The 55952-nt window shown below is 46.2% G+C and overlaps 1 protein-coding gene across 1 annotated transcript; it reads left to right on the forward strand.

Annotated features, from left to right (window-relative positions):
• The first annotated feature begins 437 nt into the window (after positions 1–437).
• UBE2M (ubiquitin conjugating enzyme E2 M) lies at positions 438–40600 on the forward strand. The gene is made up of 6 exons (XM_033961950.1): positions 438–750; positions 21614–21708; positions 23669–23707; positions 26371–26474; positions 33350–33413; positions 38689–40600. Exons 1-6 carry the CDS (start codon positions 642–644, stop codon positions 39148–39150), a joined length of 873 nt encoding a protein of 290 aa, XP_033817841.1. The 5' UTR covers positions 438–641; the 3' UTR covers positions 39151–40600.
• Positions 40601–55952: the final 15352 nt, after the last annotated feature.

The raw sequence follows: 55952 nt of genomic DNA on the forward strand, positions 1-55952 counted from the left end.
GATTTTTTTCATGAAACAAGTGTGCCTTTGCCCAAAAAAGGTTGAAAAACACTGCTCTAGAAATATAGTACTAGTAGTAGAACCGGGGTGTAAGAAGAGAATATGTGTGGTTAGGGGAGGGACTAGGGGTTACCCAGCGCATTAGGTTTATAGTGCGCCACCAGAGTAACTTTGTATTGGTGAACTGCTGGTAACGTATATCCGGGCCCTCTTGCCAAGCCTAAGATGGCCGCAGGGCAAAGGGAAAGAGGCGGGCCGGGGCCTAGAGCCTGCGGGCAGCCATCTTTAGTGCGGGCGAAAACCCAGGGCCGCGTAGCGGGGCAGGGGCGGAGCCAGCGCAGGCGGCCATTTTGGACTGGGGAGAGGCGAAGCGGCGAGGGGCGGCCATCTTGGACGCGGGCAGCGTCCCCGGAAGAGGCGGGGCCTCGCCCCAGCGAGCGCGGGCGGCCATCTTTGATAGGGGCGAAGCCGGGGGCCGGGACGCGCTTTTTTGGCTGCAGCTCGGCGGAAAGTTCCGGCCCGGGGACGAGCTCAGCGCCCTGTTCCGCCCTCGCCGCTACCGAGCCCGGAGCGCGACGCCGCCCAGAGGGAGAGGGGAGCAGCATCGGGGGCTCAGGCCTCCCCCCGGGGCCCTGGGCAACATGATCAAGCTATTCTCGCTCAAGCAGCAGAAGAAGGACGAGGAGTCGGCCGGGGGCACCAAGGGCAGCAGCAAGAAGGCGTCCGCCGCCCAGCTGCGCATCCAGAAAGGTAAGGAGGGGGGGCCCGGGCTCGCCCTCGGCATCGAAGCCGGCATCTGGCCTCCCGGCTCCAGCAGATCTGCTCCCCTTCCGCCCGGCTACGGCCCTGAATCCTCCTGCTCTGACTTTTCCCACCTCTGCTCCTTGATCCCTGATCCTGAGCTGTGGCCCCTCAACCCAGCTGTATCCTGACCCCACTCAGACATGAACCCCGAGCCCAACTGTATCATCCCTGAGCCCAACTGTATCCTAAAAGCCAGCCAGCGGTATCATCCCTGAGCCCAACTGTATCCCAACCCATCCAATCACGATCACTGAACCCAACCACATCCTAACCCCACCCAGACATGATCCCTGAACTCAACTGTAACCTAAAAGCCAGCCAGCGGTATCATCCCTGAGCCCAACTGTATCCCATCTGTGTCCCAACCCATCCAGTCACGATCACTGAACCCAACCGCATCCTAACCCCTTCCAGACATGATCCCTGAACTCAACTGTATCCTAAAAGCCAGCCAGCAGTATCATCCCTGAGCCCAACTGTATCCCAACCCATCCAATCACGATCACTGAACCCAACCGCATCCTAACCCCACCCAGACATGATCCCTGAACTCAACTGTATCCTAAAAGCCAGCCAGCGGTATCATCCCTGAGCCCAACTGTATCCCAACCCATCCAATCACGATCACTGAACCCAACCGCATCCTAACCCCACCCAGACATGATCCCTGAGCTCAACTGTATCCTAAAAGCCAGCCAGCGGTATCATCCCTGAGCCCAACTGTATCCCAACCCATCCAATCACGATCACTGAACCCAACCGCATCCTAACCCCACCCAGACATGATCCCTGAACTCAACTGTATCCTAAAAGCCAGCCAGCGGTATCATCCCTGAGCCCAACTGTATCCCATCTGTGTCCCAACCATCCAATCACGATCACTGAACCCAACCGCATCCTAACCCCACCTAGACATGATCCCTGAACTCAACTGTATCCTAAAAGCCAGCCAGCGGTATCATCCCTGAGCCCAACTGTATCCCAACCCATCCAATCACGATCACTGAACCCAACCACATCCTAACCCCACCCAGACATGATCCCTGAACTCAACTGTAACCTAAAAGCCAGCCAGCGGTATCATCCCTGAGCCCAACTGTATCCCATCTGTGTCCCAACCCATCCAGTCACGATCACTGAACCCAACCGCATCCTAACCCCTTCCAGACATGATCCCTGAACTCAACTGTATCCTAAAAGCCAGCCAGCAGTATCATCCCTGAGCCCAACTGTATCCCAACCCATCCAATCACGATCACTGAACCCAACCGCATCCTAACCCCACCCAGACATGATCCCTGAACTCAACTGTATCCTAAAAGCCAGCCAGCGGTATCATCCCTGAGCCCAACTGTATCCCAACCCATCCAATCACGATCACTGAACCCAACCGCATCCTAACCCCACCCAGACATGATCCCTGAGCTCAACTGTATCCTAAAAGCCAGCCAGCGGTATCATCCCTGAGCCCAACTGTATCCCAACCCATCCAATCACGATCACTGAACCCAACCGCATCCTAACCCCTCCCAGACATGATCCCTGAACTCAACTGTATCCTAAAAGCCAGCCAGCGGTATCATCCCTGAGCCCAACTGTATCCCATCTGTGTCCCAACCATCCAATCACGATCACTGAACCCAACCGCATCCTAACCCCACCTAGACATGATCCCTGAACTCAACTGTATCCTAAAAGCCAGCCAGCGGTATCATCCCTGTATCCCATCTGTGTCCCAACCCATCCAATCACGATCACTGAACCCAACCGCATCCTAACCCCACCCAGACATGATCCCTGAACTCAACTGTATCCTAACCCAGTTGCTCCCTCAGCACTAGCCGCCGATTCTAACCGTATTCTAATCCCACCTAGTCCTTGAGCCCATCTGTATCCTGATCCCCCACCAAACCGTGGCCCCTGGCTCCTGAACTCAATTGTAGGTGATGTGTTATATATCTATAGTACGAGGGGCCCCTGAAAAGTTCTGAATCCAGTCAACAAAGTTGGGGCAGTCTACATCAAGGGCTGTACACTTAGTTCGGTGATTTTTTTCCACTTCTTTTCTTTCCACTGGGAAAAATGCAAAACGAAAAAAAGTGGGAAATTGCTGGACTAAGTTTATAGTTACATAGTAGATGACGGCAGATAAAGACCCAAATGGTCCATCCAGTCTGCCCAACCTGATTCAATTTTAAAACTTTTTTAATTTTTTTTTCTTCTGAGCTATTTCTGGGCAAGAATCCAAAGCTCTACCCGGTACTGTGCTTGGGTTCCAACAGCTGAAGTCTCTGTCAAAGCTCGCTCCAGCCCATCTATGCCTTCCCAGCCATTGAAGCCCTCCCCAGCCCATCCTCAACCAAAAGGCCATATGCAGACACATACTGTGCAAGTCTTCCAGTACGCCGTTTTCCTCTCCACCACCTCTCTCGGGAGGGCATTCCAGGCATCCACCACCCTCTTCATAAAGTAAAATTTCCTAACATTGCTCTTGAATCTACCACCCCTCAACCTCAAATTATGTTCTCTGGTTTTACCATTTTCTTTTCTCTGGAAAAGATTTTGTTCTACGTTAATACCTTTCAAGTATTTGAATGTCTGAATCATATTCCCCTGTCCCTCCTTTTCTCTAGGATATATATATTCAGGGCTTCCAGTCTCTCCTCGTACGTTTTCTGGTGCAAACCTCCTATCATTTTCATCGCCCTCCTCTGGACCACTTCAAGTCTTCTTACGTCCTTCGTCAGATACAGTCTAAAACTGAATGCAATACTCCAAGTGGGGCCTCACCCTTGACTGAGTTTTTAAGAACTGTATTCAGTGATCTTGGGATAAGTTTACTTTTGAGAGAACTTACAAGTGCCATAATTGACTGAAGGAGCAGAGTATTTGTATCTAATGTGGTGAGATAGATGGCTCTAAACTTCTCAGGCTATTCCACACACACATATATTTGATTTAGTAATCTTCTTTAGTGCTTTGTGGTTGAGTACTTTTGCTTACTGCTATTTAGTCAGTGTTTTAATTGTTTCTATATAGGGTAACAAATTTGGTGACTACTACATCACTGTTCTTGATGTCCTACGCCCAGTAGATCTGTAACCTAGGCTTCCAGAAAAATAATTTTGATTATTCTTCAGGGCCTGTGTTGCCTTTGCCCATTTTCCCTTCCTACACAATACCATTTTCCCTTCCTACGCAATACCACAATACCATTTTCCCTTCCTACTGCAATTCCTACCCAATCTCCAGTTTTAGCCTTTATATCTCTGTTGCTACAATGTCTCCCTTGGTCCTTATTCCTCATTGTGCCTTGACCGTTTACTTTGGTGCTTGTACCCCATTGCCTCCAATTTTACCAAAACCAGTAAATGGCAACATCTGGTCATAGCTGCTCAAACACAACTGAACCCCTTCTCAGTTATAAACACCCCTTTTTATTAGAACTTGCTTTATAAAGGAAAAGCAAGTGGTACCATAGAGTGCAATTTAAATAACAAAATTATCCACATTCAATTTATATATTTTTTACAAAGTCTTGAGGCTGCCACTATCCACACTTGTAGGTGGGTAACAAACATGCACAAATGCATAACAAAATCAATGGTTAAAACAAAAAAAATCAAGCTATAAAATAGTGAACTAAAAATCTAGTTTTGAAGGAGAGCAGCATTTAGGTGCAAATCCAGCTCTGCAGTAGGAGCTGTTGCTTCAGTCACCGTGATGCCCAGTGTCGCGTCTCCTCTGTAGAAACACTTGAACCTATAGCATTTGACCCACTTCCCACTGTGCTACACAATTTTAGTTCACAGGAAGCCATGTGCAAGAGTATGAAAGAGGTGTGTAAATGCTGACTGGCTGCCATGAGACATGATCCATTGGTGATCACTCTTTAACAAAATGGCTGCCTCCAGGTTTGCTGGCTTGAGTATAGATAGTTCTTTGCTTGCTGGTTCTATCTTCCAAGACCCTCATACCACAGTCCCCAATAAATAAGCCCTGGCATGATTTTAAAAGGTGCTCCTAATATAAGCCCTACCCCAAAAATAAGCTCTAGTTAAGATCGACACCCAGAAGCCCCTCCCCCAATGTTCCTGACACTCCTCGACTCTATACCTGACAGTAGTGCTGCCTGATTCATTGAAAGAAATCAGACTTATCGATTCAGCGCCACCCCAGTGAGACCTGACATACCTCCTCTCTGAGGCCTCCATAAACAACAGCAGTGGCGGCACTCTGAACGGGCTGCTTCATGGCCTTCCCCGCTGGGGCCTTCCCTCTGTTGCATCACTGACAGTGACGGCCCCAGCGGGGAAGGCGGCGAAGAAGCCCGTTTAGAGCGCTGCCGTTGTTTTTGGAGTCCTTGGAGTGGAGGTATGTCAGTCTCACGGTGGGGTTCTGCTGCACAGGGGGATAGGAGGGAGGTATAGAAAGATGCTACACTAGGGGATGGGTGAGAGGTGAGGAAAGGAAAGAGGAAGAATTGTGGTGGAGGAGAGGAAGGGAGAGATGATTGTTGTACTTGAAAAAGATAAGACATCCCTGAAAATAAGCCATAGTGCATTTTTTGGACCCAAAATGAATATAAGACACTGTCTTATTTTCGGGGAGACACAGTAGCAGTGACATCCATGTAACTGACAGCAGTAGTCCCTGTTCCCTAATGTGCCTTGTAGTCTTGTGCTGTAGGGCTCTGAATTGCTCTCGAGTTTAAATCAATATGAGGCTTATTCAGATATGGGGATAAGGTTTATTCAGAATCTCCCTCTTCTTTTTTTTTCTTATCCTTTGACAGCTGGGGGTGTCTGCTGTTGCAGCATGCCTGGTTCTTGCCTTCCTGGTTTGTATACCATTTAAGTAGTAGTTAGGTGCCATCGACTCTTGTTTGAGTCCTAGCGACTTGATGAATTATAGATCTAAAAAGAAACCGGTTTTGTTCTAGTCCGGTAAGGTCCTCCAACATCATCCCCATGGTTGTTTTCCATGTGTCCAGCCATCTAGCTTGGCCTCTTCGTGTGTGGATCACCGGACAAGATGGACCTGGGGTCTGATCCGGTGAAGGCATTTCTTATGTTCGCCTGGTTCTTTCGATCTTCCCAAACGTGATGTCGTTTTCCAATGATCTTTCTCTTCCGACAGCTCGACCAAGATAAGACAGTCATAACTTCATCGTTTGGGCTTCGAGTGACATAGCTGGTTTGATCTCTTCCAGAATCGATTTGTTAGTTCTTCTGGCGGTCAACGGCACCTATAAAATCTTCCAGCACCAAAACTTAAATGAGTTGATCTTTTTTAGGAGACTTAATTTAGACCAATCCCAAGCAACAAGCTACAGACTAGTAGCAAATATACCTTTTTATGACAAAATTGATTGTTTGTAGTTGCCTTAAAATACTATATTGTAAACTGGACTCTACTGTCACCCTCCCAACATGTGTTTAGAAACCTACACAGTACAGAAACGTGCTTGATAGATCTGGTATCTAGAGTATATGAATATAAGAATAACCTTCCTGGGACAGACCAATGGGACAGACCAATGGTCCAGGCCCAGTAGTCTGTTGCCTATCTAGGTCATTAGTACCTGGCAAAACCCCCAAGAATAGCAACATTTCATGCTACCGATCCAGGGCAAGCCTGTCTCAATAACAGGCTATGAACTTTTCTTCCAGGAAATTGTCCAAACCTTACTAAAAACCTGCTACACAATTTGTTTTTACCAGGACCTCTGGCAACGCATTCCAGAGCTTACCTATTCACCGAGTGAAAAAATATTTCCTCCTATTGGTTTTAAAAGTATTTCCCTGTAACTTCGAGTGTCCCCTAGTTCTTGTCATTTTTGACAGACTAAAAAAATAGATCCATTTGTACCCATTCTACACCAATCAGGATTTTGTAGACTTTAATCATATCTCCCGTCAGCCATCTCTTTCCAAGCTGAAGAGCCTTAACCTTTTTAGTCTTTCCTCAAGCAAGAGGAGTTCCATCCTCTTTATCATCTTGGTCACTCTTTGAACCTTTTTGTGTTCCACTGAATCTTTCTTGAGATAAGGAGTCCTGAATTGAATGCAGTACTCTAGGTGAGGTTGTATCACGGAGCGATACAGAGGCATTACAGCGTTCTTAGTCTTGTTAATAATTCCTAGCATCTTGTTTGTTTGTTTTTGGTGAACAAATGCTGCTATTACAATTCAATGTCTCAGCAGCATTTGATTTGGTAAATCATACTCTGTTGCTAAATAGACTATCTGAAGTAGGAATTTCAGGAATGGTGCTACATTACATCCAAGGCTTTTTGACGAAAAGACACTACAGCGTATTGAAAGATAGATCCTTCTCTGATTACTGGTTTCCACCATGCGGTGTACTGCATGGATCTTCTATCTCACAACTATTATACAAGATCTTTATGACCACACTAAATTCGGTTGTTCTCAGACCTGGGTATCATATGTGGATGATGATGTTTTTCTATTAACTCCTGCGGATGTGAACCAAGCAAACATGGCTACCATATTGTCCAGAGCATTTACTAATGTGCAAGAATGGATAGGGAGATACCATCTCAAACTAAACACTGAAAAAAACCAATCTATTATGGTTTGGGCGACACTCACACCTAATTCCATCTACTGTTGATCTGATGAATGGCACTAGCTTCGACATTTCAAATCCTCAAAAGTTCTGGGAGTCGCACTTCGCTTGGTTTTGAAGACCATGTTAATAATTTAGTTTGGAAAACCTTTCTTACTCTACAGAAGTTGAGGGTCAGATCCTACTTCTTCCAACAACATTACAGGATATGAATACAGTCGATTATCTATACTGGACTACTACAATGCGCTACTTTCAGGAATTTCCATGAAACAAAGAAACTCCAACGCTGATTATAGAGCTACAGTACTGCTTAGCTTTCAAATGCTATATGGTGACTCCCCCTAATAGCTTCCCAGATTTACTGAACTATTAGGTAGATCTGGTAATCGTCGTAACTCTGACCACTTGATCCTGTCATTCCCAGTTGTGAAAGGCATTAAATACAAGACATCTAATAGCACATCATTTAACGACCCAATTGCAAAAATATGGAACTCGATTCCCATCGAAATTTGTGCAACCACTGTTTGCACTGCTCTGCAAAAGTCTGAAAACTGTTTCAAGAAGCCCTTCTTAGGGGCCTAAGGAGACTCAGACTTTGCCATTCTATCAAATAAACAATTATTTCATTGTTAGAATATAAAGAATATAAGAATTTGCCACTGCTGGGTCAGACCAGTGGTCCATCGTGCCCAGCAGTCCGCTCCCGCAGTGGCTCCCAAGTCAAAGACCAGTGTCCTGAGACCAGCCCTACCTGCATACATTCTGGTTCAACAGGAACCCGTCCTACTTTGTCTTAAATACTGTTTTAGATGCCTTATCTTACATTTACAGGTATAATTTTATGTAACGTGTATAACTATGTAGCATATATGATTCTATGTATAATCCAATGTAGTGATATGCCTAGAACTCCGATTTGCGAAGGTTTTCTGGGATATAAGATTGTACATAACATTTTGTGGGATTTATTCAGTGTGCCGCGAGATGCTTGAGAGGAGGAGAGGCGCTGGCACCTCTCCGCACATCTTCCCTGTCGGCACCCCCTACTGGTGGCTTAGGGCCCATCTGGAGGGCTTTTACACTTGTGCGGACATAGACATGATGACGTTGTGCATACGTGTGACGTCATTGCATTGACGCCTGTGCACTTCCGGATGCCTCGAGCCGCGGCCACTGCGTTTGGTGTGTCGCTGCTCGACAAAGTTTGTGAGACACTGGATTTATTAATAGCTTTTATGAAGCAATGCATGCAAGGCTGGGTACAGCATTGGTACAGCTTTGACTTAAAGTAAAGAATGTTCCTCTCTGAGCACACTGCCAAAACATTTATCCATACCCTCTTCACCTCGTGCTTAAATTACTGCAACTCGCTTCTCTAAGGCCTTCCACGTAGCCATCTGGCTTCTCTCCAATCCGTCCAGAATTTGGCTGCATGACTCATGTTCCGGGAGAGCCGCTATACTCACGTTACCCCTCTCCTAAAGTCAGTTCATTGGCTTTCCATCTATTTCCGAATACAATTCAAACTCACTGACTTACAGATGCACTCACTCAGCTGCCCCTCACTGTCTCTCTTCACTTATCTCTCCCCCTATGATTCCCCCCCCCACCGTGAGCTCCCCTCAGCTGGTAAGTCCTTCCTTATCTGTGCCCTTCTCTTCAACTGCCAATTCCAGACTCCTTCCTTTCTGCTTTGCTTCGCCTTATTCTTGGAACAAGCTACCCGAATCCGTATAGCGGGCTCCATCTCTGGCAGTGTTCAAAGCCCAGTTCACCTTGGGTTCTACATCCCCACCCTATAAGTTGTGTCTGTCCAGGTTAGATTGTAAGCTTTTCTGAGCAGGGACTGTATAAATGTCAAAATGTGCAGCGCTGTGTATGCCTTTCGGCGCTATATAAGTGATAATGAGTAGTAATTTATTAACGGCTTTAAAATAAAACAAGAACAAGTTACAAAATGTCCTACCTCCAACGAGGTAGTAGCAACAAACCAAGTTCTGTATCGCTTGGTAGACTGGTATATTCCTTATGAAAGGATAATATGCCTCACTGCTACCAGCAGGTGGGGACTGAGATTAAATTTGTATATCAGGATAGCTTCCCCTCTTGCTACTCCAGTTTTTCTCAGTCTCCGGTAGCAGGTGGTAAGGCTTTTCAGTTCCCCTCGTAGCATTGTTGGAACTTTTTTTGTGGACTCCTGGTTCCCCGTTTTGTGCCAGATAGATCTTGGGCGGCTTCTGTTTGGGGATCCGTCCGACCTCGGGAGTGTTAAAACCGGTGGGTCTCGTGCTGAGTCCTTCCCCCCCACCTTCCCCCACCTCCCCATATTTTTGTAGTGGGCCTCAGCAGGCGGCCTGGCCCCCTGGTTGGTCAGCCCTCCAGCTTTGAGAGCTGTGACAAGAAGAATCCAACAGATCCCCAATCTTTTTGAAAATATGGCAAATGTCTCTGTTATGCAGCAGCAACCTCCTCGTACTTCTGTACCAAACAAACACTGTTCCAGAAGGAAGACTGTTAAAATTGTGCTATTCTTCTATCCAGTCAGAATTTGCTGAATTGCTAATCCCATTAATGCGTCAAATCAGCCTAGCTTCTGCTTTACTCAAAATAGTGGTCAAGGTCACCGAGCGTAATACAACTAATGTATATTTTTTTTAATGTATTTTTACTTTAAAATATTTATTATCTGCATAAACCCTAGGCGGCTTACAATAAACCACTCACAGTCACTTTAAACAAACACCATTAAAACTAATAAAACATCATTTACATCATCCATAAGCTGTAATAATAGTACGGAAAGCTCTCTAAGTTCATAGATAATAATAATAATAATAACTTTATTCTTCTGTACTGCCATAATCTTGCGACTTCTAGGCGGTTTACAATCAAGATAGCTGGACATTCAGCGAAATACAATATGCAGATAATCAGATGAAATACAGAGAGCAGAGACTTTAAGAAAACAAGAGTATAGAAATACAATTTTCTGAGCAAGAGTATAAGATGTACATTTTGGTAGGTAGTGACCGACAGGACCTGTTTGGAATAAATAACAACGAAAAACTATGATAAGATGTAGATAACAGTTTATATGTATCACAGTACCGTCAAATTCAGGTGGGTTAAGGAGGGGGGGTAAAGGTAGGGGGTAGGGGGGTAGATCTTCTGTTCAATTAAAGGCCTGAAAAAAATATTTGTTTTATTTTTTGTATTTATATACCACTTATAACCTAAGTGGTTTTACATTTAAGTACTCAAGCGTTTTTCCCTATCTGTCCTGATGGGCTCACATGCGATGGGGGATTGGGTGACTTGCCCAGGGTCACAAGGAAAGGTGGGATTTGAACCCACAGCCATAGGGTGCTGAGGCTGTAGTTCTAACCACTGGTTCACACATTCCCCATAGGTTCTTAACAATTTCCTAAACCTCAAAACATCATCACATAGACTTAAATTCCCAGGCTTAGCATTCCACATAACTGGGCCTGCCACTGAAAAGGAGGACTTTACTGTATCTTTTTGCGTCTTCCTCCATCAGACAACATACAGATTTCAGATCTCAGCATACGGCCTGGCTGACACATACATATGATTTCTTTAACGTATCTGGGCAATTTACCATTTATTCCCTGATGTACCAATTTTATTATCTTATATTTTATTCAAAATTGTACATTACAGTATGTTACATTGGTGTCTTTTATTCCGCCAATACCTTGCGGTTCTAGGCGGATTACAAAAAGAAGTGTTCTGGTCATATCTGGTAAGATTACAAGATGGCTATTTGGTTGGAATGTTTAGAGACTGGGGAAAGAAATAGGTAATTGGTTATATCGTGAGTCTGTCTTGATAGATTTCCCAAATAGCATAGTTTTTATTTCTCTTCTGAACTGTACTGGAAGCAGTGAAGCTTCTTCAGTATAGGTGAACTTTTCCCGCAGCCATGCTAGAGGAAAGTATTCACATCCACTAATCCTTTGAAAAGACCTCGGGACCCCTGAGGAAGACATTGAGGTCAAAACATGTTGGGTCCTCTTCGTTGTCTAAAGTTGTGGACAATCTTCACTGTTCAAAATTGTGGATTACCTTTTTGATACAATAAAGTCTGCACCAGTATCATCAGTCTCCACAGTACTTTTTGTTTTAGATTTTTCGTTTTTCTGTGGATTCAACAGGTCAGCTTCTTGGTTAATTCAAAACGTGACACACCCATCAATGTTCGTGCAGCAGAATTCTGTATTATCCCAGGTCAAGCAAGCAGATATTCTCAACATGTGGGTGACGTCATCCACGGAGCCCCGTAGCGGACAGCCTCGCAAGCAGATTTGCTTGAAGAACTTTCAGAAAGATCGCGAATACTGCGCTGCGCAAGTGCCTTCCCGCCTAACGTAGGTCGTGCGTCTCCTCTGAGGTACCTCAGTTCTCATTCTTCCGCGGAGCCAAGAAGCACCTGTGTTTCTCATTTCTGCTCGACTTAGAGTTCTGCCTTCTCACACCGCGGCTTTTCTTTCTTAATTTGTTTTTTTATTTTGTAGTCGCTGTGCGGCACGTCTCTAAAAAAAAGGTTTAATTTTTTTTGTTGGTTCTCGTCCGGCAGGGCTTGGCCTCAGGCCCTGCCACTGACCCTCGTTTGGCTGCAGACATCTTTTTTTTCTATGTCCCGGCCTGTTACGGGCTTCAAAAGGTGTAGCCAGTGTAACCGGGCAATTTCACTTACGGACCCGCACCGTTGATGTATTAAGTGCTTGGGACCCGAACATTGTCCTGAGTCCTGCCCGCGCTGTGTTACCTTTCAAAAAAGAGCTCTCCGGAGACATCATGTCCAGATCCAGCAGCTCTTTGGTTCCATGGAACCGTCTGCAGAAAAGACCTCAGCCTCAAGCAAGTCACCCTCGTCTGTGAAGGCCTCGTCTGCTGTGCCTCCTAAGGTGTCATCCTCAGGCAAGTCTGCTCTTCCCTCTGCAGGTAAACTAGCTAAGAAGCCTCCAGCTGAGTCTCAGGCAGTCCAGGCAACGAGTGCAGTCATACCAGCCTCTACGAGACCTCCCGCCAAAGCGTGCCTCTAAAAACAGGGAATATTCATCTTTGAGGTCACCCTCTGTGGAGCACACTGTTGCACCTTCTAGACCAGAGTCATTGGTCTTGGTGCCTGTCTTCGAGGACATGCTGCAAGCAGTCTTGACCAGGCAGCTCACCTCAGTCTTTGCCCCAACCTCGACCCTGCTTTCTGCGAGCCAGTCTGAGCATTCTGTCGAGGCACAATGAGCAAAACCTTTTAGGTCTCGACCTTTGTCCTCCAATGACTCCTTACTTCGTCCTTCCAGGTCTGGGTCTCTGGCTACTCAACCTGCTCGAGAGGTGGTGGAGAAGCCTCAATTGAGGTCTCATTTGAAGCATTCCTCGTCATCGAGGCACCTATCTTCGAGGAATGATAAGGAGTCATCTTTACCTTGTTCTTTGAGGCCCATCGAGACCCCTTCAAAAACCAGGCATAGGTCTCAAACTCCAAAGCTTGCAACACCTCGTGCTTCTCCATCTCGAGACTTTTCCAGGTACCGGACTCCTCTGTCAAGGCATGCTACGAGGGATCCTCGTTCCCCTGTTTCTACGAGGCACGAGTCGAGACATTCAGTTCCTCATACTCCTGGGATCTCTCCATCGAGACATCTCAAATGTAAGCACTCTCTGATTCCACCTATATCACACAGCGGAGCTTCTTCTGTGACTCTTACGTTAGATATAGACGTCCCTTCCCAATACTCCAGGGAGGCTTCTCCTTATTCAGCAATGCCTCAGTCCCACTCCACTTCTCCTCCTGAGGGCTCTTCATCTTCAAAATCCACATCTTTTTCAAAATTCATATTTGATATGAGTAAGGCTCTTCAAATTGATCTTCAATCAGAGTTTAAGTATACTCTTGAATATCTGGCTGAGATGGAATTGCCCCATCCGCCAAAGGACACCATGACACTTCCCATGAATCCTTTTTGAAGCAAACTTTCCTGAAAGATCTTGAGACTCCTTATTCCATTCCAGCTATACCCTCAAAAATGGAATCTCGTTTCTGTACGGTTCCTTGTAAAGGGTTTGAGAAGCCGCAGTTGTCTCACCAATCTTTGGTGGTAGGGTCATCTCTCAAAAAATCTAATCCCACCAAAGTCTATGCTGCAGTCCCTCCAGGCAGAGAAGGACGGACAATGGATAAATTTGGACGCTGTCTGTATCAAAATTCCATGATGGCAAACAGGATTTTGAATTACAACTTCATGTTCACATCTTATCTGAAGTACTGCATAAAGACCATGCTCTACGTCTTCTCTGACTTACCTGAGCAGCGGTTACTTGAGTTTCGACACCTCCACCATACTCTATCATAAATACATCTTTTTATGCTTCAAGCGACTTATGATGCATTTGAAATGTCATCTTGAGTCACTGCTTTTTCTTTGGCAATGCGACGTCTGGCTTGGTTACGCATTGTGGACATGGATCCTAACCTTTAAGATTGTCTAGCCAATATACTATGTCAAGGTAATGAGCTGTTAGACTCCATTGAGACTGCCACCAAGCGTCTCTCAGAGCATGAGCAGTCCTTTGCCTCTTTGATTCGACCTAAACCTAAGCCTCCAGCTTCGAAACCTTATAGGCCACCTCCACGTCATTATCCATAGAAATCGACTCCGGCTTTCTCCAGACCTCCACCAGGAAACAGCCACAGCAGCAGCATCAACAAAAACCCCAGCCTCCCGCTCTAGCTAAGCCTGCACAGTCTTTTTGACAATCTAAATCTGAGCATAACGTCCATCTTTATCCATCAGTCTTCTGTCCTCCCCATAGGAGGTCGTCTCCATCACTTTTACCAACAGCTACCTCAGCAGGTGATTGAGGCCAACAACGTGTCAGATTTTAAGAGAAAATGGGATATTCACGTGGGATCTCTAGGGGAGTAAAAATCAGGGGGCGGGTCATTGGTATGGGCAGACTTGATGGGCTGTGGCTTTTTTCTGCCGTCAATTTCTATATTTCTATGTTTCTTCTATGTTAGGAGCAGATTACATCAGACCTCTGGGTTCTCACCATCATCAGAGAAGGTTACTCGCTTCAATTTCTTCAAATTCCACCAGATCTCCCTCTAAAAGAGTTTCCTTCCAACATGTCGCAACTTCCCCTTCTTCTTCAGGAGGCTCAGGCTCTTCTTCGCCTCTGTGCCATCGAGGAGGTTCCCTTGACCCAACAGGACACGGGGTTTTATTCCCGTTATTTTCTGGTCCCAAAGAAGACAGGGGATTTGCGACCTATCCTGGACCTCGGAGCTCTCAACAAATTTTTTGTCAAAGAGAAGTTTTGGATGCTTTCTCTTCCAACCCTGTATCCCCTGATGGATCAAGGAGATTGGTTATGCTCCCTAGATCTCAAAGAGGTTTACACATATTCCAATTCACCCAGCCTCTCGCAGATTCCTAAGATTTCGGGTGGGGAATCTTCATCTTCAGTACTGAGTCCTCCCTTTCGGCCTCGCATCATCTCCCAGAGTCTTCACAAAATGCCTGGTGGTGGTGGCTGCAGCCCTGTGGATGCAGGGTCTTCAAGTCTTTCCATATCTGGATGACTGGCTCATCAAAGCCTCGTCGTAACAGGAGGTTATTGTAGCGACCCAACGGACTATAGCGTTTCTCCAAAGTCCCAGATACGTCTCTCCCAAACTCTACAGTTTATTGGAGCCATCCTGGACACTGTTTAACTCTGAGCATTCCTGCCTCAACCACGTCAAGAAGCTCTCATTCACCTTTGTCAATGAGTGTCTTCCCTCACGTCAATCTCGGCAAGACACATGATGGTTCTTCTTGGTCACATGGCCTCAACAGTTCACGTGACTCCTTTTGCCAGACTTCACCTCAGAATTCGTCAGTGGACCCTGGCATCTCAGTGGCAGCAAGCTTGCGACCCACTCTCTCAACACATTACAGTGACTCCTTTGTTGAGACAGTCTCTCTCCATTGATGGATGCTCTCTTCCAATCTTTCCAGAGGTTTGCTATTTCACATGCCCCCTCATCAGAAGATTCTCACGACAGATTCCTCGACATACGCTTGGGGGGCGCATCTAGATGGTCTCCGTACTCAAGGTCACTGGTCCAGCATAGATCATCGATGTCATATCAATCTGTTGGAACTCAGAGTGATCTTATATGCTCTCAAAGCTTTTCAGCATCTTCTCCACGACACGGTAGTCCTCATTCGAACAGACAATCAGGTCGCTATGTATTATGTGAACAAGCAGAGAGGAACAGGATCTCTCCCTCTTTGCCAAGAAGCTCTAAAGCTTTGGAATTGGATAATCCTTCACAACACCTTCCTGAGAGCTGTCTACATCCAAGGGCAGCAAAACTGTCGGGCGGACAAATTGAGTCATCTTCTACAACCTCACGAATGGACACTCAATTCCTCGCCTCTACATCACATTTTTGCTCATTGAGGAACTCCTCAGATAGACCTCTTTGCATCTCCCCACAACCACAAACTGCCTCATTTCTGCTCCAGGATATACTCTCCTCACCGCCTCGAGGCAGATGCTTTTCTTTTGGAATGGGTGAATCAATTTCTCTATACGTTCCCTCCATTCCCTCTGATTCTCAAGACTCTTGTCAAACTCAAGAAGGAGCATGCTACCATAATTCTGATAGCTCTCCAGTGGCCCAGACAACCATGGTACTCCCTTCTACTTCAACTCAGCACCAGGGAGCCTCTACTTCTACCAGTATTTCCCTCTCCGCTTACACAGAGTCAAGGGTATCTGCTTCATCCCAACCTGCAGTCTTTACACCTAACAGCTTGGTACCTCTCAACCTAACTGCCACTATACAGTTCTCTCAATCTGTACAGGACATTCTAGAGTCTTCCAAGAAGCCATCCACTAGGCAGTGTTACACCCAGAAATGGACTAGATTCTCTGCTTGGTGTACTATTCATTACAAGGAGCTGCAATCTGCCTCCTTGTCTTCGGTTTTGGATTACCTGCTGCACTGGCCTCAAACCCACATCCATTAAAGTCCACCTCAGTGCAATTGCTGCTTTTCATCAGCCTATCAAAGGGAAACCCCTGTCTGCTCATCCTGTGGTTTCCCTATTTATGAAAGGACTTTTCAGTGTCAAACCACCTTCAAGCCGCTTCCAGTGGTTTGGGATCTCAATGTTGTTCTTGCTCAATTGATGAAGCCTCCTTTCGAACCAATAGATTCGGTTCATCTTAAATATCTCACTTGGAAAGTGGTTTTTCTCATTGCCCTCACCTCTGCTGGACAAATCAGTGAGCTACAAGCTCTAGTGGCAGATCCACCTTTCACAGTATTCCATCATGACAAGGTGGTCTTCCGTACTCATCCTAAATTCTTACCTAAAGTGGTTTCAGAATTTCATCTCGATCAATCCATTGTTCTTCCAGTGTTTTTTTCAAAGCCTCATTCTCATCCTGGAGAAACAGCTCTTCATACTCTGGACTGTAAACGTGCTTTGGCTTTCTACTTGGAACACACTCAACCTCACAGAACTGCTCCTCAACTTTTTATCTCCTTCGATACAAATAAGTTGAGGCATCCTGTTTCTAAGCGAACCATCTCAAACTGGATGGCTGCTTGCATCTTTTTCTGCTATGCTCAAGCTGGTCTCCCTCTGCAGGGTTGAGTCACGAGCCATAAAGTTAGAGCTATGGCGGCATCTGTAGCTTTCCTCAGATCAACTCCTATTGAGGAAATCTGCAAGGCTGCCACTTGGTCCTCTTTTCATACATTCACCTCTCATTGTCTGTATGCTTTCTCTAGATGGGATGGCCATTTTGGCCAGGCAGTTTTACAACATTTATTCTCCTAATTTGCCAACGCTCTCACCATCCTATTCTGGTTAGCTTGGAGGTCACCCACATGTTGAGAATATGCTGCCTGCTTGTCCTGGGATAAAGCACAGTTACTTACCGTAACAGTTGTTATCCAGGAACAGCAGGCAGATATTCTCACAACCCACCCACCTCCCCTGGTTGGCTTCTTAGCTAGATATCTGAACTGAGGTACCTCGGAGGAGACGCACGATCTACGTTGGGCAGGAAGGCACTCGCAAACTTTTTGAAAGTTCTTCGAGCAAGTCTGCTTGCGAGGCTGTCCGCTACGGGGCTCTGTGGATGACGTCACCCACATGTTGAGAATATCTGCCTGCTGTCCCTGGATAACAACTGTTATGGTAAGTAACTGTACTTAACCTGCAGTGCCCGCACACAAGTATTTGTAATACCTAAGTATCAGCTTTGCAGTAATCCGGTTTTGATAATACCATACTCTGTAGTACTTCCCAAAAGTCCCATCCAGTAAGTACTGCCCTCAACTGACATAACATTCTGAAAGCAAAATACACCATCTGGACCACCTTCACCACTTGTGCGCGCATTGTTAATGTTGCATAAAGTATAACTCCCCAATAGAGTAATTTCTTTTTTGTAATCAGGTTCCACTCCTATAATTGAATGGTACCTGGAATTTAAAAGTAGCCTCGACCTTTCCCCACACTGACTTCCAAAACAACTGCACACAAGAACAAGCATACAACATATGCCGAAAAGCCCCCACTTCCAAGTGACAGAACCAGCATATACCTGACCATCCCCTCGATAATCCAAACACCTTAGAAGGCATCCAAAGGGCCCTTTGAGATACAGCTTTGACATAATAGCTTTGATTATTACACCATTATGTTGTTACAAACACAAGCTTTAAACTGAATCTTAAAAATAGGAGTAACAGAGAAATATAACATAACGTAAAATAAAAATGTATTTATATACCACAGTACCTTAGGAATTCTATGCGGTTTACAAAAGAAAATTGAAACGGTGACAATAAAAACAAATGACCTAGAAATTACAAAAAATTCTAAAATAAGTAGGTTTTCAATAATTTTCTGAACTGCTGGTAAGAGACGGAGCTGACTAACAGATTTAGAAACTCTTTATCACAAGACACTGCCTGAAAAGATAGGACTCGTTGAAAATAGCTTTTGTATAAGCAACCCTTTACCAGTGGAAAAGCAAACAAATTACAATTATGTTTTTGGCGTTGTGGATCATTTTTTATTCATTAATCCCCGCCCCAATACAAAACTTTTGGCACAGGCCATTGTGCTGAATACTTTGCGCTGCTCCCGACACATAGGAACTCTGTGAGCGTCAGGAGCAGCGAACGCAGAACATTCAGCCCGCCGGCCTGTGCTTAAAATCGCTATCGTGGTTTTGTAAAAAAAAAAAAAGGGGGTTAATGAATAAAAAATGATCCACAAGATAATCAGGCCGCTAAACCATGTAAGACTTTATAGCATATACAACCAAACTTCAATCGACCGATAACCAATGTAGTTTTTGGTAATAAGGTGTGATGTGACCTGATTTCTTCAGACTGAAAATTAATCAGAGTTCTGTGTTTTGTATGATGTGGAGTCTTTGAAGATTTTTCTGATAATCCGCTAAGTAAACTACACATTAAGGACCGGCTTCTATAAATAGCACCTACATTGTAGACGCTGCTTGGCGCGGTTGTCAATCAACCACTAGGTGACATTTATAGACTTGCGCCTAGCGGCTCCTAAGGAAACATAGGCGTCCTAGACATAGGCGCTGCACTGTCAGGCCAGCTTTTCACTCGCCTAATTTGGTGACGCCTGTGTTGGACGCCTAATAACACCCAACCGCGCCTGTTCTCAACCCATAACCACAGCTACTGTTTGAGATAGGCATCTTTAGGCAGCAGAGGGTGCCTCCACTTGAGTGCTGTTAGGCAACCTAAGAATTCGGCACCAAACTCTTAAGTTATTTAATAAAAAAAAATTTGGGGATTGTCTGAAATCCATCATGGTCAATTACTACGCCGATAAAGCTGCACTTCTCCCTCTGTATTTGCGGTTTCAGCAATCGTGGTTTCTATTATTTGCGATTTTTAGCTTGCTGGCTCCTCCCCCTAAATTACATCAGCTTGCATAGCGAAATCACTGATTCCCAGCACTTTCTTCACCGTGTTTTGCCTCTCCTTCAGGAACAGGCCAGGTCTCCCACCATGTTATTCACGGTTTCAACATATTCACGATGGTTTTTAATAGAAAACAGCGAATAACATATGAAAAAGTTATTCACGGTTTTTCTGTATTTGCGGTTCTGTTAATCCCCTACCACAGCGAATACGGAGGGAGAAGTGTAGTTAAAAAATTTAAGTTAAGTGCAAGCTTCATCCAAGGCAAGACAAATCATGGGTTTCATACGCAGGGGTTTCGTAAGCCGGAGGTCATAATGCCATTGTATAGATCCATGGTGAGGCCCCACCTGGAATACTGTGTGCAATTCTGGAGGCCACATTATCGCAAGGATGTGCTGAGGATGGAGTCGGTCCAGAGAATGGCCACCCGGATGGTCTCGGGACTCAAGGATCTCCCGTACGAGGAACGGTTAGAAAAATTACAGCTATACTCGCTCGAGGAGCGCAGAGAGAGGGGAGACATGATCGAGACGTTCAAATATCTCACGGGCCGCATCGAGGCAGAGGAAGATGTCTTCTTTTTCAAGGGTCCCTCGGCAACAAGAGGGCATCTGTGGAAAATCAGGGGCGGGAAACTGCAAGGTGACACCAGGAAGTTCTTTTTTACTGAAAGGGTAGTTGATCGCTGGAATAGTCTTCCACTTCAGGTGATTGAGGCCAGCTGCGTGCCTGATTTTAAGGCCAAATGGAATTGACACATGGGATCTATTCACAAGGTAAAGGTAGGGGAGGGTCATTAGGGTGGGCAGACTGGATGGGCCATTGCCCTTATCTGCCGTCTATTTCTATGTTTCTATTCCGAACTTAGGCGGCCCTAAACGACACAATACAGCAATCTTATAATAAACATATGATAAATGGCAGCAGAGTATAAAGTATACATAAAATGGAGCATGGAAAGAACATTCAGATTGCATACGATAAACAATATTGGCACGATACAAATGAAAAGGCAAAAAACAAGAAACAGAAACCTCTTCACAGACGAAATCCAATAGAGAAGAGCAGAAAGGGCCAGTCTTTAAACTTTAATAACAACCAGAGGTACAGTTCAAAGTAACGAGTCAATCGGTCATAAAAACATCTGACAAGTCATAGGACTCGCGGTGCAAATGAAACACTTGAATGGAAGAAAAGGGAAGCGGTGTGTAAAACGGCCAAATACGCTGTCATTGCTAGCTGTGCCACTAGCTTTTGAGTGATCGCAACTCTGTTTTCTAGACCACTACTGGTTCTCAATCCTGTCCTGGGGGGCTCCCAGCCAGTCGGGATTTCATGATATCCCTAATGAATATGCATGAGCCAGATTTGCACACCTCCATTATATGCAAATCTCTCATGCGTATTCATTAGGGATATCTTGAAAACCCGATTGGCTGGGGGGGGCACAGGTTTGAGAATCAATGCTATAGACTTATTGATAGTGTTTTCAGTGCTGCAGCCTCTGGCCTGAGGATCTAACTTTATACTGCAGGATTGAGGAGGCTGTTTCCAAAGGATCAGGCTGCAGGGCCTGAGTGTATGATCGCACTTAACAGTTCAGGACTGAGAGACTAGGCCTAGAAAGAGAGCTGATGATTAGGATTAAAGACTGCTCTTGTCCTAATAGCCCATGCTGTAGAGATTGGGTAAGTAATTGAGCAGATATTTTATTAGTGTCTGAGCTTAAAAAAGAGTAACACAGTAATGTAGTAAGTGAAACTTGGCATCCTTGTAGCAGAGGGACTCAAATTCTTGTCCCTGAAGAGACTGGAGCTGGCCTATTGAGAGGACTCAAGGAAAGGAAATTAGCAGGTAAGCTTACATTTTTCATCATCTTAAACTGCTTGGCCATGCACCAGTAAAGCTTGTAGAGCTGAGAAATATGATTTTATTTTTGTAGTCTTACATTCTACAAAGTGTTTGTATTTTTGAAATGCTCCTTGTCTAGCCAGTTCTGATATCTAATATTACTTTCTGTGGTTAATTGAGCAACCCACTCCAAACAGGAAAACTTGAAAATAGGTGGAGCATGTAGCCTTTTGCAGAGAGGCACAGCAATGGTATACTGACGATTCTTGTGAAAAGAGAGAGAGAAGGTGTGAACTTGTCGAGGGGAGTGGTTAGATGCTCACCTTTTTCCTTCCGTGTCTTTCTTTCCAGATATTAATGAGTTGAATTTGCCGAAAACATGTGAAATAGACTTCTCCGACCACGATGACCTCCTTAACTTCAAATTAGTCATCTGCCCTGATGAGGTGAGTGGTGTGTACAGGTCAGCCTTAAGTGGGCAAGTCTGAAGAGGAAGGGTGGGGGGGGGTTGAGGATCCTCAGACAGGAGTATAAGTTGAGTAGAGAGAAACAAGGTTGATCCATGAGTAGGATCGTACTGAGCTACGGATGCAACTGGTGTCCTGCCTGCTTTGCCAATAAGAAGAGATTGGGGTGGGGTAGGAGTAGGAGAGTTTGGAGCAATTTTTGTATCCTTTCATATTTGTGCTATGTAGTTACATTGCTTGCACAGCCCTTGGTATGGAGCTGTCCACGATCATGCCTTCACACTAGAGAATGACACGGGAACAGATTTTTCCCCTTCCCCGTGGAAATTCATTTTCCCGTTCCGTGCCCGTGAGTTCTTTTCCTGTCCCTGCCTCATTCCTACAAGCTCAGTCCTCATCTGCACAAGCTGCAAACATTTTAAAATCATAAGTATTTGAAGCTTGTACGTTAATGGGACAGCAACAGCGATGAAACTTGCGGGGACGGGGAAAAATTTGTCCCCGTGTCTTTCTCTACTTCACACCTTCCCCCGGTCATTCGCGGTCCTGGTCATTCACGGTATTTTCCATCCGCGAACCGCCGACTGAGAGAGGACAGCTAAAGAGGCAGGAGAGAGCAGCCTGATTGGTAAGGCTTGACTTTAGTACAGGAAGAGATGGTCGGAGCATACAGCGAGTGGTTTCCTTCACTCGCCTGCGCTCCGGCTGCTCTCTCCTGCCTTTCCCGCTGTCCTCTCTAGTCTCCCCCGCGAATATCGGGGGAGTACTGTACCACCAACCTGAAGAAAATATACTCCCCTTATTCTTAGAAAGGACAAAGTAGGTACGGAGTTATGGGTAAGACACTGTTTAGGTTTATATACAGTTTGTAATGAGTTGAGGGCACAGAGCCTGTTGCCTCTTGGAATGGATGATTTAAAGGATGAGTATACTTTTCAGGCTGGATGGTTTGTGCATGAGCACAGAAATACAGAACCTGATTAGATGACATGCGCTAGATCCACGCCCTCACCCCCTCTTCGTCATTTTTAGGTGTGGATGGTTTAAAGTGGAGGTTCCCGACTGCTGTGCTGAGAAGCTTAGGAAGCGCAGGCTGTGTTGTGTGCACTCTTTCGCGCTCACCCCTCCCCCATATCCTCCAGACAGCAGGAGTCCACAGCAAGCAGCACTTCTTACCTGGGGCTGCCGCCTCCTTTTCCAGGCTCCCTCTGAAATTGGAACCATACGAGAGGGCCTGTGTGTTTCTTGAGACTGTAAAAGGCCCTGTGTGATTATAACGTCATAGACCTCAAATTTTGAGTGGGCCTTTGAGTAAAACTCCCCCCTATCAAACTTAAAATATTAAATACCCGAGTTGGTGGGGATCCCCAAGCCCCACCTGCCAAAGATATCCTTGATAGCATCTTCAGCAACTTCTTTCCCCGAGCTGTCTGAAGCTGGCATATGCTCAGTTTTCATGCACATGTGAGAACTGGGCATGCGTCTGATGCCGGATGGAAACTGCTGAGCTGCACCGGAGGGACCTCGCAGCTCCTTCGATGATGTCTTCAGCTGGCAGGGTTTAGGGATCCCTGCCTGTGCAGTAAGAATGTGCCACCGCTGGGTGGGCTGGGCCTACTTGTGGCTTTGCAACCGCCGGATAGGAAAGCTAGCAGAAGAAGTGGCGGAGGCAGCAGTAGTTAAATGCCGCTAGCCTGATAACCTCCTGCCTGCCTTTTTGCTGTCAGATCTGCCCTTTCAAAATGAGTACATGATCTCATTACAGAAAGCTTCGTCGCTATCACTTCTCATCTTGATAATCTTATCTCTCTCCTCGCACCGCTGTTCCGCACTGTCATTTGCTGCGGGGTCGCAGTACCCAGCCAACAGCATTTCTAGAGTGAGCTCACAGGTAATCTGCGGCACATGTTCAGTCTTCTCTCTGCTTTCTCTCTTGCAGGGCTTCTATAAAGCAGGCAAGTTTGTCTTCAGTTTTAAGGTAAGTTTTGGATCTGTTTTTATGTTTAAATCATTTTTATTAAACCACTAAAAACAGCACACAAGCAATATAACCAGTTTAATACAAACAAATCACCCCTGACCCCCCCCCCCACCACCTGCCCCAAAAAGAAGAAAAGAACTGAACTAGGGTGCGAGATGAGCGGATCAAAATCAAACCAGCAGCCAAAAACTCATAAATGCAGCAAATAATTCTGTAAGTATGGTGGAACTGTTTTTTTAAAGTAACCATCCCCATGCAAACTTCTCTTTTTTTGGGGGGTGGGAGGGGAGTAGAGTTTGTATTGGACCAGTCCCTTACCCCACACATACCATTCTCTCAGGTGTGCGCACAATGAGATGCCAAGTATGCGACGTACTAAGGCAACTAAATTCAAACAATTGGCAGGAAGTTGTGCATCCCGGCTCCATTTACAAAGCAATATCTCCCTATTAGCAGGGGTAATCAATGTCTGTAGAAACCTGAAAAGATCGGATATGGTAAAAACCATTTTCCTGAAACGGATCTACCAAGTCCCTAATCCGGCCCTCAATAGGAAAAACCAGATCAACTCGATTGACTGAGCCTACATAATGCTGTAATAGCTTATACGCCAGATTATCCCCCAGGTGCAGATCATAAAAGCCCCGGAGTTCTGCCCAGAAATACAGAGTTCCATCGTCCTGAAGAACATGGGTCAACAAACACACTCCTCCCTGTACAAACTTGCAAAACGATGCATTCTCTGAACCGGGCAAGAATTGCAAATTCCCCACCAGAGGCAAAATACTAGCGAACAACTATTACCATTCCAGAGTTTCAATAATTCCATCCAGGCTACACGAAGCGAACAAAGAAGTAGATTAGATTTAGCAGCCAAGGGGAGGAGAGCAAACGGAGCATGCAATAAAGAAAGTAAACTCCACGGTGCCCACAATGCTACTTCAAGAGATTTCGGGGTAAAATCAGAAAACCATTCTTCCAATACCTGCAACAACCAGGCTAAATTATAGAAACGAAGATTAATGATGCCCATGCCCCCCACAACCGATTACCCACCAAAAACTTAAGTGCCACTCTGAGTTTACGGTGATTCCAGCAAAACTTAGACAGAAGGGAAGACAATTTATGCAGGTCCTTTTGCAGAAGCCACAGAGGCAACAATTGCAAAGTATATAGCCATTTCGGAAGCAACGTCGTAGCAAAAAGATGTATACGGTCGTGGACCGAAAGCGGCAGTGGAGTCCATCGAGACAGACAATCTTCCGTATAGCGCAAGTAGAAATTGACACGGTCAATTGGAATACGTAAATAACGGAAAGTCTTGGGCCCACTGAAGTGGGTAAGGCCTTTCCCAGCCCTGTCGAACTTGGGCCAAAGATTTATCTAGGTTTAATCGAAATCCCGAAAAATCTCCATATTCCTGAAAACTCTCCATAAGGGCCGGGAACGAGGTATGTGGGTCGCTGACATGAACTAGGAGATCTTCCGCAAACGCCGAGATAAAAAATGTTTGATCTCCAATCCAAGTCCCCTTTATCTCCGGATTAGATAGAATTTCCCAGATCTGGGGATCCAAAGTTAACACAAACAAAAGGGGAAACAGGATACCTCTGTCCAGTGCCCCGACCAATAGGAAATTTGGCTAATTTTATATTTTACTAAAATTTCTTGTATCACCTTGGCCTTGTCCAAACAAACAGGTTCAGGCAGTTTACGAACTAAAACTTCAGTTTCTAGAGAGGGATTACAATATCTTGATAGAAAAGAAAGTAAACACACACACACAACTAAATCATTCATGCCACAAACATTAAACCATAAAAGGAAAAATTTAAAACAACCAAAATAAATCAAAGTACACTAAGACAAATTAAATGCATTAAATTATATCTGCATTTGAAGCAGCAGGTCTCTGTTTATACTGCCAAAGAACAGAAGGAAGAGTATCTTTCCTAATGAAGCAAACAAATCCAAGAAAACGCAAGTCTGATGACCGACCAAACCAAAACAAGCTCTATTATCTTAAGTGTGACAATCTTATGGTCCCATCAAGGATCCAAGTTTCGGTGTTTGCTTTTGAGAGACTACAGAAGCATTTAATTGCATGACCGTTTTTTAGCTGGCATTATTCGGACCCTTTGTATCTTAGTGTCCTTTTACATTCAACTATCGGCTGGTTTGTTCCCTGAAGAAGGCAGTTTACACTGCCAAAACTTGGATCCTTGTTGAGACTTTAAGATTGTCACGATAATAAAGATTGTTTTGGTTTGATTGGATATCAGCCTTGCCTTTTCTTGGCTCTGTTTATACTGCACATCTAGTCCTCCATTCCAAATGCCAGTGTGGAAAAAAAAAAAAAAGTCTTAAGACACAAGTTTGCTATGCATATTTATTGTAGACATTCTGAAAACCTGACTGAATAAGCATACCCTAAAGATTGCACTTCCTTTTGACACGGAACCAGGTGCCGGAATACTTGAGTCCAGTCGCTGGGCCTGTCGCCCGGATGGAAGAGCTAAAGAGTTTGTCAGAAACAAGTCGATAGCAGATCTTATAGTGGGGGGGAGGGTGTTGCATTTTATTGAGCGCTTTGACTGTCACCTCATGAAAGTTTCTGACGGTCACTGCGTGCTGACAACCTTACTTTTGTGCTCTTACAGGTGGGACAGGGTTATCCGCACGATCCCCCAAAGGTGAAATGTGAGACGATGGTGTATCACCCAAATATAGATCTAGAGGGCAATGTCTGCCTTAATATCCTCAGGTAAGAGGCCATGTGGCCAGCAGGGTAGAAGGGATAATACGGCAGTTCTTTCCTGTGGTTTTGGGGGTCTAAGTCACAGGGCATGGTTTTGAGGAATTGTGGGTGAAAGAGATGATCCACTGCCACTAACTGGGCGGCAAAAACAATTCCTCTGCATCCTTGCCCTTTAAAGAGCCATCCTGCACCTAAGATCATTAAGAAAAGTCGTGGCTGGTTGGACCAAAGTGCGTTGAACCTATCATCCTATCTTCAACAGTGACCAGTCTGGGGTCCAAGTACCTAGCAGCTCCCAAAATTCAAACAATAGATCTGCTCTTACCATGTTTCCCCGAAAATAAGACACTATCTTATATTAATTTTGGATTAAAAAAATGCACTAGGGCTTATTTTCTGGGGATGTCTTTTTGTGTGTGTGTGTATACAACGATCATCTCTCATCCAACCCTTGCGGAGCATCTTTCCATCTCTCCCTCCCATCCCCCTGTGCAGCAGAACCCCGACGACCCTCCCACCACAAGGCCGACATACCTCCATTCCAAATAGCAGCGGTGGCAGCACTGAACAGGCTACTTCGCAGCCTTCCCCACCGGGGCTTTCCCTGTGCCGCGTCTCTGATGACATCATCAGTGATGCGACAGGGATGGGAAGGCCCTGGCGTTGAAGGCCGCAAAGCAGCCTGTTCAGTGCTGCTGCCTCTGCTGTTTGGAATGGAGGTATGTCAGCCTCAAAGTGGGAGCGTCGGTGGGGTTCTGCTGTGCGCAAGGGGATGGGTGAGAGGGGAGAAAAGATGATGCACATTTGGGGGGGGAAGAAAGCGCTGCCACCAGCGAATCAGGAAGTGTCGGGGACAATCGGGAGGTGCTTCAGGGGTCAATCCAACTAGGGCTTATTTTTGGAGTAGAGCTTATTTTCAGGGGTAGGTCTTATTTTCAGGGAAACACGGTAGTTAATTTCCAGGGATGAGCAGCCAGGCAGATAACGTTTTTATGGACTTTTAACTCCAGTTACTTGGCCAGATCCCCCCCTCCCCCCCATAATCTTTATTGATTTTTTTTTTTAATGAACATAATCAAACAACAGATCAAATAAGAAAAATTCTGTTAGAGGGGAAGTGACGTCATCTCACTGAATGGCAGCGTGAAGCAGAAGCTCCGTCGGGCTTTTGTAGCAGTTTGAGATTGGCGCTTCCAAAGTGTCATTTATTAGCCACCATTTCTAGCTGCCCGAGTCCCCCTTCTAATGGCGACTCGTAAACGCCTGGACAAATTCAAATTTTTCGGCGATCCGCCGGAGAAAGCGGGCCCCGGAGGTGGTGAGTGGCATGGGGGAGAAAAAAAACATGGCGGCCGGACCGGCAACTCAGTCTGAGTCGGAAGACGAAGGCATATCAGATCAGCAGGGGGAGGCTGGAGAGGCGCCGAAAAAAACTATGGCAGACTGGTTTAAAGAGCTGAAAGCTGAAATCATCGGTGTGCGGGGAGATGTGAGAGCAGCGATTGCAGAGCTTCAAACGGAGGTCAGTGAGCTGGGAGCTCGTGTTTCAGCTTCAGAGGACCACGTGGCTGCTCTTACTACAACAGTTTCCACTACCACCGATGTTACGGGTCGCCTATGACTGAGCTACGGGACCTTCAGACGCAAGTTGAAGACCTGGAAAATCGCTCTCGGAGATGCAATTTGCGGTTCAAAGGCATCCCTGAAACGGAAGCTTTTCGGGACAGTAAAGAGGTGGTGAGAGCCTTTTGTGCACATCTGCTGAGAGCTAATGGAGCTGAAGTGCCTGATTCTATCGTTCTGGTAAGGGCCCACCGCAGTCTGGGAGCTATCAGGGCCCAGGGCACACGTGATATAATTGCCTGCTTTGGGGAGTTTACGTTGAAGGAACGTATTTTGTTGGCTGGCCGCAGACAAGCAGCTCTCCGTTGGAAAGATCTGGCCGTGGAGTTTTCCAGGATTTGGCGTGGTCTACTTTACAGAAGCGCAGAGCGTTTAAAAGATGTCACGCAAGTGTTGCGCTCTGGGGGCCATAAATATCGGTGGCTATTCCCATTTGGCCATGTGGATGACCATTAATGGCACATCTCGGCGGAGTAAACACAGTGTCGGAAGCTTGGGCGGAGATGAGAGCCCTGGGCTGCGGGACTCTGATAGACGGGGACAGACCTCCGGCAGTAGCATCAACCTCCACGCATGGCGAGACTTGGAGTACCACGTTGCGTTCTGGCAAGAAATCTGCGTAAGTCCCAGACCTGAACATGTTTGGATATTGGGAAGACTTTTTGGTCAGCTTTGCTACCGGGCTTTGACTGGGACTGTTGAGAGACTGGAACTGCCTGGTGGAGCTGGAGACATTGGTTTGATACATGCTGTTTATTTTGTACTATTACCACAGTGCGAGTTTGAGGTTGTATGGTTCTCTGGTTGTTTGGGTTTGGGCTCTAGTGGGATCATTGTTTGCAAGTATGGGGTGTGGGGGGTAGGGGGAGTGCTTGGACGTTGAGTACAGGGTGGAGCGGCATATTGTGACTGTTGGTGGTTGCATTCTTTGGGAGTTTCATTGACTTTGTGGATGGGTGATGATTGCCTTTGGGGGAGGATTGCACTTTCTACACGCTGGCGAGTCCTGCGGCTCAGGATTCGATGCAGCGCAGGGGAGGGGGGTGGGCTCTGGGGGGTTAGGGCGGGGGGTGGGAAAGGGAAGGAGGGTGATAAGCTCTTCACTGTAGGTTCGTGGAATGTTAATGGACTTAATAGTCCGGGTAAGCGCAGTATTGTATATAAAGAGTTGGTACACTTGCAATGGGATGTTTGTTTACTCCAGGAAACACATTTGAGGCCTCGAGATGTGGCAGTTCTACAATCTCCCTATTTTGATCAAATCTTGACCCACCAGGGGTCGGTACCGGGGAAGAGGGTGGGAGGGGGTGGCCATATTGGTTAGAAAGGGACTGGGGTCTAGTGGTTCAACAAGTCTTTCGGGGATGGGGCAGGGAGATTGTTTGCTGTAGTGGCTACATTACAGGGATGTCCCATCACATATTATAAATCTGTATGGTCCCAACACCGGTCAAGCAACATATTTTGGGTCCCTTAGAACTGAATTGGTAGGTTTTGTGAAAGGATCTGTTTATCTGGTGGGGATTTTAATGTTACACCGGATGTTCATTTGGATCACTCTGTAGGAGGGACTCGTTCTCCTACTAGGGCCTCTAGAAGGGCTCTTCTGGCTTTGTTTTCTTCTCTGGGCTTGGTGGACAGTTGGAGGTTATCTCATCCAGCGCAGCGCTCTTACACTCATTACTCTCATGCACATAGATCATATGCGCGAATCGATGGGGTTTGGGTTCATCGTAATTCATGGGGCGGGATTCGACAGGCCGAAATTGATGCTATCCAAATTTCTGATCACGCGCCAGTGTGGGTAGCCTGTGCAGGTTACTGGGATGGAGAGGGGTGTCGTTTTTGGAGACTTAATGAGTCTTTATTGAAAGATCCTGCTGTAATTCGAGAGGTGGGTGCGACCGTGGCTCAGTACCTTCAAAATAATGATAACAATACGGTCACAGATGCGACTTTGTGGGATGCACTGAAGGTGGTAGTACGGGGTGTTTTTATTAAATGGGGTGCTCGCCGAAAGCGTCTGCGGGCGCAGCGTTCTTTGGCACTTCATGAACAGCTGGAGCAATTGACGAAGTTACATCAGAGACACCAGGACCCCTTAGTATATGAACATCTTGTTAAGGTACGCGCGGAACTTTCCTTACTACAGATGGAGGAGTATGAGTTCTTGAGGTTGCGCTTACGCCAAACTGTTTATGAGTATAATAACACACCTGGATCTCGATTGGCTCGACTTATTAAGTTGAGGCAGGCGAGAGCGACTATTACAAGGATTCGGGACTCTGCGGGCACTGTGCATTGTACTGATTCGGCTATTAGCTCCGTTTTCCTCGATTATTATTCTGACTTGTATCGGACTTCGGGGGGGGCGAGATTCCACTGTCATTAGCGGGGTACCTTTTCTGCGTTAAAGCTGGCCACAGCTTTCGGACGCTGAATAGAGATTTGCTTAATGAGGCCTATTGAATTAGGGGAAGTTCTGGGAGTCATTGCTAATTTGAAGTTGGGCAAATCACCTGGGCTAGATGGGTATACTAATCAATTTTATAAACTTTTTCGTGAGATTCTGGCTCCATTGTTGGTCCGCGTAGCGAATGGGGTACGAGGTGGTTCCCCGTTGCCCAATTCGATGGGGAGGCAGGGATTTTCGGTCTTGCTCAAGCCGGGCAGAGATCCTATTGGGTGTGGGTCGTATAGACCGATTTCGTTATTGAATACTGATGCAAAAAATTCTAGCGAAAGTTTTGGCTCTTCGTTTGGGTAAGGTACTGCCTTCTCTGGTACATTTGGATCAATCTGGTTTTGTTCAAAGACGGCAGGTTAGTGATAATATTAGACGAACGTTACATCTTTTGTGGGCCGCACAGCGGACTTCTGCAAACATTGCCTTTTTGGCGATTGATGCAGAGAAGGCTTTCGATCAAGTTGCGTGGGAATTTTTATGGCAAGTGATGCATCGGATGGGGTTGGGCTCTTTCTTTTTGGCTTGGGTGCAAGCCTTTTATAGGGCTCCTAAGGCTACCGTGCGTATTAATGGGATTTATAGTGAATTTTTTTCCATAGGGAGAGGCACTCTGTTGTTCGCTCTTTCTATGGAACCATTGGCTATTCGTATTCGGGAACATGGGGACTTATTGGGGGTGAAGGTTGGAGATCTTGAACATCGTTTAGCACTGTTCGCCGATGATGTGTTGTTGTATGTTCGGGAACCGGAGGTTTCATTGCCGATTCTTGTTGATCTTTTTTTTGGAGTATGGGCAGGTTTCGGGATTTACGGTGAATATGGATAAATCTGAGCTGTTGAGTGTTAATTTGGGAGAAGAGGACCAGCGCCGTTTGGCTGTCCGGTTTCCCTTCCGCTGGGCTCCTGGGGTTATCCGCTACTTGGGGATTCGTTTACCTGTGGATTTATCCCAATTGTATACAGTTAACTATGCACGGATTATTCAACAGATCCGGAATGATATTCAACGCTGGAATGGGTTTTGGTTGTTCTGGTTGGGTCGCATAGCAGTTCTTAAGATGAATGGTTTTACCCCGCTTGCTTTTTCTTTTCCAAACATTACCGATTTCGGTCCCTTCTCTAGTTTTGAAACAGTTGCATACTCTGTTTTTTCGTTTTATTTGGCAGGGGAGACCTCCTCGTATCTCTAGGGCCGCTTTGTGGGCGGCCAGGTCCAGTAGGGGGCGTGCGGTACCGAATTTGTTTTGGTATTTCCGAGCCGCTCAATTACGACTTTTATTGGATTGGGAGATTGCAGATTATAAGTTGGCGGTGCGCATAGAACAATTTGTGGGTCGCCCCTGTTTGAAGTATTTGCTTTGGTCTTCTTCCATAGGTGCTCGGAGATTCGTGGTTCCGGGAAACCCGTTTCTGGAACATCTTTTGAAAGTGTGGTGTGATACCCGTCGACGTTGGGGGGGGGGGAGTGTGGTTTTTTGGTGCGGTGCGGGAGGAGCCCTTGTTCCAGCTGGAGGGGAGAGTTCTGCATTTGTGTGGTGGGCACAATTATGGTTGCATACTTTTCGGGATGTGCTTCAAAAGGGGGTCCTGGTGTCTTTTGAAACCTTCCGGCTTAGTGCTACCTTGCCCAGAGGAGATTTTCTGGCTTATTCTCAAATACGTCATTTTCTTCATTCTCGGGGATGAGATCGGGGGTCCCTTCAGTCTATTGATTCCTTTGCTCACATGTGGTTCACTCTTAAGAGCCTTCCTAAGCCTATCTCTGTTCTTTACCAATATATTCGGGGCTCCTATTCCTTTCCGTCTCTCTATCAGCGAGCCTGGGAGGTGGATTTAAACTGTACATTTTCTGACCAGGAGTGGGCTCTGATCACTACTGAAGTGGGCAAGGCCACCTCTTGTGCACTCATTAAGGAAAATGCCTATAAAGTGGTACTCCGGTGGTATTATACGCCGGAACGTCTTCACCGTATGTATCCAGGTGTTTCAGCTTTGTGTTGGAGATGTGGGTTGGCCTTGGGGACATTTTTGCATATTTGGTGGAGACAGGTGGTGGGGTGTTTATCACAATTGTTACAAATATTATTGCCTTTTTCTCTGCAGGGTTGCTTGCTAGGCCTTTACAATGTATGTTTATATACATGGCAAACTAAGCTTCAACGGTGGGGTCTAGCGGCAGCTAAATGCTTGATTGCTGCTCATTGGAAGCAGGGGCTGGCACCCACTCAATTGGATTGGACTGTTAAACTTCATTTTATTGTAATATGGAACTGTCCTATAGCAAAGCATCATGGCTATTATTATACTTATACCCGGACTTGGACACGAAATACTTGATAAAATTGCATCTTTATCTTGAGCTTACTTCTGTGGGGAGGGGGGGATTGAGGTCTGGGGGGGCTCTCCTGAAGAACCAACTGGGGGGCCCTCTTTGCTGGAGGTGGAGCTTGGGGGTGGGGGGGGGGTTATGGAGTTCTGGTTGCTGATGGGTATCAGGGGCTTGATTGTATAGTTGGGGGAGATTCTGTGACTTGTAGATCTATTGCTGTGCTCTTTGATTACTGGCTGTATGTTCTGTTGTCCATGATATTCATATTATGGTTTGTATATTTTCAAAACTTTTCAATAAACATTTATTAATTAAAAAAAAAAAAGAAAAATTCTGTTAAATTGACCGCAGATTTCCACAGCTTAATTATGCAGAAAACCGACTTGTCCCTGATAACACTTGATGGCACGCCAGCCGAGTCTTGTCTTTGTTTAATCATCTTTTCTGTGTTTTAATCCACAGAGAGGACTGGAAGCCTGTACTCACGATAAATTCTATAATTTATGGTCTTCAATATCTGTTTTTGGTAAGTGTCGATGGGCTGATTAAGGGAAGCAAGTATGATGACATGGCTGTATTAAGACTGATAGTTTTGTATCATTGTAGCTTCTGGCCCTATTCAAAGCCAGGCTAAAACCTCATCTTTTTGAGGCTGCTTTAACTCCCTATTTACCATGTTATTTAATCATTCCAATAATAAATGAAATTTCCTGAACTTTTATATGTCCTGATTGTTGCTGTTTTCCTGGTCTCACCGCATCTGGGTAGGTAGAACCAACATTTTCAGCCATCATGGTGTGGCTTTCTTCAGGGTATGCTATGAGGTTTGCAGTTTGTCTTTATATATAGTGGGTTGGCTGACGTGATTGAAAACGGGGGGGGGGGGGGGGAGGGGTGTCTGTTGGTCATGAATTTAAATTTTGGCGGGAAAGTTCGTTTGTCACAGATTTGAAATGTGGCGGGAGTTTGTCGGTCACAGATTTGAATTCTGGTGGGAAATTTGAATTTTAGCAGGTACATTTGTTGGACCCAATTTAAATTCTGGCGGGGAAGTCTGTGGTCTGATTTTTTTGAATTCTGACAAAGACATGGGGGGCGAAGGGGTTCAAATGTGTGACCAACAAACTTTCCTGCCAAAATTCAAATTCATGACCAACAGACCTCCCTGTTCTCAATCAGGTCAGCCAACCCACTATATATAAAGGCAAACTGCAGACCTCACAGCATTCCCTGAAGAAAGACCCACCATTATGGCTGAAACATCGGTTCTACCTACCCAGACGTGGCGAGACCCGGAAAACAGCAACAATCATGACACCAACTGTGGAAGCTTAAGAAAACTCTGTTTGTCCTGTTTGTCTGTAAGATTTGTCGAGCAGCAAAGACTGTTCCTTACATTTTTGTGTACAGCAGTGATTCCCAAACCTGTCCTGGGTGAACCCCATGTCCAGGGCAGAAATTCAGGAGGGGGCCCTAATCCTCTCTCTTCTCTGCACCCTCCCCCCCTAGGATATCTCCACTTCCCATTTCTGCCACAAACAAAACAACTTTCAATTACTTCTTTACACACAAGACACAGACAGACCTTTACCAAATACAGAACAAGGCATCACAAATAGAAATTGAACTGGGAACCCCAAGAAATTAAACTCAGCAAGTACTACAACACTGGAGAAATAAAACAAGATATGCACCTCTCTCTGTACTGAACACACAGGGATCCCAGGCCCAGGTCCACCAAAACTTAGTCACCTCCCTTGTTGTGGCTTGTGGAGATCCCAAAATCCTGCCAGTTGAAAACCACCTCCTCCATTCTGGCAGCCAGAAATCTTCAAGCTCTGTAACTAGCGGCAGTGTTCCGGAGCTGCAACCAACTGCAGAGCTTGAAGAGTTCTGGCTGCTGAACTGGAGAAAGTCTACAGCTGGCAAGGCTTTGGGAAGCCCAAGAACTTAGGTATTTATATTTTGCATTTGAGTACAAGGCATGGTGGGAAGAAAATTTAGTGCACAATAAGAGTGTACCTAGGAAAAGGCAGCATCTTATACAATGCAGCAAGCACTGGAACACCAATATACCCAATGTAAAATTAATCAAGCCAGATTAATACAGATCGATCCCTCACCGTTGATGCTAACAGAAAACTATGTCTTTCATACACAGAAACACCCTCGCCTGATATGGAATAAGTAATCGCAAACTAAAAATAGAAATATGTAGACAAAAGTTAACTGAACCATCTAGAAACCAGACTCTGCATACAATTCAACACCACAGAAACAGTGATGCATGCCCTCTAATATTGTACAAAATATAAAAATAGAAGATGTAAATTTGAAAAAAAGATAAACAACAAATCACTTTACAAATTAACAAAAAAAGGAAAATAAGATACCATTTTATTGGACCAATACATTTATCAATTAGCTTTCAAAGGTCAAAACCTTTTTCTTCAGGCCAGTAAAGTATGCTGCTGTTATAGTATCCTGTCCTGACCTGAGGAAGGGGGATTTGATCTCTGAAAGTTAGTAAAAAAATGTATTAAAATTAGTCCAATAAAATTATCACCTTATTTCTATTTGTAAACATTTATTGACACAGCTACAATACTACTTTATCCTTAAGCAAAATAAAATAAATTTTTTATCTACCTTTTGTCTGGTTTCTGCTTTCCTCATCTCATCATTCTCTTCCTTCCATCACTGTCTGCCTTCTCTCTGCCTCTTCTATATGGCATCTGCTTTCTTTCTATGCCTCTTCCAGAAACTGTCTACCCGTCCCTTCCATCTCTCCCTCCCCCTGCTTCCCCCATTGTCTGGCATATCTGTCTTCTTTCCTTCCATCTCTCCCTCCCTTCCTGCAGTGGTTTTTAGCATCTCTCTCCTCCTTTCCTCCCCTCAGATCTGGTATCCGTCTCCTCCCCCTCCCCTCATCCTCTTTCATCTCTCTCTCCTCTCCATAATTCTTTTCGTCCCTGGTCTTCCTTCTCAATTTATTTTCTGCTTCTGTCTAGATTAAATTTTTTCTTATTATCCAGTCCTCAATTTCCCTCTTTTCATTGTGTCTGCCTAGGGCTTGCCACCTCTTTCCCTCACCCCTTCCAGTAACTCTATCCTTGTCCCCTAATCCAGCATGTGCCCTTTTTTCTTTATCCCCTCCTTCCATCCAGTATGTGCTCCCCTCTCCTCACCACTTCTCTTCAGCATCTGCTCCCCCTCTCTCTTCCCTACTTCCATCCAGCATCTGCTCCCCTCAGCACTTCCTTCCAGTGTCTGTTCCTCTCTCTCCCCTCAGCACTTCCTTCCAGCATCTGCTCTCTCTCCCCCACCCACTCACTCTCTCTCCTTCTCGCTTCCTTCCAGCATCTGCCCCCCTCCTCGCTTCCTTCCAGTGTCTGCCCCCCTCTCTCTCTCTCTCTTGCTTCCTTCCAGCATCTGCTTCCCTCTCTCCTTCTCGCTTCCTTCCAGCATCTGATTCCCTCTCTCCTTCTCGCTTCCTTCCAGCATCTGCTTCCCTCTCTCCTTCTCGCTTCCTTCCAGCATCTGCTTCCCTCTCTCCTTCTCGCTTCCTTCCAGCATCTGCTTCCCTCTCTCCTTCTCGCTTCCTTCCAGCATCTGCTTCCCTCTCTCCTTCTCGCTTCCTTCCAGCGTCTGCTTCCCTCTCTCCTTCTCGCTCCTTCCAGCGTCTGCTTCCCTCTCTCCTTCTCGCTTCCTTCCAGCGTCTGCTTCCCTCTCTCCTTCTCGCTTCCTTCCAGCGTCTGCTTCCCTCTCTCCTTCTCGCTTCCTTCCAGCGTCTGCTTCCCTCTCTCCTTTTCGCTTCCTTCCAGCGTCTGCTTCCCTCTCTCCTTCTCGCTTCCTTCCAGCGTCTGCTTCCCTCTCTCCTTCTCGCTTCCTTCCAGCGTCTGCTTCCTCTCTCCTTCTCGCTTCCTTCCAGCGTCTGCTTCCCTCTCTCCTTCTCGCTTCCTTCCAGCGTCTGCTTCCCTCTCTCCTTCTCGCTTCCTTCCAGCGTCTGCTCCCCTCTCTCCTTCTCGCTTCCTTCCAGCGTCTGCTCCCCTCTCTCCTCGCTTCCTTCCAGCGTCTGCTCCCCTCTCTCCTCGCTTCCTTCCAGCGTCTGCTCCCCTCTCTCTCCTCGCTTCCTTCCAGCGTCTGCTCCCCTCTCTCTCTCCTCACTTCCTTCCAGCGTCTGCTCCCCTCTCTCTCTCCTCGCTTCCTTCCAGCGTCTGCTCCCCTCTCTCTCCTCGCTTCCTTCCAGCGTCTGCTCCTCTCTCTCTCCTCGCTTCCTTCCAGCGTCTGCTCCCCTCTCTCTCTCTCCTCTCTTCCATTCCAGCGTCTGCTCCCCTCTCTCTCTCTCCTCGCTTCCTTCCAGCGGTCTGCTCCCCTCTCTCCTCTCTCCTCGCTTCCTTCCAATGTCTGCTCCCCTCTCTCTCTCTCTCTCTCTCTCTCTCGCTTCCTTCCAGGTCTGCTCCCCCCCACTCTCTCTCTCTCGCTTCCTTCCAGTGTCTGCTCCCCTCTCTCTCTCTCTCCTTCTCGCTTCCTTCCAGCGTCTGCTCTCCTTTCTCACTCCTTGCATCCATCCATCGTCCTTCCCCTCCACACAATAACCTGAAGCACCCCCTCAACCTCTTCCTCTCTTTAGGCCATCTCTCTCCTGTCCCTCACCTTTGCAGCGCTTTTCCAAACCTCGACCGTTTTCTCGCTCAGACGGGCCCTGACCCAGTAGCCATTCTCACAGTTTACATGCAGCTGCCCTGAAGCTTCTCCTCTGGCACAGCGTCCTGTTTCCACCTAGGCGAATCGCGTCGGAGGAGAAGCTTCAGGGCAGCCACATGCAACTTGTGAGGATGGTTGCCATGTCAGGGCCCCTCTGAGCGAGAAATCTTTTGAGTTTGAAAAGCGCTGTGACGGTGAGGAGAAGGTGGAGGGAGATGGCCCGATGAGGGGAAGAGATTCTTGGACCGCAGGGCCTCCTGGAGCTGTGGGGCCCAGGGCAACTGCCCTGTTTGCCCTTCCCTAAAGCCGAACCTGCCCATTCAGTCAGGTTTACAGGTTATGCATGTGTATGTAATGGACACAGAGTATATAAATTGATTTTATGCATATTCTCTGTGGATATCCTGAATATCTGACTGTCTGGGCTTCCTTCAGAACAGGTTTGGGAATTGCTATTAGATGGACACAGCGCTGTACATCAGAGAGGCAGCCTAGTGCAGGGGTCGACAATGTTTTTAAAGCAGAGCCAGTTTATCCTAAAGATTTGACCTGAGATTTACAAAGAGCCGCAATGAGTAAAGAAGGGAGTTGAAGATATTCCTGGTCTCTCACTCTCTCTTCCTCCCCAAGGTCTAGCGTCTCTCCCCTGTTTCTTCCCGCCAACCCCTTGCAGGTCTCTGCACCTCTCTTCCCTCCCTTCCTCTCCTGCCCATCCCTCTACCCCAACCCATAGCCAATCTCAGTCCCCACCCCACAATCCCCCCCTTCCGGCCTACCGAGGTACCTGGTGGTCCAGCGGGGTATTTGTGGCAGGAGCGCAACCCTCTCGATCCTGCCTCCACGTGACTGCCTTCTAATGCCACAACTTCTCATGGTTGCTAGCAGCATTTCCTGTAGTTCGTGCTCCTGCCATGAAGTCCCTCCCACTGGACCACCAGGTACCTCAGTAGGCCCAGGGTGGGGGGAATCGGGTGAGTCGTGGTCTGGAGAGCCACAGGTTGCCGACTCTTGGCCTAGTGGGTTATTATCCATAAAAGTATGCTCTTGAGTCATTTGCCATTATTCTTTGTCCTTCTCTCTCCTCCTAACTGCAGGAGCCAAATCCCGAGGACCCGTTAAACAAGGAGGCAGCCGAGGTCCTGCAAAACAACCGGCGCTTGTTTGAGCAGAATGTCCAGCGTTCCATGCGGGGCGGCTACATTGGATCCACCTACTTTGAGCGTTGCCTAAAAATAGAACTGAGCGGCTCCGCAGCGCGGGAGACCACCACCTTTTCCCTCTCTCGCCCATATAACCCCTCCCCTTGTCCCATCTTGGAGAGACTGCAGGGATCCACTGCCCAGGCCTCTCACTGTTCAATGCCTTTGCTAGCCCTGGTGGGGGCCAGAGGAGCACGGGCAGCTCAGTTCTTTTTGCCAGTCTTATCCTTAGCATGTCTGGAAATGCCCTCCCCCCAGATCGCTCCAGTTGTTTTGGTCTATCTCCCCCACCTCCACCCCCCCCTGTTTTTTTGTTTTGTTTTTTTTTTTTGCTTAATTTTTTTTCATGCTGTGTAAGTGTTTAACTGAAACCTTTTGAGAGATTTGTTTTGTTCATTTTTTTTTCTAGGGTGAGTATGGTTAAATACTGACTCCCCCCCAACCTCTTTCCCTTCACCCTAGATCGTACCATTCTGGAATTTTGTTGCAGAGAAGGGGAAGGATTCCGAGATGGGATCAACATTCCTTGAATCTGGAATTTTTCCACCGTCACTTACTCCATATTATTACCACTGAAATGTGTTTAATGGGTGCTAGTCTCTGCCTGAGTGTGAAGACCAACTTCAGGAAGGTCTCCAGGCCGCTAACACCTTTTATTTTTGTTTCCAAGTTTCTGGCTCTCAGCCCGAACAGATTACATTTAGTAAGTAGTGGAACGGTAGCCAGGCCTGAGGCCGAACTCGCGAGATAGCAGTGCAAGCAATGAGAAAACTGTCCTGCGTTGCCAGTCCTGTCAGTAGCTGTCTGGTGCTGCTGTAACTTATTTAACAAGCACACTGTGGCCCCTGCCTCCACCCTGCTCCCAGAACCTTACCGAGGAAGGGCGGCAGTTCCTTTCTTCCAGCTTTCAGTTGGGGCCAAAAGTGACCAGTTGGAAAGTGACCTGCATCTTGCTCGCCAAAGAAGCTGTCGCGATGAGCAAAACGTGCTTCTCTCGCCTCTAAAAGCACATGCTTTAAGTGTTGCTTATGTCTTTACATTGAGATAGCATTTTGTGAATGTGTGATGCCATGGGGGCAGCACTTGGGTTGTTTTCCCCCCCCCGCACACACACGCACACACACACTGGCAGAGCGCAACCTTCATGGACAAGCTGCTTTGGGCGGGTATTGCTTCTCCCCTCACATGATATGTTTGCTTCTCCAGCAGAGCGAAGCTAACGAAGAGTCACTGTGAGCTTTCACTTTTGCTTGCAGGGGGCTCTCGCAGCATGTGAAACTAGGCTCGTCTTTCAGTTCCCTCTTGGAAAGAGGGGCCTGCAGATTTCAGGGTTTTTGGCCCTTTAGCCATGTGTGTGTGTGTGGGGGGGGGGGATTATTTTCCGTCCTTGCCTAGTCACCCTTTTCCTCTTGTACCTCTGGCCCCCTTTTCTTTTGTTTTGGTTGGTCACCCAGAATCGAGTTGAAGGCACATATTTATTAAACGAGTGATTTCAGCTGTTGTACAGGCAATGTGGATAGTAAGATCTACACTAGGGACAACTTTACCCCACCAAAGAGGAGCAGGGGAGTGAGGGTGCAGAGGGGGGAGTTGCCATCACTCGCCGTGGGTGATGACTACAGCCCGTAGTGGCTCACTAGCCAACCTGCCTGGCTTTGTACCCTTGTCTTTCCCGGAGATGCCCCAGAAGGGACAGGGGAAGAGACTCATCTGAGCCCGTTTCAGTTTTAGAGTCAACACGTATACTGATGTGTCTGGTTTTAAAAGAAAAATAAATAAATTGTAAGTGAACCTGAATCTCACAAGCCCCGATGATGTATGTTGTGGTGTTTTTTTTTGTTTTGTTTTTTTTTTTTCTTTCTTTTTTAATTAATATTGCAGGATGGGAAAAGATGTTGGAGGATAAATTCATTGTAGTTTTCGCAATGTCGGGTTATTAAAGGGGGAACATCGTCACTGCCTGCATTCTGGTGTGATTTTATCTTTCTGCCTCTTGCTATACTTTTTTCTCTCAGGGTTATGTACGAGGGATCGTCAAAAAGTTTCTGTGCTTTTATTTTTTTTTTTTCTAAACACAATTAAATATTTTAAAAGCAAATGACATCACGACCTGCAAGGTGAGCTGGCTTGCCTGACTAGTCGCACGCCGTTCTATGACACGCCCTCTTACCACTTCTGCCCCAACCATTTCCCGCAAAAATATGAAAGTGCAGAAAGTTTTTGAAGAACCATTGTATTTTTAAGTTCTTAACTATTGGAGCTCCTATAATGTTAACAAACTAGTATGACCTCTCTCGTGCTCTCTGAGACAGATATGTTAGGATCCGTAAAATGAAAAGTGTTGTACGTATTTATGTGCAGGTGGGGCACGAGCAATATCATGCAATGTAATGCATTTAGGCAGTAAAAAATAAGGAATATGAGTACAGAATGTCAGGTGCAACTCTGGGAAAAAGTGAACAAGAAAGGGATCTGGGTGTACTGATAGATAGGACCCTGAAGCCGTCGGCACAATGTGCGGCAGCGGCAAAGAAGGCAAATAGAATGTTGGGCATGATAAAGAAAGGAATCTCGAGTAGATCGGAGAAAGTTATAATGCCGCTTATAGGGCAATGGTCAGACCCCACTTGGAATACTGCGTCCAACATTGGTCTCCCTACCTAAAGAAGGATATAAAACTGCTGGAGAGGGTGCAGAGACGAGCGACTAAACTGGTGAAGGGTATGGAGAAACTGGAATATGAGGATCGACTTAAAACACTGGGATTGTTCTCCCTTGAGAAAAGGAGACTGCGTGGGGATATGATCGAGACCTTCAAAATACTGAAAGGAATCGACAAAATAGAGCAGAGAAGATTATTTACATTGTCCAATTTGACACGGACAAGAGGACATGAAATGAAGCTAAGGGGGGGCAAGTTCAGGACTAATATCAGGAAGTTCTGCTTCACACAGAGAGTGGTTGACATCTGGAATACTCTCCCAGGGGAGATTATTGCGGAATCGACAGTCCTAGGCTTCAAAAGCAAACTAGATGCATATCTCCTTGAGAGAGGCATATAAAGATATGGTTGGCTATAAAATAAGCCAGGTGTATACCTGGCAGGGCCTCCGCGTGTGCGGATCGCCGGACTTGATGGACCAAAGGTCTGATCCGGAGATGGCGCTTCTTATGTTCTAATAGCTAAGGTATCTGCAGCCAAATCTTACTGCTTGCCAGTAGCTGTAGTCAGTGTTGTAGTAAGGGAGGGACGGACCGCCCCAGACACCGTTTTGGAAGGGGCGCCAGTACTTCTTAGTTCCCCACGCCACCCTTGCGCCCTTCTCCTTCCCATACCTCTTTAAAATCTTTGCCAGCACCAACAACTGCGCTAGACTTGGCTCCCTCTTAAATCGCTTCCGGGTTGCAGGGCCAGGAAGTGACGTCGGAGGGAAAGCCAACACCAGCATGAGTAGTAGGCCGGAGAAGCTGATTGCGCTGGCAAAGATTTAAAGAGGTATAGGGGGGGCACTGACACCCAGACTGCGGTTTTACTCACGTTTAAATTGCAAGAAAGGGGATAGAGTCAACAAAAAATATATCTCTATACACAGCTACAGTGGAAATATAACAGTGTTGTTAATATACAAATACATCAAAAGAATGCTTAACTTTGTGAAAGAGACAAGATGTAAATGTTCCGCTCATATAGTAGAGAGTTGCGCAGAGACAGAAATCCCACCCGTCCCTGCCAAAATCCCACCCATCCCCGTGAGGAATGCCCTCCCGCCTGTCCCTATAAACTTCAGAAATAGTTTTTTCATTTAATTATGCTACTGAATTAAAGGCTCTGGTAGAGACCCATTTACAAATAAGCAAAGAGATTTTATTAATTTGGAAATATTAATTTGGAAGAATACATACTTTGTAAACAGGTTTCTACCAGAGCCTCTAATGTAAATATAAAATATAAATACTCAGCTGATGAGAACCCCGAATCTGTCAGCTGAGGACTTCCTTTGCAGTTGGCTGTGGATCCCTTTTGCCAAGCTTGGCAGGCAGCAGTCTCTGAGTCACAGATGCTGGCACCTCAGTGGCTCATGGATGCTGCCAGTGACCTGCTGTGCTTGGTGGAGGGGAGTTCTGGCCGTCTCTGGAGGAGGTCCTCTGCTGGCGGTGCTTGGGGGATCCCCACCAGTCACAGCAAGGGTCAGCAAGTACTTCAACACTGTAGAAATAAAATCAGAAATGCATTTCCTTTTCTTTTGAACACAATACAAAGACATCTGCTATATACATTTCCCAAAGCTAACATATTTTAGTCAATAAATTCCGTTTTTTACCTTTGTTGACTTATTTTTCCATAAAGTTGGTTCCGGTTTCTTTTTTCCACTTTCCCATCTTCTGTAAATTCTTCTGTTGCTGTCCATTGGTTCCTCCTACCATTGTCCAGGATTTATCCCTTTCTCATCTTTCGTGCCTGCCCACCAGCCCCATGCCCAACATTTCTCCTTCTATCACCCCTCTCCAGCACCATGCCACATCTCTCCCTCCATTCCCTTCACCACTTTGTCCAACATTCTTCCCTCTTGCATCCATTTTAATCTGTCCCACTGTTCCCTTTCCACCACAATATTTCTCCCTCTAATATGTATCTCACTCCCTCCCTATGACCAAAAATTATCCTTTCTTCCATTCCCGTGTACACAACTATCTCTTTCCCTCCCTTCCTCCATCCTCTTTCCCAAGTTCATGCCTTGTGTCCAAAAACGCACTCCCTCCCCCACCTCAGCATCTCTTTCCCTCCCTTCCTCCATCCTCTTTCCCAAGTTCATGTCTTGTGTCCAAAAACACACTCCCTCACCCACCTCAGCATCTCTTCTTTCCCTCCCCTTCCTCCATCCTCTTTCCCAGTTCATGCCTTGTGTCCTAAAAACACACTCCCTCCCCCACCTCAACATCTCTTTCCCTCCCTTCCTCCATCCTCTTTCCCAAGTTCATGCCTTGTGTCCAAAAACGCACTCCCTCCCCACTTTTGTGTTCCGCCTCCCAGCCCTCATCTGCAAGCAAATTACCAGCAAAATGGAGCTTGAGCCGTGAGGCTCATCTTCTATTTCCTGCCTGCACTACCCAGCACACATAGCCGACCTGAAGTCTTCCCCGATGTCAGTGCTGACGTGGGAGGGGAGGGTTTTGCTTAAGCCTCCTCCGATGTCAGCGCTGACATGGGGGAAGGACTTTTGGTCGGCTGTGTGCTGCGGCAGGGCAGGTAGGAAAAAGAAGAGCCTCGCGGCTCGAGTTGCATCGAACCCCACGGGATCCCTGTGACCCTAGGGGGCAACCCCACGGGATCCCCGTGACCCGAAGGGGAAACCTGTGGGATCCCCGCGGGATTCCCGTCCCCATTCCCGTGCAGCTCTCTATCATATATAGCGGAATCACTGACCCATATCAAATTTAAATCTGTATACTTTGGAGGAAAGGCAGGAGAGGGGAGATTCATTCTTAGAGAATACAGAGTATGATTGACGTTTAATTCACAAATTTTTCAAAAAAGATACATTTTCATAGATTTTTGAAAGGTGTAATAAGACTGAGTCTGGGAAATTAGTTACTTAACCAATTGTTCAATTTGCCTGCCCAAAATGCAAACATTTTATCAAGAAATCTTTTATAACAGCAATGTTTTAGTGTAGGATAGGCAAAGAAATTGATTCTTCGAGCAGACTTTTTTTAAAATCCCATATAGTTCAAACCGTGAAGATAGGTAAGCTGGAGCCAAGCAGAACAACGTTTGAAACAAATACAAGCAAATTTAAATAACACCCTAGCTTTGAAAGGCAACCAGTGTAGCTGCTGATAATATGGGCTAATATGATCATATTTTTTTCAGAGTTTTTTTTTTGTTAGCTCCCAGATATATTAGAAGACTGTCACCGACAGTCTAAAAGATGTAGCTTCAAAATATTTTTTGATTGATAGTTTTTAGTTTCCATAGGGCAGCAAAATATTTTTTAAGCAGGGGTTGGACCAGGATTCTGATTTATCTCTGTTTTGTTTTGACTTTTAAGTCCTGGATTATAGAAATTCTTGGAACCATATGAAGTGTGTGGGCGCAGTGGTTGGATCTACAGCCTCAGCACCCTGGGGTTGTGGGTTCAAACCCCGCACTGCTCCTTGTGACCCTGGGCAAGTCACTTAATCCTCCATAGCTCCAGGTACGTTAGATAGATTGTGAGCCCACCGGGACAGAGAGGGAAAATGCTTAAGTACCTGATTGTAAAAACCGCTTAGATAACCTTGATAGGCGGTATATAAAATCCTAATAAACTTGAAACTTAAACTTTATAGTAGGATGGCATGATCTACCAGGTCAAATGCTGCCGAAAGATCAAGTTGTATGACCAGCATCTCCTTGCCTTTGCTTAGTTGCTGTCAGGCTGAGTCCAGGAGCGACCCTAATAGTATCTGTTCTGTAGTTGGTCCTGAACCCAGATTGAGGGGTGAAGTAGGCTGTGGTCTTCTAAGTAGTTTGTGAGGTATTGTGCCACAAGGCCTTCCATTAGTTTTACATATATTGGTATCGAGGCTATGAGTCTATAATTGGAAAGTAGATTTGTTGCGCCCTTTGGATCTTTCATGATTGGGGTGATGATAATCTTGCAGAGTTCCTGTGGGAATTGGTCCTCTGTGAGCAATGATTGTACCCATTGCATGAGGTGAGTACAGAATTTTGGAGTGGAGTCGTAAAGGTCGCATGCTGCTTGACTATACTTTTTTATAGAGTCAGTTCAGGCCAAGCCATTGCATTGTTGGAAAGTCGCTCCACATCCTGTCTGCTGCAGCAGACTCTCCTGTGGGGTGTAATGAGACCTCATCCAGGATACTTGGGGTGTTTCCAAAGGTGGTCTTGGCGGTTGTGATCTTGTTTTTGAAGTGTTCTGTGAGTCGGGTGGCTGGCGGGGGAAGGCTTCCCTTGGTGGCTAGGTAGGGTTTGGGGTCGGTGAGCTCTTACTAGTTTGAATAGTTTGAATAGTTTTTATGTGTTTGGACTTCCATACCTACCTCTTTGGAGTAGAACACTTTCCATTTCTCCTTTAGTTTAATCTTATATTGTTTCATCAGGAGAGCCGATGTGGCAAGGAACACGTTGAAGTTGCGACACCCCTTCTCTTCCTACAACTGCCTCGCGCATGCGCCCCTCCTTATCTTTCCCCATATCTCTAGTTGTTCACTGCCACGAGTAACAACTTCAATGTGCTCCTTGTGCCTGCGTCAGCTCTCAATGATGTCACTGGGATGTCATAGGGGAGAACGTGGTCGCAAGGAGCACGTTGAAGTTGGTCATGGCGGTGAACAACTAGAGGTGTGGGGGGGGGCGGGGAACGAGTGCCTCTCACCCTTGCTATTCCATTGCCTAAGTGCACAGGAGTTATACACTGAACATTTAGGTGCTAAGTTACTGTGCTGTGGATGTGTTACGAAGTGATGTTAAGAATTATCAGGAGAGAGACGGAAGTGACGTCATCTCGCTAATGGCTGAGTGAAACGAGCTCCGTCGGGCTTCTGTGCTTCATAGCGCTTGGCGTGTCCAAAGTGAATTTGTCTGCCACGGAATTTGACTGCTCCGGCTCCCCTTTACATGGCGACCCGAAAGGGAGGGGGGACGGGGAGGGTAGATGAGAAGCTTTTTACTGTAGGTTCGTGGAATGTTAATGGACTTAATAGTCCTGGGAAGCGTAGTATTGTGAATAAAGAAATGATTCGCATGCAATGGGATGTTTGTCTACTTCAGGAAACACATTTGAGGCCTCGTGATGTGGCGGTTTTAAATTCACGCTATTATGATCAGATTTGGACCCACCAGGGGTCGACACCAGGGAAGAGGGTGGGTGGTTTGGCCATATTGGTACGAAAGGGCTTGGGGCTGGTGTTGGTCAGGTATATCGTGATGGTGCAGGGAGATGTTTGGCTCTAGTGGCTACTTTGCAGGGCCGCACACTCACCCTTATTAATTTGTATGGCCCCAATACAGGTCAAGCTAGTTATTTTGGGTCTATCAAAGAAGATCTGGTTGGGTTTGCGAAAGGGGCTGTGTATCTTGGTGGGGATTTTAATGTTACACCTGATGTTACTTTGGATCACTCTGGGGGTGGGACTAGATCTTCATCAAGGGCTGCTAGACGAGCTTTACTGTCCTTATTTTCTTCTCTGGGCTTGGTGGATAGTTGGAGGCTGTTGCATCCTACACAACGTACTTATACACACTACTCACATGCACATAACTCGTACACATAGATGGGCTATGGGTCCATCGCAACTCGTGGGGAGGGATTCGCCAGGCAGAACTTGGAGTTATTCAAATCTCTGATCACGCGCCTGTGTGGGTGACTAGTGCGGGGTATTGGACAGGGGAGGGTTGTCGTTTCTGGAGACTTAATGAATCTCTATTAAAAGATCCAGCAGTGGTCCGGGAGACTGTGGACCAATACCTTCAGATTAATGATAATGGTACAGTCACTGATGCAACATTGTGGGATGCTCTGAAGGTGGTATACGGGGTATCTTTATCAAATGGGGTGCTCGTCGTAAGCGCCTCCGGGCTCAGCGCTCCCTGATTGCTTCGGGAACAATTGGAACGGTTGGGGAGGCTGCATCAGAGACACCAGGACCCCTTAATATATGAACAACTTGTGAAGGCACGGGCGGAGCTCTCCCTACTGCAGATGGAGGAATACGAGTTTTTGACGGACGCAGTTTGCGGCAATCGGTCTATGAATATAATAATACACCTGGAATCTCGTTTGGCTAGGTTGATTAAGCTGAAACAGGCGAGAGCGGCTAGTACGCAGAATACGAGATGCAGGAGGGCAGTGCATCGGACTGACTCGGCTATTAGATCGGTTTTCCTTAATTTTTATTCGGAATTGTATAGAACCTCGCGGACGCACGATCCAGATGCTATTGAGAGATACCTTTCGCAGTTGCGGCTTCCTTGACTGTCGGATGTGGATAGGGAATTGCTTAATGAGCCTATTGGAGTTAGGGGAAGTCTTGGGACGTCACTGCTGATTTGAAGTTGGGGAAATTGCCGGACTTGGATGGCTATACTAATCAGTTTTATAAACTTTTTCGAGAGGTTCTTGCTCCGTTGTTGGTTCGAGTTGCAAAATGGGGTGAGGGATGGTTCTCCATTGCCCTCCACTATGGGGGAGGCGGGGATTTCGGTCCTGCTTAAACCAAATAGAGATCGATGGGGTGTGGGTCATATCGGCCGATTTCGTTATTGAATACTGATGCAAAAATTCTAGCTAAGGTGTTGGCTCTTCGGTTGGGGAGGGTACTGCCGTCTTGGTACATTTGGATCAATCTGGTTTTGTTCAAAAAAACAGGTATGTGATAATATTAGACGCACATTACATCTTATGTGGGCTGCACAGCGGACATCTGGTAAAATAGCTTTTCTGGCGATCGATGCCGAGAAGGCTTTCGATCAGGTTGATTGGAACTTTTTATGGCAGGTGATGTCGAAGATGGGGTTGGGAGTTTTCTTTTTGACCTGGGTGCAGGCCTTTTTATGCGGCCTCCACGGGCTACTGTGTGTATTAATGGGGTTTTATAGCTAATTTTTTTCCATTGCGAGAGGTACTCGACAGGGGTGCCCTTTGTCTCCTCTGTTGTTTGCCCTTTCTATGGAACCTCTGGCCATTTCGTATTCGGGAACATGGTGACTTATTGGGGGTGCGAGTGGGAGATATTGAACATTCGTATAGCACTCTTTGCCGATGATGTGTTATTGTATGTCCGGACCCGGAGGACTCGTTACCAATTTTAGTTGATCTCTTTTTGGAGTATGGGGAGCTTTCGGGGTTCACGGTAAACATGGATAAGTCTGAATTGTTGAGTGTCAACCTGGGGGTGGAGGATCAACGTCGTTTGGCTGTCCGGTTTCCTTTTCGCTGGGCTCCTGGGGTTATTCGCTATCTGGGAATTCGTTTATCTCAGTTGTATACTGCTAACTATGCCAGGATTATTCAACAAATTCGGACTGATATTCAACGCTGGAACGGGTTTTGGTTGTCTTGGTGGGGTCGCATAGCAGTCTTGAAAATGAATGTCCTACCCCGTTTGCTCTTTCTCTTTCAAACATTGCCGGTTGCAGTCCCACATTTGGTGTTGAAGCAACTACATGCTTTGTTTTTTTGCTTTATTTGGCAAGGGAAATCTCCTCGTATCTCCAGAGCTGCTTTGTGGGCGGCCAGGGATAAAGGGGGGCGTGTGGTACCTAATTTATTGTGGTACTACCGAGCTGCTCAGCTGCGGCTCTTATTGGATTGGGAGATCGCTGATTTTAAGTTGGCAGTGCGTATTGAACAGCATTTTGTGGGACGCCCCTGTTTGAAACGCTGGCTTTGGTCCTACCTCTATTGACCTTGGCGATTGGCGGTCCCGGGAACCCGTTTTTGGAACATCTTATGAGAGTGTGGGGTGCTGCTAAACGGCGTTGGGGAGCTGGGGTAGGTCCCTCGATTCTTGGTGCGGTGCGTGCTGAGCCGATGTTCCCGGCGGGTGGGGAGAGCTCTGTGTTTGTGCGGTGGGAACGGTTGGGGTTATCTACCTTTCGAGATGTGCTTTCAGAAGGGGGTCCTGGTGTCTTTTGAAAACCTTCCGGATTAGTGCTGACTTACCCAGGGGAGATTATCTGGCTTATTCTCAGATACGGACATTTCCTTCATTCTCAAAAGTGGGATAGGGGGCCCACTCAATCTCTCGACCCCCTTTGCTCACATGTGGGTCACTCTTCGGAACTTACCTAAACCCATTTCTGTTCTCTACCAATATATTCGGGGCTCTTTTTCCTTTCCGGCTCTCTATCAGCGGGCTTTGGGAGGTGGACTTGCACTGTACTTTTTCTGTTGAGGAGTGGTTTAGAATTCATATAGAAGTGGGAAAAAGCCCTCTTCTTGTGCGCTTATTAAGGAAAATGCCTATAAGGTAGCCTGCGCTGGTATTACCACACCTGACCGTCTCCATCGTATGTTTCCTAATGTATCGGTCTTGTGCTGGAGATGTGGGGTGGCTAGGGGGACCTTTTACATATAATGGTGGGATTGTCCTGTTTTGAAGCCCTTTTGGAGGACGGTTGTGGGATGTTTATCACACTTGTTACGGATTTCATTGCCTTTCTCTCCACAGGGATGTCTATTAGGCCTTTATAATGTTAGTCCAATATTCTTGGCAGACGAAGCTCCGACGGTGGGGGATTGGCGGCAGCAAAATGCCTTGATTGCTGCTCATTGGAAAACAGGACCTAGCACCTTCTCATTTGGATTGGACTTTGAAGCTTCAGTTTATTTTTCATATGGAATTATCTATTGCAAAACGACAGGGGTATTATTATACTTATACCAGGACTTGGACAAAACTATTAGGAAAAAGCGAATCTTTGCATTGAGCTTCTTTCTGAGGGGGGAGGGATTGTGTATAGGGGGACTTCCCTGAAGAAACCACAGGGAGTCCCTCTCTGAGGGTTATGGAGTTGGGGGGTGGGGGTGGGGGTTCTGCGGAGTTCTGGTTAATGGTAAATACTGGCGGCTGATTGGATTGGTTGGGATCTACTTCTATTGTTTGTACCGCTGGGGGAGCATTTTGTGCATTGGTGGGCCTTTTATATGCTTGCTTTCCCCTTTGTTGTGGTCCCTGATACACTGGTTTGTATATTTTCATAACAAAATTTTTCAATAAACATTTATTGATAAAAAAAAAAGAATTATCAGGAAAGGAATGTTACAATGCCTTTGTAGCGGCGACCACACTTTGAGTACTGGATGTAGTGCCGGTTGCCCCGTTTCAAAAAAGATATAGCAGAGTTAGTAAAGGTACAGAGAAGGATGACAAAAATGATAAAGGGATGACCTCTATGAGTAAAGGCTCAGAATGGAGCAACAGCCTAGACTGGATGGTATACATCCAAGTACTGATATAATTGAAACTTGCAGAGCTTCTGTTAGTAATTTGTCTTTAAAATCCAGCAGTGAGTCTGACATCGGTGCCAAGCAAAATGGTAGAGACTTATAAAGAATAACATTAGTGTATATACTATACATAAGCATGGATTAATGAGAAAATATGGATTTAGTCAAGAGAAATTTTGTTTCACCAATCTACTACATTTCTTCAAAGGGGTGAATGAACATTTATTGGATTTTATTAACCCCTTTTTTTCATGAAGAAATTCACCCAAAGCAGTTTACAGTACTCTTAAGAATTTTCCCTGTCTGTCCCTGCAGGATCAGAATCTAACTGTGGTACTTGGGGTATTGGAGGGATTAAGTGACTTGCCCGGTCACAAGGAGCAGGCTGGGATCAAACTCGCAACCTCAGGCTGCTGAGGCAGCTGTTCTAACTACTAGGCCAATGCATAGAAATGTAGCCAGTAGAAGACAGGAGGTGTTGATGCCCTGTACAAGTCATTGGTGAGGCCCCACTTGGAGTACTGTGTCCAGGTTTGGAGGCCATACCGCTTCACTGGACCCCAGGAAACTCATTATCCTTTCCTTTCAGCAGTGCCTCCATTACCTTTCCAACCTCCAAAGTAAGACTTTCCGACCGATGCTGTGTCTTTGTTTTTGTGAGGGACCAAATCCTCTCTTCTCCAATCCCGTGGAACCTCCCTGTCTCCAAGGGGGAGAGTGTGGCATAGTAGTTAAAGCTACAGCCTGAGGTTGTGTGTTCAAACCCAAGCTGTTTCTTATGACCTTGGGTAAGTCAGTTGCCCCAGGTACATTAGATTGTGAGCCCAGCAGGACAGAGAAAAACATGCTTGAGTAACAGAATAAATTCATGTAAACTTCTGAGCTCCCCCGGTATAGAAAGTTGAATAAATGAATATGCAAATCTCAAGATTCGAGGATGGAGCCCATCCAGCCCCATGGCTTTGTCCACTTTCAGTTTTGTGAGTTCATTAACAGTGTAATATATCGGCTTCAATTTCAGATGCACCTTTATCAGCCATTGGAGGCTCTAATCCCAGATTTTCTTCAGTGAAGACAAGTATTTATTAAACCTCTCTACTTTTTCATTGCTGTCCACACTGGTTCATAATCAGTGGTGTAGTAAATGGAGGGCATGGTGTGGAGGAGGGTGCTACTGCCCTGGGCACCTACCCTCATGCCAGTTAATATCTTTTAATCCCACCCTGGGCACTATCTTGGTGGGGGTGCCAGCACCTCTTCCCCCCTCCCCCCCATGCCACACTTGCGCCCTCCCTTCCCCACCTCCCATAACTGTAAAACTGCTGGTGCACGGGCCTGGAGCTCTCTGAAATCACTTCCAGGTCATGGGGCCAGGAAGTGACATCAGAGATCTGGAGAAACTGCTCATGCTGGAGAAGATTTATGTGAAATCTTTTTTATTAAAGTCAACAACGGCAACAGCCAACAAATACAAAGTAGGGATGGAACAAACACAATCAACTGGTACAACTGAAAACAAGTAACCCCCTACGGACAGTGAACATGCAAAGGAAAGAACAGGGAAAGGAATAGGCCAAACAACTCTGCAAGAATGATTCATCAACAATCCCCAATACCACTCTGGCGAAGATTTAAAGAGGCACGGAGGTGGGGAGGGTGCAAATATGGCATGGGGAGGGTGGAGAGGCACCGCCTATCCTCACTACGCCACTGTTCATAAAATATTTTAATCTCACAATTTCATTTCTAATCTTCCTCCTTTCAATAATATACCTGAAAAAAAGTCTCATCGCCCTTGTTTCAGATTCTAGCCATTTGTTCTTCCACCAACACTTTTGCCAGCCTTATTCCGCTTGTCTTTCAGTTTTAGCTGGTAATCTCTTTTGTGTTCCTTGTCTTGCGTTCTTTAATACTTCATGAATGCCACGTCCTTTGCCTATGCTCACCCTAGTCCTCCAGGCAAATCCAGTCAGCTTTCAGAATATCCACGTAGCAAGGAGGAAGCGCATTCAAACCGCTCGTGCGTATTTATTATGGATATCCAGTAAACCAAACTGGCTGGGTGGGCCCCAGAGACTGGGCTGAGAATCAGTGCATCAAGCTCCATCTTTGGCACTGTTCAAATCTAGGCTAAAAACCCTCTTTTATGAGGCTGCCTTTAATTCCTAACACTTACCAAAGCATGTGTTATCATTCCTTCTGTGAGAAATTCTCTAACCTTTATTTGTCCCGTTTGTCTGTTTAAAAAAAAAATAGATTGTAAACTCTGTCGAGCAGGGATTGTTTCTTACAAGTATTGTTTATTGAAAGCTTCTATACCGCTACTAATGACTGGGGAGTTAATTCAGAGCTTCCGTAAAGGTGTTACAATACAAAGTTAGCATTTTCTGAGATGGTTTTCAGTACAGATACATTTAAACCATAATCAATCATCCTACTTATAGGCACATGAAACACCAATATTGTGTACTATGTTCATACTAAATCCTACTTATTTGCACACATAATAACTGTATCGTGTTCTGTGTACATCTTTACATACATCCTGATAATTCTAGTTATCCATACTTTGTTTATCATATCCTCAGCAATTCTGGATATAGAGTATGGCACTGCATATGTCTAGCAGTGCTGTAGAAATGATAAGAGTAGTAGAATCACCCAAGAAAAATATTCAGCCACCTTTGCCTTTTTAAATATTTTTGAGAGGTTGAGCATTCCCCTCCCCCCCCTCCCCGTAGGATAGTTTATTCTGGTTTGATAAATTATCAAAGCAAGAATAAAACAGATTTATTATTATACAAGGGTTCTCACCCCTGGCGTCTAGATTTACTTGGACATGTTCTCTTTTTAGAGGACTGTCTGCATGTCTAGATAGCTTTCTTCCCTGTCCAGTGTATTCTTCCCTGACCCCCCACCTATCTCTGGCTCTTGTGAAATTTAATCTTCGGGCTGGCCGGCAGCAGCATTGAGGTGAGCCTGCTGCATTCATTCTGCCCCAGAAGCTTTCTCTGGAGCTCCTTCCTGTTCCAGACTAGGCGGGATGTTCCAGAGAGGCTTGCGGGGCAGTCTCACCTTGATGTTGCTGCTGGCTGGCCTAAAGCTTAAATTTCAGCAAGGTGAGGGACAAGGAAGAGAGAAGCACCATCCCACGTAGGTTGGAGGGAGACAGAGAGATTAACCTGTGGGGAAGGGGGATTGGGGGGAGAGAGAAGGACCTGTGGGGGTGGGGGTGTCTTTTTACAGGACATGACCGGACAGTTCTTTTTTAATTGGGAGAGTCCGGGTTTAGCCTGACTCCCCCACCTTTTTGGCTGCTGTACTTCAGTCTTCGGGCAGTGGGGTGGTGGCAGGGTGATGTGTCCTTTTTTTGGACTTCACAAATATGGTAACCCTATTTCAACCCGTTCCTCTTAGCACACACACAATGTGCATGAGATAAATCTGAATATAATGAAGGTAATATATGAATTTTCATTGAGAATATCCTGAAAACCTGACTGGGTTAAGAACCTATTATTCTATCACCTTGCTCTTAGCCTCCAAACTCTGAGTTGGCTGGAAAGCCATCACACAATTGTGAAACGCATGTATTGTCCTACGAGCGATCTTCAAAATGTTTCTGCACTTTTTTTAAAACACTATTAAATATCTCAAGAGCAAATTACATCACTTTACCACATAATCGCCCTGCTTTGCGATTCATTTTTCCCAGCATCCCACTACTTAAAGTCATCAAAAAATAATGTTTTTGGTTGAGCACATAACCGCTTTCACGCTTATGCGTCTTTGTCAGTTCCTTAGGCACCCCACCCAGCACACTATGGAAGTTAAGGCTGTCACAAATCAGGGAATACGCAGATCCAACACTGACATTCAGCTTTTCTACCATCTAATCAACTGTAATTCTTCTGTTTTTGCAAATCAGTCCTAGGGCTCTTTCTTCTGCGTGGTAGTGGTTGTCGCTGGATCGCCAGAGCGCTCTGCACCAGTAAGAACAACAACAATGATTTATCATTTCTATAGTGCTACCAGATGCATGAACTGCTGTACATTAAACACAAATGAGACAATTTTTGTCTAAGAGAGCGTACAATCTAATTATGAGAGCTACAATACGCTAAGCAGGTAGGGAATTAGAAGGAAAATGATGAGGCAGATGGGGGGAGGGGGCTATGGCAGGAATGACAAGCAGAACTGGGTGCTTCAAAGGCTAGTTAGGTCAGTGGTGGAGCAAGGGTAGGTGGTGCCCCTGTGCCCTCCTCTCTGCTGTCCTGCTCCTTCCACGCCCTCCCTTTCCTGTACCTCTTTAAATCTTCACCAGCATGAGCATCTTCTTCAGCTTGCTGTTCGCACTGGTATTGGCTTTCACTGAGATATCAGTTCCTGGCCCCACCACCCAGAAATGATTTCAGATGTTGCTCATGCTGATGAAGATTTAAAAGAGGTACTGGGGGTGGGGGGGGTGGGATGGAAGGGTGCGAGCATGGCGGGGAGCAGAGAGTTGCTGGCTAGAGAATGACACGGTGACAAAATTCATCACCGTTACTGTCCCCACGGATAACCGCGGGAAATAATCCCATGTCATTTTCTAGTGTCTATTTCAACCTTAGTCCTTCTACACCAGCATTCTTCAAAGCAAAGCTTGCGGGTCAGTGGTTGTGGCCATTCATACTCTGATTGTTCCCTCTCTCCTTAAAGAATGACATGAAGATGGTTTCCCGCGGTTATCTGCGGGGACGGTGATGAATTTTGTCACTGTGTCATTCACTAGTGCTGGCGCCTAGGGTGGTCTGCTCCCCTACCCCCTCCCTTACTATGCCACTGGGTTAGGTTAGCCAGGGGTAGGGAACTCCGGTCCTCGAGAGCCGTATTCCAGGATTTCCCCAATGAATATGCATTGAAAGCAGTGCACGCAAATAGATCTCATGCATATTCATTGGGGAAATCCTGAAAACCCGACTGGAATACGGCTCTCGAGGACCGGAGTTCCCTACCCCTGGGTTAGGCCCTAAATCAGGGGTGTCCAATGTCGGTCCTCGAGGGCCGCAGTCCAGTCGGGTTTTCAGGATTTCCCCAATGAATATGCATTGAAAGCAGTGCATGCAAATAGATCTCATGCATATTCATTGGGGAAATCCTGAAAACCCGACTGGACTGCGGCCCTCGAGGACCGACATTGGACACCCCTGCCCTAAACGCAGC

This window comes from Geotrypetes seraphini, chromosome 10 (assembly GCF_902459505.1).
Source record: "Geotrypetes seraphini chromosome 10, aGeoSer1.1, whole genome shotgun sequence".
Lineage (NCBI taxonomy): Eukaryota > Metazoa > Chordata > Amphibia > Gymnophiona > Dermophiidae > Geotrypetes > Geotrypetes seraphini.

Excerpts from the sequence above, each read along its gene's own strand:
- UBE2M (XM_033961950.1), top strand. The coding sequence starts at position 642 with ATGATCAAGCTATTCTCGCTCAAGCAGCAGAAGAAGGACGAGGAGTCG. Across the intron at positions 21,709-23,668 it reads TAGTCATCTGCCCTGATGAG|GGCTTCTATAAAGCAGGCAA; the intron begins GTGAGTGGTGTG and ends TCTCTCTTGCAG. Across the intron at positions 23,708-26,370 it reads AGTTTGTCTTCAGTTTTAAG|GTGGGACAGGGTTATCCGCA; the intron begins GTAAGTTTTGGA and ends GTGCTCTTACAG.